Source organism: Talpa occidentalis, unplaced genomic scaffold, assembly GCF_014898055.3.
Source record: "Talpa occidentalis isolate TD23 unplaced genomic scaffold, MPIMG_talOcc4v2.1 talOcc4.9, whole genome shotgun sequence".
NCBI classification, from domain to species: domain Eukaryota; kingdom Metazoa; phylum Chordata; class Mammalia; order Eulipotyphla; family Talpidae; genus Talpa; species Talpa occidentalis.
In genome coordinates this window covers 105531741-105592688 of record NW_023605305.1, presented here as the reverse complement: position 1 = coordinate 105592688, position 60948 = coordinate 105531741, and the positions used below count along the sequence as shown (strand labels likewise).

Below are 60948 nucleotides of genomic sequence, written 5' to 3'. Positions count from 1 at the left end.
GACAAGTACAGAGGCCTATCTTCTGCAGATAATAGGCAAATAAAGGTCGTTTCTATTAAGCAGCTGTGGATGAACAGAAAATGATTGCAATGAATGATGTCTCATTCTATTGGCACTTTCGAAGAGTAAGACCTTTCACATACAGCACACACCCTTGCTTTGAGGCTGTTACTCATCCTTTCTTTGCTGATGAGAGGCTACCCAGAGGCTACCCCACATTTCCAAGTTACACAACAGAAGGATTAGTCCAATGTCCCTTCTAGTCTCCCATGTTATGCAATTAAGAAGCTATGTCTCACCCAGATGATAAACTCCAAGCCTCCTAACTGCATCCTCTTGAGGGGAAGGCTCTGAGGTTTATCTGATGAGAGTTTTTAGCAGATCAGGCCTATGACTTGCCATGGGCACATCCTACTAAATTGCAGCAAAAAGTATCTCCTCTTTTTTACCACTGCCCTCCTGGATGGGCATTAAACTTTTATGCAAACAACTCTTGAGTCTTTTCTTTTCCCTCACCTTTATTGGGATTTAACTGACATATAACAGTTATAATTTTAGTGTTCCTCTTTGTTTTTTTTTTTTTTTTTTAAATTGCTTTCAGATTTAACACCTTTGCTTGTTAAGGCAGAACTCCCGCTGACAACACGCCTGGGCGCCCAGCAGACCACCTTCTCCAGGCCCATCGCCCCTCCTGAGGCCCAGTCCCCAGCCCTTCCCCTTCCTGCCTGCGGTCCTAGGCAGCGCCAGGCCCGGCCCTCGGCGCCTCCGGAGAGGCCGGCTCGGCCCGGCTCCTCCCTGAGCTGCGCGGGGAGCGGCCACTCCCTGCGCGCCCCGCCAGGCTCGGGTGGGGTCCCCGCTCCAGCGCGAAGCCTCGCCCCGGACAGCACCCCACACACCACAAGGCCGCGGGCCCCACCCAGTCAGTCCGCGTCCCGTCTAGGCCCGCGGAGCTCGGCCTCCGGGACGTGCCTCGGCTGCGGCTGCTGCGCCCCGCGCCTCCGGGACCATGTTGCGCTGGCTGCGGGGCTTCGTGCTGCCCGCGGCGGCCTGCCTGGAGGAGGACCCGCAGAGGCGCTACGAGAACCTCTTCCAGAAGCTGGACCGTAATGCAGATGGCGTGGTGGACATCAGGGAGCTGCAGGAGGGGCTCAAGAGCATGGGCATCCCCCTGGGCCAGGACGCAGAGGAGGTGGGTGCCTGCTGGGCGCGGCCGGTGAGCCAGGAGGGACTCGGGGGCGCTGCCAGCATCCAGGGCGCTGCCCTGGCTGTCAGGAAGAAGGCGGGACTGATGGGTTCGGAACCTCTGGGATGGGTCGCACAACCGATTACCCCATAACTTACTGCGTCAGGATCTGAAAGGCTAAGGGTGTTTTTCCAGGTAAAGTTAGTGCTGTGAAGACTCAGACCCGCTGTAGCAATTAAACTACTGCAATGCCTTAGAGGGAAGGCATCCTTTATCTTCCCCTTTGGCCTTTGCAGACATTTAATCGAGTTTTTTAGTGCTCAGTCTTTGCAAGCACTGAAGTTTTTAGCTGACTTCAGCGGGCCCCAAGTTTTATAAAGACACTCTTCGAAGCTGCTCTGTTAGAGCAGCTAGTTTTGATTGCTGTTTGAAAGGCAATCAGATGTTTCCTCCAGCTTCCTGCTGGAGGGAGGCCATGTTCCACTGTTGAAGACATTCTTCATGCCCTAAGTGCATAGATTGAGCTGAAGGGCTGGCACTTCTGAGTCATTTTAATTGTATCTCTAAAGTTCAGTCCGCTTAGTGGGTAGAGATATTTGGAACCTCTCCAACTCCAGTGAAATGTAAGAGGCCACTTTAGCATTCCCTATCCGTACAGGGGAAGGGATTAGGTAATTATAAGTGCCAACAACTGTCTTGTAGTATATTTTAAGCAACTTGTTCAATGTACTTAGTAGTTACAGGCCACTTCAGTTTACTGTTTTCTTGAGTCAGATTTAGTACATTTCATTTTTTAAAACTTTTGGTTCTGGGGTTACAATTTTGCTCTACCGTAGTGCTGGTTCTACTTAACCTCCACCAAACCACCAGTGCCAAGTCCCTCGATGCCTCCTCCTTCAGACCCTCCACCTTACCGGGTTTCCTCTGGTAACCATTAAGTTCTTTCATTAAGTCCAAGATTTAGTCCTGCTGTAGTTTGCCTGTGTATGGTTATTTATATTCCACAGGTGCATGAAACCAACTGATATCTCTCATTTTCAAGGTTCAGAATATTCATTTACGATTATATGCAAGTTTTGGCTATCCTTATGGTTATGTTCTTTATTTCATTCCTGATATGTACCTCCCCACCCCCCCAGACTTCCCCAGAGTTTGTCTGTTTTATTCATACTTTGAAATACTGTTCATACTTTGAAAGGACTTTTGGTACTTTTTGCTAATTGTCTGTTTTTAATTTTCTTCCATTATTTTGTGTCTTTATTTCCTTTTTTTTTTTTAAGTCTTACTCACGTACTCTCTAATTTCTTGACTTGAAAGCTTGTTTCATTAAATTGGAGCTACAATATCCCTTTAATCAATTCTTTAACTGCATTCCACAAGTTTGGATTTTTTATTTAGTTCCAAATAGCCTCTCATTTCCAATAGGATCTTATCCTTGATCCACAAATTAATTATACGGGTAGTTTAAATTTGCCGATACTGCATGTTTTTAGATAGATTCTTTGAAACTAAGAATAAACCTCTACAAGAGATCGATTAGGAAAAAGAGGGAAGAACTAAAAATTACAAATAAAAAATGTCTTTAGTTCTCCAAAAATTTTATTAAAACTAATTGTAAAATAAATCCTATAAAATTATGTGTATGTAAACACATAGGATGGTGTTTATCACTATGTTTTATATATACATAAAAAATTTCTTATATATACATCCATATACACATAGTATCACTCCCAGAAACTGTTAACTATTCCCAGCACTTGTATCTTTTTACATGCCTAGACAAGCTCTTAAGAAAATAAGAAAAGTCAAATCAAACCGTGTTTAGGGCTTAGATCTGCTTACTAGTAAACTTCCGGCAATCTTTTTAATCTCTGTAGTCTCAATTTCCTCCCCTGTGCCAGACATAACACTAGTACCTGTCTCATAGGTCACATTTATTATGAAGAATAAATCAACTAATATATGTAAAGCATTTAGGAAAATTTCTTGATACCTAATAATTAACTCTTTTTTTTAAAGAATTTATTTTTGCTTTTTTTTAAGTTTTTTTTTAAGGTTTATTTATTTATTTATACAAGCACTGGGTACAGTCAGAAGCATAGGAGGGCGAGAGAATTCACCAGAGCCAGAGCGGGGAGCAGAACAGGCAGAAGGACCGAAGTACACCGCTGAGGGGAGCAGCAGGCGGCAGGAGAGGTCTGTGCGCCATGTGGGACCCTCACCTGGCAGCCGGGCATCAAACCGGCGCTGCAGAGGCTGCTTGCAGCTTTGCAGCCCAGCGCTCAACCGCTGTGCCATTGGGGGAGGCCCCCTAGTAATTAACTCTTAACCTTTAGATTATTAATATCATTAGCTACAATCAAAATTGAAAGAAGAGTATCACAATCTCCCTCTGATTGTGGATTTTCCAACTTTATAATTCTGTTTTCTCTTTTATATTTGAGACTACTACTGGTGTATTCGAATTTAGTATTTTTGTATCTTTCTGGTGAATTGTTCCTTTTACCTTTATCTTTTTTTGCCTACTCTCATACCACAGTTCCCCCATGTTTTTCAAACATCTGAATCATTGCACTAGCCATATGTTCCCCTGCACCAGATTTTTTTTTCCTGTCACCACTGAAAATCTTCAACATTGTTGCTCCCATCTTGTGCAGGGCATTATCTTTCTCCCATGTTCCACTCTGGGCACTAGATCTGCTGGGTGGAAAGTGAGTGAGTCCTCGTCTTGGGACACTCCTGGTACTGAGTTCGTGCTGGTCCTTCAAGAGGAGGAATTCAAGATGGGATTGGGTGTGCAAAAGATTTATTGGGAAAATATCTGTGAAGGGTAAGGAATAGAGAATAGGAGTAAGTTGAAAACTTAACTTGTATCAGACCATGATGCAAGCTGACCCCTGTGGAAACAGTACAAGAAGGAAGGGTTGGTTTAGGAAGAACCTCAGGTCATTGTTCTTAGAAAGTCTCAATGAGGCTAAGGGGGAATCACTGCTAGGGGAGTTCTGTGTCTGCTGCCCAGTGTTGGGACCCTAATTGTGGCTCATCATTGGTTGGTGCTGCCCAGGGGTGGATTGGACTGGGTGTGAATCCTGCAGGAAGTCCAAAGGTTCAAAGGCGTGGAGGGCTGGGCTGTCACTCAAGCTGTTCTCACAATAGGTTCTCTTAGTATCTGACCTAGCGGCACAGACCACTCCTTGTGGCATAGAGAACCGCTTTTTTGTGTAGGTTTAGGGTGTGCTCCTGTATTGTTCTCAGCCTCTGTTTCTCAGGGAGATCAGTCCCCACTGCCTTGGTTGGTCACAACTGGTTTTATTTCCTTTCTTGACTGTCTATTTCAAATTCCACTCACACTCAGTTATGATCTCTGCAGGTCTTTGTCACTTACCTAGTGGTGTAACCCAAACCTTTAACCGAATTCTGGAGAGGTCTGAACTTCTCAGGTCAGTGTTACCACCTGTGCCCACTCACAGTTAAAGCTGGGCAAGGGAGTATCATGCGTCACCCATGGTGTCCGCCTGACTTCCACGCACACCCCTCTGTCTGCATGGGGTAGAAGCAGCTCTGACATTGCTGATCAGGGTGAATTTATACCTACTAAGTTCGTGGCTTCTTTTTTTGCCTGTTGATCCCTGGACCAAGGCGTTCTAAATGTCCAGGGGGTAGCTGTGGCTGGTAGTGCAGTGGAACCCATCCTGCATTTCCTGACAGGAGTATATCCTGTTTGGGGACCAGAAACTAAGCCTGTTGACAGCAGAATTGTGGGGGTAGGACTCAGAAAGTTCCCCAGTGGGTGACTGAGAGTAACAATGGGACTATTCCTATTATAGGAGCTGTTGTTGGGGTCCTGGATTTGTGTCCCCTTTCTATTGGGGGCACAGAACCATACAGAGGTCTCTGATTTAGTGCATAGACAGCATCTTTAAAAAATTTAACTTTTTTACATAGTTGTTCATTTTTGTACAGTAGTAGGTGTCTCCCCTCAGGAGTGGTCCCCACCACCATATCACCCGTGAACCATCATCATAGTCCCTTATGCTCTTCCCTCCCCTGTCCTGACCCCTCTCTTCCCCATCCCCTGCTGCATGTGCAGCATCTTGAAGGGTGACAATTGATCTTTGCCAAACATTGTTTCTAGGTGGTGCTGCAACTGTATTTTCAATAGGCTACTTCAGCCAACTGCTTCTGGATGACATATTGTGTGACATGGCTGGCGGATCCTTTGGTCATGGAATCTCATATACCTCTAACTATAAAGCAGATACCCTGGTCAGATGTTATATTATGTGGGCATTTCAAGTCTATGGATATTCCAAAAGCCCCCAGAGAGTGGTGCCGAGACCTTTAGGGCAGGATAGGGTCTCCCCTACCTGGGAGAAGGATCTATCCTGTGGGGATACCAGTAGTCCTGGTATGGTAATGGTCCTGGTATGGTCCTGGTAATGATTTTGGAAGATTACTCTGGGTGGCTGTGTGGGATATAGATGGAGAAAGAGAGGGCATTGGAACTGTAGCCAATCAAATACTTGGAAATACTTGGTCAATCTTTATGGGGGAAATTTCAAAGGCATAGTTCAAGGGTTTGTGTAATGTCAGGGTTTGGGGAAATTACTGAATTGAGCATCTCGAAGTAAGAACTGTGAGGTTTAAGGGAGGGTTTCATGATAATGATTTAAGACAAAGACAAACAGAAATATTCACATTGAAGTGAAAGCTCGGTTTCATCTGATTTCATCTATTCTCGTTTCCAAGCTTTTGTAATGAACTCAGCATTCAGAAGGCAGCACATTTCTATTTAAGTTCCTTCTGCATTTCAGTAGATAATATTTGGATATAAGAATAGAATGTAGGTTATAGGTATTAGGAATATAAAATGTTTTAGAATGTATAACATTTGTAATTTTTGTGTTTTCTCTGACATATTCTAAAATCTGACGTTTTTCCTTTTTTATTGCTGAAAGAAGGAAGAAAAAGGAAAAATGCTCTAAGAATGAAACACTCTCTTCACCTTGGTGGCAGTCTCCCTTTTAAACTTTTTTCTTAAACTCCAACATTCTTTATCTGTGATTGGGCGACAACTAGGTATCCCTTTATTTTTCTCTCTTTGGCACTGTTTTCATTTCCCTTTTTTTGCTTGGTATGTTATTACTCACTGTTTAAGGGCTTAGCTCACATGCATGATCTTACTCCAGCCCAGTTGGAATTATTATATTCCAATGAAGAAATTTAGAAATAAACTTTCACAAGAAATCATTCTGTAAGGGTATTATCTTACTGCTTTTGACCAGTGAGTTTATAAGGCTCATAAGGAGTCCCTTGACATATCTCTGTTTGCTAGAAATTATGAAAACAATGAACGAACTTGCTGAGAAAGTTTGAGGGCATTATCTGAAACGTGGACCATCATTTCTATGATGTTAACTAGGGCAACGTATGTGTAGTGGCTATTGTGTACTGTGGAATCAGGCCACTGTTCACATGTTTTCATTATTTGCTGGACTTGTGGCCTTGGGGGAGCTATTTACTGACTGGAAAGCTCAAAAGTAAGCTAGGAGTGGTAAGAGCTACTCAATAGCTTAACACAAATATTAAGTTCATTCGGTTGATGTTCTGTGCACCACCAGGCACTACTCAATGAGCTGAGAATATAGCAGTGAAGTAGACCAACAGGGACCCTTCAACTATGTCCCCCAAACTTTCCCTAGAGGAGGTCTCTGTGTGTTGGGTAATAAATCATAAGTAAATAATGAACAGGGTGATTTCAAAAAGTAGAAAGAACAATTCAGCAAAAGTAGTTGCCTTTTCAGTAGATGAGAGTATCAACTGGATGTTTTGCTTTCTCCCATTAGATCTGTGCTATCAGTCTGTCTGTCTTACTAGCTTTGCCTTGACTTCTGCCTTTTCTACTTGGCCTTATGGACACTTGTGCCCTGTTTGTCTTCTATAACTCTTGGCCGCTATTTGTATCCTTTGCAGCATGCAGGGAGAGACCATTCCCTGTGCATTGTAAAAATTCCCTGTTGTGGGAGAATTCATTCTTTTTGGGGGGGTAGGGGTGAAAAATGTTCACTGTATTAATTGGGATGGCATTTACATGGATATAAATATTTGTCAAAACTTACTGAATTATACATTTAAAATATGCACCTTTTACTGTATGTAAATATCTCAACTTTGAGAAATAAGAAAGTTGAAAGTTTTTATAAAAAGACAGCTTTCCATCATGTTCCACGTATGAGGCTAACATTTTGAGAAAGAGGCAGGATATTTGAAATTTTCAAGCATACTTCTTTAGACAGAACAAGGATAAGTCTCTCTGGTATAGAAAGTTATATTTTTGTGTTCATTTAGAGAAGTCATTCTTGACTGGGCCAAAGGACCTCTTGTGAAACAGCATTAGACATTGCCACCACCCAACAGCTCTGGGGGGAGGTGTTTATTGCGAAGTCAACGCTAAGAACTCAGAATTAACCGTAGTACAGCCTCCTCCTAAAAGGAACCCCATGGGTATTTCAAGGACATGTGATGGTTTTCTTTATGTTGTCATTACTTGACATCTTAAGTGAATAGAGCAAGGATCGACTAGCCAATGACTAGATTACATTTCCTTTATGAATTTTCAGGAAAGAATATTTTAGAGCAATTTTAGATTCACAGCAAAATTAAGAGGAAGGTACACAGATTTTCCCTGTCCTCTTTGCCTCCACACATACATAGCCTCCCAATATCAATCCTGGCAGCAGAGTGACGAACCTACCTTGACACAGCACAATCACCCAGTGTCCATAGTTCATATAGGACACACCCCTGATGTTGTCTGTTTGTGAGTTTGAACAAATGTATAGGTACATCTTTGTAGCATCATACAGAGTTTTCTCACTGCCCGGGAAAGTCCTCTCTGCTCTGCTTGTTCACCCTTCCACCTACCCCTCCAACCCCCTGGCAACCACGACTTGTGTATTGTCTCCATAGATTTTCCATAGAATGCCACATAGCTGGAGTCACACAGTGTGTGGCCTTTTCAGATTGGATTCTTACACTTAGTAATATGCATTTGAGTTTCATCCATGTCTTTTCATGGCTTCAGAGCATGTTTTTAGTACTGAATAATATTTGGGTGTGCCCCAGTTTATTCACTCACCTTTTGAGTGACATCTTGGGTTGCTTTCATGTTTTGGCAATTATGACTAAAGATGTTATAACACCCACATGCAGGTTTTTCTGTGGACTTAAGTTTTCAGCTCTTTCGGGTAAATGGCTGGGTGCATGATTGCTAGATGATATAATACGAGTCTGTTTAGTTTGTAAGAAGCTGCCAAAGTTATCTTCCAAAATGACTATGCCATTTCGCATTCCCACCAGCAGTGAATGAGAAGTCTTGTTGATCCACATGAACATCAATATTTAACTTTTAAAAGAGCACTCCATATTTAGTAAAATAAATGATATAAAAATGGAACTTTTACTGTGAAATTGCACCTCCATATTTCTAATGGCACAGGATGAGGCACCATAGGTAACATTCAGGGAAGCCAGAGTCCACACTGGTTCTAGATATTAGGGTGAGAAGCCATTGGCATTATCAACATATCCTGGCCCTCTCTGGAGCCCCAGCAGACTTAACTCCTGCTCATTTGAGACTGTCCTCCCCAGTGTGATGCCAACATTTGTAAAGCTACAGCTGGGGCCCTGGCATTTGTAGCAGCCCAGGTGGGCAGATCTTCCTTAGCTTCTCAGTTTTTCTGAATTGCATCAACCATATAAGAATTCTTAGAAAAATGTGACCGAGCAACTTTTAAAACCTTTTGGACCTCTACCACCAGTTATTTTGACCACACAGAATCTGTCCTAATGCTCCTCTGTCCACTTTTCTTTAAAAAGTAATTTACCTTTGGAATCCTGTGCAGAGGTCTTCTGGAAGATTCTGGGGGAAAAAAAAGCAAGAGTGGGCTCCTATTGAGTTTCTTGCAGTGGGTTAGGAACTGAGGTATATTACCCATTGACGTAGAAGAACAACTGGAATTCTATGTCCTCCCAGTTTGGCCACGTCCTCAACATGGTCCCTTCCAGCTCTACCCAGTTGTCACAAATAACAAGGTTTCATTTTCTTGTTCATAGCTGAGTAGTATTCCATTGTGTATATGGACCATGTCTTCTTTACTCATCTGTTCTTGGGCACTTGGATTGTTTGCATAGCTTGACTGTTATAAATAGTGCTGCAGTTGACACAGGATTGCATGTAACCTTTCAATTACTATTTTTGTATTATTTGGGTAGATACCTAGAAATGGAATTGCTGGATCATATGGAACATCTATTTTTAAACAAAATACAAGTCTTTGAGATGAAATTTCAGTATACTGATGGGGTCTTGGAATGCTGTGACATTTCCTTATGGATTATGCACATTGGTACCAATGTTGAATACTCAGGAAGTAATTTACAGTTGTAAATTATTAATTTGTAAAAGTAATTAGCAATAATTATTTCCAGTGACAAAGAAAATGTAAGTAATAATTTATGGTATTTTAATTAGGCTATGTTGCATGTAAGAGAATACCACTTTTCCCTTTTATTTTGTTAATGTATATTCAATAAGAGTTTGAAAAAATGAACCTGTCATTACTGGAATACATTTATATTATTTATTTTATATACATACACACACTATCCTTCTTAATATATTGCTAGATTAGATTTGCTAACATGTTATTTAAGAATTTTGCATGTGTTTTCACTGATGACATTGCTTGTAATTTTCTCTCTTGGGAATGTTTTAAAATTACAAATTAAGTTTATTCAATACTGACAGGACTACCTAGCTTGTCTAGTGACATGAAATTTTTAGTAAGTTATTTCTTTTAGACTCTTGTCTGTTTTATCTTGATTCATCAATTTTATCTGATTCATAATATATTTATTTAACATTAAATATATTATGGTGTCTCGTGGGCTTCATCTTTACTTTCTGAGTGATTATTTACTATTTCAGGGGTTTGTCAATTTTATTGGTTTGAAAGGTCACCTTTTGCTTTTTTTGATTCTCTCAACAATAGATCTTTCTTGTTACTAGCTTTGCTTTCTTCAACTTTCTTTTGGCTTTTATTTCTAATTTCTTGAGATTGAGTTTCAGTGATTCTTCTCGAATCATGCACTTAAACCATAAATTTCCCTTAGGTTTTTGTTGCAGCTCATGAGGTTCAGACCTTTTTTCTCAGTCCAGGACTTGGACTCAGAGAGTAGGTCCTCCAATACCTTGTTTCCATTCAAGGTTGTTTTGGTACATTTATGGGGAAAAAACAATCCCAGCAGATATTGAACAAAATGACTTTATTCTACTTAAGTACCTGGTTTTATTACACAACCATATATGTAAGTTGTTTCCAAGAAACTGTCAACTTAAATGAGGATTTACTGTAACGTCCTGCCATAAGAAGGTATAATTTTCCCTGAATAGCATGACTCAAAAACCAATAGAGTTTATAATCTTTGGGTGGGTGATTGCCAGTGTCTTAATAGACAGAAAGTTTATATTCTGTGTGATAGTGGAAGAGAGTTTACATGTACTATCAAAACTCAATTTTTTTCCCTCAAAAACAATAACTTCCATTATTAGTTATAGTTTGATAGGACAGCTTTTTAAAATTGAGCATCACCTTAGAAAAAAGGATAATTTTGAAAGTCAAAAGGAAAAAACACTATTTTAGACATTTAAATACTATGTTAGGTTAAGTGTCGTCTATCTGTATTTATAAAATACATGTCAAGAAATTTAGGGTGTGATTACAGTAGTTAAAAATGTCATATTTGGGGGCCTCCCCTGGTGGCGCAGCGGTTGAGCACTGGGCTGCAAAGCTGCCCGCAGCCTCTGCAGCGCTGGTTCGATCCTTGGCTGCCAGCGAGGGTCCCACATGGCGCACAGACCTCTCCTGCTGCCCGCTGCTCCCCTCAGCAGTGTACTTCGTCATTCTGCCTGTTCTGTTCCCCGCTCTGTCTCTGGTGAATTCTCTCACCCTCCCGTGCTTCTGACTGTACCCAGTGCTTGTATAAATAAATAAATAAATTTTTAAAAAAATGTCATATTTTGTAGAAATCAATGCACCATTTGTCTAAGAAAAATTTAACTGAAGACCTGAATTTTTTTTTTGCAGGGGAATAGTGACTTTTATTACTGATCTTTACATACTGAATAATGATATATTTGATCTAAAATTGGTATTTAATTTTTTATAGGAAAACAGCCAATCTGTTTGAAGTTTATGTACCAATAATGCAGTGTTTTAGTTAATAAAATATCTGTTATTTAAATTTTTTATTATTCATTTATTTTCTTACATGATTATTTCTTTTTTTATAGAAAATTTTTACTACTGGTGATATCAACAAAGATGGGAAGCTGGATTTTGAAGAGTTTATGAAGTACCTTAAAGACCATGAGAAAAAGATGAAATTGGCATTTAAAACTTTGGATAAAAATAATGATGGTATGTTTTTCTTTCCTATATAGCACCAGTTTTGAAGAAGCATTTTTCATGCTTCCAAGAGTGAATGCATATTTAGTCTGTCTTTTTTTAAAAATGATAATTATGTCATTGGACTAGGGAATAGGCCTGGGGTGTCTCAGCCTTATCCCAACCTCCAATATCATAGGCACATAGCTGGGAGCAAACCAGCCACTGCATACTGCTTTGCCTGCTGGGACTAAGAGGGGTGGGTGGGGATGGGGGTCAGAGGGAAGAGCTGCTCCTAAGCTGGGAAGCAGCTCTTCAAATACACTGGTCAAGAATGAAAAGAGGACCCCACACAGACACCGGTGAGGCTAGGCAAGGAGTCAGCATTTATTGATTAGTGAAAGAGCAAAGAAAGAGAATCTGGGGAGATCTCTCTGGGCATTTCTTTTAAGAGAAAGCCTGAGGTGTGAGGGCTAGGGGTTTATATAGATTTTTTTTTAAAAGTTGAATTTTTAAAACAAATTTATTTATTTTTGTGTAGAGGAACTGGGTGTAGGCCATAGGTGTGGGGTGAGAGGATTCACCAGAGGCAGAGTGTGGATCAGAACAGGCGGATCTACTGAAATACACTGCTAAGGGGAGCAGTGGGTGAGACAGGAGAGGTCTGCTGCACCCTGTGGGTCAGCTTCCTGGCCAGTTCCTGCTGCGGTAGTTGCTGATAGCTTCTTAGTGCTGACTCTTAACCCCTTGTGCCACCAGGGAGACCCCACAGTCTGACATTTCTAAGGGAAAAATGTGTGTTAGCTAAGCTTCATTCAGGCTTAGCTAACACAGGAGCTTCAGTGCTCTTTGTCATGCCTGTTAATGTATCAACTGTATAGATTAAAGTGTCTTTATACAGAAACAGACATGAAACAAGGTGGTGTAATGATAGGTTAATGAAAATGTATGACCTGGAGGCTCACAGGACTCTAACCTTGTATTTCCCATAGGAACAATGATTCATTTTTTGCTAATTTATTCACAGTGACCTTATAGAATATAACTATTGTGTCTAATGAGGATCAACTGTAGGTCTTATTTAAGAGTGTAGTTATAAAAGGTACTGTGTGGTATTTAAGGAATTTCATTGCTAACAAAAATAGATGGATGCCTCTAATTGTCCTTACATTGTCCACATTCTCCTTTCTTCTCAAGCGAATGTTTCCAAATGCTGTCATTTCTTTTAAGCCTTTTTCTTAAATGAAATCTTTCTTTTGTCTTTAGATCCTGATGTGTCTGCTGTGTCAGGGAAATGCATTGCTACCTTCTCAAATAATTATGTTCTCTCTTCCATCATCCTACCATTCCTGCTCTTCATTTTTATCGCTAAATTTCTCAAAAGAATAATTCATACCATGTCTTCTTTAGTATTTTCCCTGTACCCTTTTAACCCAGTACAATACATCATTATGCATTATAAATGCCTTCTGATTTACTGAAATGTAGAAATTAATATATTTAATTTAAAAATGAATAGAGCCTTGTTTAGTTGAATTTGCCTCAATGTCAGAGTATCTTGATTTGAATCTCAGTTCTGGTTCTTATTAATGTTATTTGGTAAGATCTTGTGGGCTTCCAGGGTCTTCTTTTCATGGAATAAAGGCTGTTACGATTTATGGATTAGGTAATGTTGTGTACTTGTTTAATGTGTTGGTGTTTGTTAAATTTTGAGTTGGTTGTGTGTTTTTAAGCAAATCTTCAACTTACCTAAATTCATAATTATGCCTTCATCAATTCAGAGTATCCTTTTATAAAGTCAGCAATTTGAAATTCATGATTTCAAGGTCCTTAATAGTTCTGAATCTCTTTATTTTCTTTTAATTTAAAGGAAAAATTGAAGCTTCAGAAATTGTCCAGTCTCTCCAATTACTGGGCCTCACTATCTCTGAACAGCAAGCAGAGTTCATTCTTCAAAGGTAAGTCCTTTGCCTTACTCAAAATTGCTTTTCAACTTTCATTTTAATATCCTACATTACAGATGTATGTTTGTAAGTGTGGCTTAAAACAATTGCCTACACCCTGCCTTTTCTCATGGCAAGCATTCAGTATCATTTTCCCCTTTTTCTTTTCTGTTTTTTTTTTAAAGATTTATTTTTATTTATTTATGCATACAGGAACTGGGTTGTAGGCCAGAGGTGCAGGGGGTGAGAGGATTCACCAGAGACAGAGTGGGGAGCAGAACAGGTGGATTTACTGAAATGCATTGCTGAGGGGAGCAGTAGGGAGACCAGAGAGGTCTGTGTGCCATGTGGGTCAGCTCCCTGGCTGGGATCAAACACATGCCAAGTGACTGGCAATAGCTTGATAGCGCTGAGACTTTAACCCCTGCACCACCAGAGAGTCCTCCCTTTTTTCTTTTATAAGTCAGACCTTTACTGACTTATGCTTTATCTCACACTGTAGAGAAATAATCTCTGAAGTGTAAGTGCCCTTGAAGACTCTTTTTTTTTTTTTTACAAACATACCATAGGGGCTATTTTTTTTTTTAATGACCAGAGAAAACAGAAAAGGGTGGCTTTATGTTGAATTTTTCAACAGTAAATCATATTTTTTGTGTGTTCAGAATTTATACATGGTAAAATTTTAAGTTAAGCCACTCAAAGTATAAAAGTTGAGTATTTAACTTCCAAACCAGAAAGGGAAGAAATGGAATAAGAAAATAAATAAACAAGCTTGAAAATCAGACAGTCCAACAAAGAGGAGAAAGGAAGGGAAAATAGACAAATAGGAAGCTGAAGGTAACATGGGAGAAACAAATTCAAATGCAATGAAATACCATCAAAATGTGCCCTGCAAAAAGGTTAAGTCTTACTTTCCTTCATCCCCATCATTTTTTTTTTACCAGTCACTGATAATTTTCTTACATTAGAGAAAAATGGGGAAGGAAATTAGTAGCATGATTTGAGTTTATTTCAACACCACATCCAAATGCTATTAACAGAACATTAAGAAATACCTTTCTGAGCCATTGCAAGAAAAAAAATGATCATAAATGCATTCATTACTTCACCCCATATTTTAGCTTCCAACTTTTGTGTTTGATAGCTATTGTCTTAGAGTTTAACAGAGCACCAAAAAGTAGTCTTTTGTGAGCGCTCTGTAATTTTGGGGTCCATTTTTATCTAAATGGTTAAAACTTTCTCTTGGACCATCAAATGCTGTCATTTCCAACAACCTATTGTGAAGTGGGACTTTTTAATTTAATAAGAATATAAAGTTGGAAAAACAAGTGTTATTTTGCAATATAATTATAATTAATGTTAGTTTTATTTATGCATTTTGCTTTGTTCTTAAATGAACTTTTTGTTTCTAGCATTGATGCTGATGGGACCATGACAGTGGACTGGAATGAATGGAGAGACTACTTCTTATTTAACCCTGCTACAGACATTGAGGGAATTATCCGTTTCTGGAAACATTCTACTGTAAGTATGTTTTAGGTATTAATTTTTACTTATTTACAGCAGTAAAACTATAGGTATAGTTAACACCTGAGAACATAGCATTTATTACTCAGGGTGTCCCAGTGCTGGTTACTCCTAGGTTATAGATTCTGTATATATGAGAGTATCTTAAAACCCCAAGACTACAGAAACATTGCAATTGTAATAGCTCTTTGGATCTTCTTAAAACTTGAAAAGGGTACTACTTTTCCAATTGTAGATAAACTACCCACCTTTGGTTGGCAGTAAGTATTCTACCACAACAAAGTATAAAAATGATTAAACTTTCATTTTTTTTATAGATACATTATTGCCTGAATAATCTTGGCATATCATGGTTTCTGAAGATCTATCTCTTTGGTCAGTAATGATGACCAAAAATCTCTTCTGAAAATTTTGCTCTCTCCAACTGCCTAGATTTATGTCTGGCATAACACGCTTGAAGTAATAATTATGTGGGTTAAAAAAATCTTCTTGGTTCATCTGCTCAGCATTTCCCACCTGTCTGCATTCCTTATTTCTGTCAAATTTTAATTAATTAAATCTCATTAACATTCTGCTAAAACTAACCGGTGTAAATGAACTTCAATTTATTGTGCATTCTGCTCCTGAAACTGATACAGGGCAGCAAGGGGAACTAAAACTGGCCAAGGACACTGACCAAATAGTTACCAGTTATTTTCTGAGTTCTTCACTCACATGCACAATTGCAAGACTGCTCAGGCTCAGTGAACCATAACAATGGGATTTATTTAACAAACCAGGGAAAAATAGAGTTACTGAGGCCAAAAATGGCCATTTATCTCACCCAAAGCAGTGTCCAGTATTTTCACGTCCTAAGCAAAAGCAGCTAAGATGGTGTCTCCCCACCACTGTGGGTGAGGAGCTCCTCTCCTGAACAATAGGCCACATGCCCAAGATGGCATCTTCCTGCTTCTGCTGACCTGGAGCACATGGCAACCAGACTCTAGGCCATGTTCCAATTCACAAAGTCCCCAGAATACATAACAGGAGACCCTTCTGGAGCTGCCAAGATGCCCCACCACAGTACCAGACAAGCGACACTCAAGACAGCAACTGCAGCGGCTGAATGACCTGACAAACGGCCACGCTTACGCAGCTCAGTGAGACTCTGGCTCTGGGCTCCGGGTCTTTGCTTTCTCTGCCAGGCTGTAACAGCAAAACCGGGAACAGTTTCAGTTACTCGGGTACTTGCAAAGCTTCTGGACTTTACCTTTCTGAGGTTGGCTGTGGGAGGCCTCTCCACATTCAGAGGCCTGCAACAGCCTTCTGGAAGATCCACGTGGTGGGGAACACAAAATCCGTTGACCCCCAATTGCTGAAGATCTGAAAATTATTGAATCTTGAAGACTGAATGAATCTGAGTTTCTCGCCCCTCCCCTATATTACCTGTCAGTCCCTCCACCCCAAAATTCAGTACTTTTTAGCATTTTCCCTGGGGCTGTCAGTCCTCATCAGCAACCCCCTCCAGGGTGCACCACTTGTCTATGGCTTCACCACTGGTTATAAAACCAACAGGAATTTTTTTTTTTTTTTCCTAATGGACTTATTTTTTTCTACTTATTCAGGAGTTTCAGTAAATTTTAGATGTGATAAATGAAGCCTAGAGTTCATGTTGCTACTAGTAAAAATGGCTCAGCTTACATAGAGCATTATAAAATTGTTGATGATTAGTGTCTTTTCCACTATAAATGTGAACTAATACTCCATTAAAAGTTTAGTTGCTTAGGTAAATTTTGTACATGTGAAATTGTATTTACATAATCAAATTCTTACTGTATCTTTGGGTATAGCTGGTTAACAGTTAAGGCTACAAACATGTATCCATTTTATTGAGAGTGAAATGAAGAGAGGGTTGCAGCTATAAAATAGCTTTACCCCTGCATACTGTAAGGAAATAAGTAAATCAGGCTATTTTTCGCCTTCCACCTAACAGAGCCCATACCTTGAAATGCTGTTTTCCACCATTCAGACATCTAGTAAACAACAGCTGGGCCTTGCATTTGCAACAATGTATGGGTTGTGTGGCTGTGGGCACTTAACAGGGTAAAGGGGGCTAGTCTGGGAGTTGTGGTTATGCTTCTCAGTCTTGGATTAGTTTGTGCTCTGTCTGCCTGCCTGTGTGTATGGTCCTGGATCTCAGCTTTAAAGGACTGCAAAAATCCGCTGAAGGCTCCAAATTCTCTTTTCATCTGCAAGAACTGACAATGAGCCTACCTGAAATTGAATGGTTGCACGACACGTGGTGGAGACAGCAGGACAGTTTGACACAGATGGATATGGAGTCCACTGAGACCTCGGGAGAGATTGAAGGGTGGCCGGCCACCAGCAGATGGTACCCGGTGGCCAGTCTCCTAGCCCAGTGGGCACCTCCCCAGGAATGGCCAGAGGTAGATGGAACCCCGTGGCAGTTGGAACAGGCCCTGTGCAAAATAGAAGGGAACTTGGACAGATACAGTGCCCTTGAGGCAGCAGGAGCTGTGGGCTGGGTGTTCCTTACAGCTCTACGAGTATGTGCGTGCAGAGAAGAATCCAAGGTCTGGCAACTGCTGGATGAGACCCAGGCCCTGCAGAAACGTTTGAGGTTTCTTGAGAAAGGGATCCAGAGAGACCAACCCACTACTCCAGAGACGCCGGGTTCCTCCAGAGAAGAGGAGGAGGCTGGCCCCTTGCTCCAGGTTTGCCCAGTGGTGGCAGAAAAACCTGCCACTGCAGAGACATTAGGCTCCCCCTCTAGAGAGGAGAAGGCTGGTCCCAAGCTCCAGGCTCCTCAGGTGGTGACAAAGATGAAGCACCAGCAGCCTGTGGCCCCAGAGGGTCAGGCTGCTGGGCCACCGCAGATGACAGAGTTCACCATCTATCACCCATACACCCAAGTGGGACCGATGGACTTGTGTAAACAGCTCTGTGAGGAACCAGAAGAGCCCCTGGCAGCTTGGCCACAGTGTTTGTGGGACCGGGGAGAGGACAGAATCATTGGCACAGCACAAGAGGTGGAGAAACTGGCTTCAGTGACCCTGCACCCATTGTTGAGACAGCAGCTGCAGAACAGCCAGCGGTGTGTCGAGGGTGATCACGCGCCATTGGAATGGTTAATGGCTGCTGTGAGAATGGTATGGGCTGATGCGGGAGATGTGCTGGAGACTGTGAGTAAATGGCAAACATACACTGAGCTTGTACACGAGCTTTGTGAACTGGGAAGGCAGCAGGCCATGTTCAGTGTAAACACTCATGGCCTTGATAATGAGCGTTAACTGCTGGGGTGAGGGATTTGGGATTGCAAAGGCCCCTTCTTCCTCTTTTGCGTCCCTTATGGCGATTCTGGCATCATGATGGCCATCTTGGGTGAAGTTGAGAGCTGGAGCTCTCAGAAGGGAATACAGGTAGCTGTTGAGCAGCCAGAAAGGATGCCTAGGAGGGCAAACAAACGTCTTAAGGTCATTAAGCCTCTTAAAGTCACCTGTGTCCAAATAGGGCTCTACTGAGAGCAGGTGTAGAGTATGAAATAGATGCAGGGCCCAATGCATATTTGTTAGTGTTGTGGAGGCAATTGGGAGAGGACCAGCATACACTCCCATAAAATGGGCTGCAGAGAAGGAAAAAGCTGGGGACTCCAGGCCCCAGGTACATGCTATGCGCCTGGAGGACCATTTGCTGCTGACCCCAGCCCCAGGGGGAGGCCCTGTTCACTTTCAAATAGCATGAGGGCCGTCCTCAGGGCACAGGTGGGGACCAGAGGCCATATGTAGAGCTTGCTATTCATTGGTCCCCAACCATTGTGCAAAGGGTTTTGGCCTTAGATATGGGGCCAGAGTGTACTCTGTTATATGGAAACCCAGAGAAGTTTCAGGGGTCTGCTTGTTACACTGATGGCTTGCTACAAGGCAGGCAGTGGGCATTCACAGTGCTTTGGCAGGGACACCTGCTTAGCCCTACTCTGTGCCGTGGGCTGGTGGCAGCTGAATTGGCCTGGTGGGAGAGGCCATCCTTGGTGCACTGTACCATTCATTGATGACATCTTGTGGACCAGTGATTTTTCCAAATCTTGTAGATTTGGAAAAGGCTATACCTCTCCCATGGACACACCTGAAAACTGGGCGTAGTTGCATTGTTACAGTTTATATTGCTTTGGCAAGTTATGGGTATAGTGTTCTACTCTTGCAGAAAATTGATATGTAGATTGTACTGAAAAAAACCCTGATGGGGTGGAGTGTAAGGAGAATGAGTAAATCAGGCCATTTTCTGCCTTCCATGTAACAGAGAGCCCATACCTTGAAATGCTGTTTTCCACCATTCAGACATCTAGCAAACAACAGATGGGCGTTGCGTTTGCAACAATGTATTGGTCGTGTGGCTGTGGGCCCTTAACTGGGTAAGGGCACTTAGGCAGGGGAGTTGCTGTTCTGCTTCTAAGTGTTGGAGTCTCTCTTGCTGCCTGCCTGTGCACACGGGCCTCTGTTTCTTCATTAAAGGCCTGCAGAACCCACCTGAAGGCCCCAAAATCTTTACGCTTTGAGAACTAATAATAAATCTACCAATCCTGGGATGATTGCATGACACATACCTATAAAATCTTTTATACCAGAATCATTTAAATAATAAAATTGTGAAAACATTATCTATTAAAGAGCTTCATTTCTCTTGCCATATTTGTAATGTTTACAATAGGTTGGAGTCTGTATTGCTTTAAATTGTTTCTCCCTGTTAATTTCTTTTTTTATTAATAAATTTCATTTTTATATTCCCCATACAATTGCAACCCCCTTATTTTGACCCCAATCCCGCCCTCCCTACACCCACCCCGCATAGAGTGTCTCTGGTTCATAGTTGTTTGTTGATTTTGATTTTCACTTTCTTATCTCCCTGTTAATTTCTATACCTATCACATGTTTTAAATGGCAATATGTTTATAAAAATATTTATAGATGATCTGTATAGAAGTTTGGGGTATGTACATGCATAGCTGTAACAACTTTTATTTACATATTTACAGCATGTATCATGATGTAGAGTACAGTCGATATGATTTTGAGATAAAGGGAGTATTTTTGAGGGATTGACAGCCAATTTATTTTTGCAGCTTAAAAAAAGGATTCACTATATCTGATAAAATGCTGCTCTTGTATTCTAATACCAAGAGGAGAAAAGCAACTCTGAATCTACTGAGAAAAAAGTTGCAATTGTTGGTTTTGTAAAGTGTAATTACTATTGGTTTTCATTGCTTCTGATATGATACTGTATTTTACTTAGTGTGAATAGACTATTTATTTATATGCTCAGATTGGTTCAGTATACTTTTTAAGAATTGACATTGTTTTAAACCATAAGGAAACTTGCCCTCTCAAACACACACGAATGCACGCATGCGTGCATACACATGTACACACCCTTCTCTAAAATTACATGCCTTCTGTAATGACCTAATTTTAATTGATAAAGCATGGGAATCTCTTTTCCGTTTTCACAGGGCCTTGACATAGGCGATAGTTTAACTATTCCTGATGAATTCACTGAAGATGAAAAAAAGTCGGGCCAGTGGTGGAGGCAGCTCTTGGCAGGAGGCGTTGCTGGTGCTGTCTCTCGAACAAGCACTGCACCTTTGGACCGTCTGAAAGTCATGATGCAGGTGAACTTGCCGTGTGTCTAACTTTGTCCTAAATATCCTAAAACAATAAGAAATATGGTGCTTTGAAAATGAAGTTTTAAGATTTCTCAGTCATCATCTCTCTTCTTATCCTTAAGAAAAGCTTTATTTTATTGCTGTTAACCATCAGTTCACTTCATGTAAGTATTTCATTGTTCTAACAAAACTTAAATTGTTGGTTCCTAGGTGCAATGAACTTTTAATCTTTGGCATCTGTGACTATTCACATATTTTAATTAAAAAAGTCTCCAGACATCATTATATAGCGTTCTTCTTAAATTATTTATATATAGGATAGCTTATATAATACACTTACTCTCAAAAAATTTCTTTATGAAATCTTGTAACAAGGAAAATTTAAGTTATTTAATTTAAAAATTATTCTAAAGCTGAGGTTAGCAGAAAAAGACCTGTATTCATAGATTGATATTGCTATTTGCTATTAGTGTAGCCTTGGCTGGTTAGATTGTAAAGGAAGAGGGATAGGGAAAGAATTAAATTTATTTTGTGCTCATCATAGTAACCCATTACTTCTTTTTTAAAAAATATTTATTTATGCATACAAGAACTGGGATACAGGCCAGAAGTGCGGGTAGTGAGAGGATTCACCAGAGACACAGTAGGGAGCAGAACAAGTGGATCTACTGAAATACACTGCTGAGGGGAGCAGTGGGAGAACCAGGAGAGGTCTGCCGCACCATGTGGGTAATTCCCTGGCTGGGGATTGAACTCATGCTGCAGTAGCTGGGGATAGCGTCATAGGTTGTGTCTTAACACCTTGTGCCACCAGGGAGGCCCGTAACCCATTAATTTTTATGGAAACCCAGTAAGGTAGGTATTTATCCTCATACTATTCGCAGAGAACCTGAGTTCCAGAGACTTGAGTAACTTTTCCTTTATAATAAATAGGGTGAAAAGTGAGTATATTTGACGCCAAAGCTCATGGTTCTCATACTGCACAAACTCCCTGGTCTCATTTTCCTTTGTTCTGGAATGGGAATGAGGATAACTAACAAGGGTGATAAATGATAGAAGGGACGTGAAAATATATGATACATGGGAACACCCTACTGAATATAATAGTTGCTTTAAAAATACTTCTAAAAGTTGTTTTTGTTATGACTATTGTCAACCCTCTTTTATATCTGTCCTTAAATTTCCGTACAAAATGAGAAATGACTTCTGACAATATTTCAAACTAGCACCTTTTTGAGTGTACCTCAGTCTCAGAATACACTTACAGGTAAAACTATCACTTTAAAGAATGTAAGGAACAATAATTGGCTTTGAGAGAGCTAGAATGGGCATTTGTCTTTATCATAGTTTATTGTGAAGTTTATTTACGATGAAATGGATATTTGGACAACATTTCTGCAGTTCAGAACACTTTTGCTTCAGTAATTCAGTAGAAGGACTTGGATACACTGGAAGCTTTTATGCTCATAGTTGTGGTTTATTACAGGGAAAAGATACAGATTGAAGTCAGCCAAGGAAAGGAGTATATGGGACTGCATCTGAGGAAGTGCCAAGTGCTGAATTTCTCTTGTCCTCTCCTTTAGAGTCATGACGGGTTATTTTCCTGGAAGTGATGTGTGACAGTATGCAGAGTTTTTTGTACTGATCAAGGAGGTCTTTGTGCCTAGGGTTTTAGTGCAACTTGATTACATGCTGCTGTCATGGTTGCCCATAGTTTCCAGCCCCTCCCACCCTGACTTTTATTTTTTGTAATAGTCACTCATTCTGTGTAAGCCCAAACAATCAGAGCATCAGATTTCTTTAAAATTGTTACTGGTTTATTAGAGTTAATCAGTCTTTGCAGAGAGGCATTCATGAGGCCTAGTATGTTTGAGAAACTATCACATTTGTAGTATAAGCCAAATAGTTCATCAGTACTAGTTAGGTAGTTGGCACTTGTCTTGAATTTATTGTAGAGAGAGGCCTTGAGATAAGCCAAAGAAGGTGCAATTGTTATATTTGGTGTCAGACTATGTGGATTCAAGTGTCTGTGGTTCTGGAGTACATAACAATTCAAGCTATGTTCAGGCCCATTTATATTTCATGTTGCATTACTTCTTGAGAGGAGAAATAATATATTACCTGTAGTATATTTAAAAAATTTTCTTAAATTGAACTTGTTCACATCCTAAAGGGTGTTCCAGATCCTAATAATTGGTTCATGTTGTCTTACGAGTGGTACTCATATTATCAATTTTGATTATCCCTACTCCGCTTTTCCACATTAAAAATACTGATTTTTCTTAGTTTTAAATTCAGACTCAGGCCTCTAAAATGGTGGTAATATTTTTTTCCATCATTATATAGTTCCTAATATTACTTTCTACTTTGAAATGCCTCTTCTGGCAGTAATAAACAATATTGAAAAGAGAGTGGTTTTTATGGTTACTTTAGAAACGGGAACAATAACTTGCCACCAATATTTGATACCATTTTACTTTTATTTTTAGGTTCATGGTTCAAAATCACACAAAATCAGCATATATGATGGCTTTCGACAGATGGTGAAAGAAGGAGGCATCCGCTCCCTCTGGAGAGGAAATGGTACAAATGTCATTAAAATTGCACCAGAGACAGCGGTTAAATTCTATGCATATGAACAGGTAATTGTTATCACCTGTGGGCTAATTAATATAGAGGAGCTAACTGATTCAGTAGCAGTTAACATACAGTATATTTTTGTTATAATACATGATGATTTTCCACATATATTCTGTGAGCAATTTATCCTTCAGGAGATTAGACTGGATAAATTCAGACATTCCTCATGACTAAATTGTGAGATTCTGAATTTCATATTACACGATAAAGAGATACTTTTGTATTGTTTTCTAAGTAACTCTTCAAGGAAAGGTAGAGTTGTAGCTTGATTGTTAGGGAATATTTAATTCTTGAGTAACTGAATGCTCTTGGGAAGATTACAAAGTCTAGTGGTGTCTTCTTGTTTGCTTAGGAAACAGAAAAACAAAATTGAAAAAAATTTAACTTTTGGGACTTTAATTTGAGTCTGTCTTTAAGAAGAATATTTTCCTTGTGTGAATGTTTGAGAATTAAGCATGGGCTAGCATTTTTTTATACCCTTAGTTTAGTCTGACCTTGTACTTGGATTTTATGATAGGAAAGCTGGAGAATAAAATAAAAAAATAAATTATAGATCATTATTTAAGTATGCTAGAAATTTGGTATTTTTGAATGTCAGTATTATAAACAAATTGTGCATTGTACTTTATTGTCATTTTCCTGGACACTGTCAACAGGTATCCAGTCAGGTTCTTTCTTGAGCCCTTTTTGCAGTATTCTCATCTTGCATGCCAACTTTTATTAGAGATAAAGAGAAAGCTCTCTGCACAGTATAGTGAAATGTTCTTAGTGTCTGTCTCTCCCATTATTTCTGCTCATTTAGTTCCTTCCAGCTGGAGTTCCGAGCATCCATTAGGACTCTGTGAAAGCATTTCCTAAGCAAAACCAGTGACTCTGCCCAGCTTTCTTAGAGCACTGAATTACAGACTGTCCAATTTTCTATTGCATAAAGAAAAGTTCAGAGACTTGTAATTACTTTGAGATAAATATGATGCTATATATATTCTTAAGTTTCCCCATGTGCATAGCTAGTTCCCGTCTAGACAGATAGGTCTTATTTGTGACTAGTTTAAAAAACTAAGAAAAAAGGTATTTTCAACCTGGTATGTAGTGTTCAAAGCCCTGTCTCCGGATGCCATCACATTAGGGATTACCACTTTGATAGGTGAATTTGTAGGGGGACATACAATCCAGTCTCTGGCAGTTATCTGCATTCACTGAAAATTTTATTTATACAGTACAAGAAGTTGCTTACTGAAGATGGACAGAAAATAGGAACCTTTGAACGATTTATTTCTGGTTCCATGGCTGGAGCAACTGCACAGACTTTTATTTATCCCATGGAGGTAAGTACCATAGAGAATATGACAGCGTTAGTGATGTTTGTACTAATTACCAATTGCTGTGTAATAAGTTACCACAAAATTAGCAGTTTAAAACAATATGCATTTATTATCTCACAATTTCTGTGGGTCAGAAATCCAGGAATGACTTGGTTGGGTGGGTGCCTCTAGCTCATATCCCACCGTCAGGATGTTAACTAGGGCTGAAGTCACGGCAAGATTCACCTGGGGATGGGTCTGCTTCCAAGCTCACTCACTAATTTGTTGCATGGCAGTTGGTCAGAGCATCAGTTCCTTATCACACAGGCCTCTCCATAGGCTGCTTGTTATCTCTGCAACATCGTTATCTGGTTTCTCCAAGTCAGTAATCTGAGAAAGAGAACACAAGTGAGTCTCCCAGATGAAAGCTGCAATCTTTCATCATTTCTGTTGTTTTCTGTTGGTCTATCCCTGGAAGGGATGGGGCTACACAAGGTGTGACTACAGGAGGCATGGATAGTTAAAGGCCATCTTGGAGGCTGGCTTCCAAAGTGTCAATAAGAATTGCAGTACCCATTCTATTCTGCCCCAAAGAGTTTTTCTTTAGAAATTTAAATTTCTAGAAATTTCATAATGGAGCCTCAGGATTTGATTAGATCATAGTTCTCTTAACTTGGCCCCTTCTCTTAGAGCACAGGTTGACAGACCATGTACCTGTAGACTGTCTTGTACAGCTCTTGAATTAAGAATGGTTTATACAATTTAAAAATGTGGTTAAAAATCCAGAAAAACAAAGAATATGCAACAGGCCTATAAAGAGCTATTGTATACTGTCTGACCTTTGCAGAAAAAAATGTGCCAACTCCTCTTTTAGAGCAAAAATAATACTGTAGATGTGGATATTTTCACTGATAACGAAGGGTTTTTCAATAACTGATTAGAAAGTTATGCCCTTAATTTTCACCTTTCTGGTATTTAAAGGTAATGTCCTTTGTACACTTAAAATCATTGTTTATATTACCTCATATATCCTTTAAGAAATACCCTAATTCAAACTTAGTTCTCCTTTTACTATCCTACATCTCAGTTAATTAACACCACTTTACCTCTTCCTTCTGTCTTCTATCCTATGTTCCAACTTAAAAACACTGGAATCATCCTTCATACAACCATTTCCCTTTACTCCCATATCTCGTCAGTCACCACTCAGTTCAGTAGATTATTTTCTCTCTATTTCTCTGCCACTATTCTCTTTCAGATCCTCTTGGTAATAAATAGGTTTTTGGCTCTGGTGTAATGTTGAGGGAGAACACATGGACCGATTGGACTGTCACTTGGGTGGCAATATGTCCTCTGTAAAGTTACTTCTTTTAAACTGCATGATGAAAGAGTTAATATGAGCAATAATATTTTGTTGTACCTCATAACCAGGTTTTGAAAACCAGGCTGGCTGTAGGTAAAACTGGACAGTATTCTGGACTATTCCATTGTGCCAAGAAGATTTTGAAACATGAAGGCATGGGAGCTTTTTACAAAGGTTATATCCCCAATTTATTAGGCATCATACCGTATGCAGGTATAGATCTTGCTGTCTATGAGGTGAGTTTATATCTTTTGAATCTGAAATGTCATAAAGTAGGTCTTATTATAACTTGACTTTAAAGAAGTACATGTATGCCAGGCAATAGTCTGTAGCCTAAAGTAGATGCAAGGGTGTGTTATTTGCTCTATCTTTTGAAATACCCAGAATATGAGACTTTATATGTTTATGGTCATTTTTGTATTAGATTTCCCTGGGAATTATTTTTATTTATGAAGAGGGTGGACTTATATTAAAATACAGTTATTCAGCTTAGATGATACTAGGGTTTTTGTTTGTTTGCTTGTTTGGAGGGGAGAGAAAATAAGCAAAAATTTGGTATCATAGTCTCATTTCCTTGAGTCACTAGAATTTGGTATTACCAACCAAGAGACTGATAAGGGTAGCAGCCTCTAGATCCAGCGTCTAAGCCAGTGACTTGCATATAGTGTGCAGTCAATAAATGTCTATCAGATTCATAAAGTATTAAATGACTTAAATGGCAAAGTTGATCCAAGATTTGTATTCTGAGTAGTCTCTTTAAAACAAAGGATGAATCTGTGCCCCATTTTCTCTTTTTATCCTTTTGGGACTCCCATAGTATATATGTTGTCTCATCTGATGTCCCATAAAGCTCTCAGATTATCGTTATTTTATGTACTTTTACTTTTTGCTTTTGTGCTTCTATAATTTTGTCCTGTTTTAACTTAATGAGATTTTTATTTCTGTCATTTCAAGTCTGTGGTCAAATCCCCCTCTAATCAGTTTTTCAGTTCACTTATTACAGTCTTTCCCTCCAGAATTTTTGTTTGATTCTTAAGTCATAGTTTCTGTGGCTTTGTTAACATTCTCATTTTGTTCATCATTTTCCTGATTTCATTTAGCTGCTATGGTCTCTTTTAAGTACGCTTATGTTGGTCATTTTGAATTTTCTGTCTGAAAATTCATATACATTCCATTACTTTCGAGTTGTATTCTTCAGGTTTAATTTGCTCCTTTGATTGGGCCATGCTTCCTTGTTTCTTTGTATGACTTATTTTCTGTTTGGACTTTGGCATTTGGAAAACTAGTCACCTCTCCCTCTCTTTGTGATCTGGTTCCATTTAGGGAGGACTTTCACCAATCAGCCCAGCTAGAGATTCTAGATCTTCAGACTTTTCCTCTGGCTGCATCCTCTCCGGGCATGTGTGTAATCTCCTGCATGTCAGCTGCTACTCCTCATCTGTGGTAGAGCAACTCTAGTGTTGTAGAATACAGAGGTATCAGAGCTCCCTCTACTGTCTGTTGTACTGCAGACTTTGGCGCTAGACCAAGTTGCATTGATCATCTTTATTCTCAGAGAGCCTCCAACCTAGTGCCGCTTTCCTTCCAGTGCTTAGATTTAGGTAAGATGGAAACCAGTCCTTGGACAGCCCCAGGAAGAGTTAGGATATTGTGCTTATGTTTCACTCTTTTTATCTTCCCAAGGAGAAGTTGGGAGTTGCCAGTTTTCTTCCGGTTGTGTTACAGGGGTTGAAGGAGGGACTCTGGATAAGGAGTGCTATGCCTTTCCTAATGGACTTTGAGGTAGTTGACTTCATTCTTAGCTGGGGTGTAGGAATCTCTTGTTTCCTGAATTTGTCGCAGAGGTTTATATATTTTTGTTGTATTACTGTCTCCATTGGGGAAGAAGAATCTGGAATTTTCCATTGCGCCATTTTGCTGGTGTCACTTCTCTTTGGACTGAGTTTTGAACGATGAAAAAGTGCAGATTAAAAAAAAAAAGGTTCAGAGATTGGGGGAGAGTGGTGGCAGAGTGATTTGTATGTGCAAAAACATGGAAGTAGTATAGAGAGAGAGCATGGGAATTTGGGACACTACAGGTACTTCTGGTTCATGGTAAGATTTGACAGTGTTAGTTGATGAGGCTAGAAAATTACTTTAGGTTGTGATCTTGAAAAGCTATGTATGCTGGATTGAGGCTGCTATTCTAAAGATGGAAGACAGCTGTTAAAGGACAAACAGGTGAAGGCCATACTCATGGATACACGAGAATGGGGAGATTGCAAAAACTTAGGTAAGGTAAAGGCTAAATTGAATTTATCAGGCAAATTATGGAGTTACTGGTGACTATCAAAGAGTAACCTTAATGGAATGGTTTCGAAAATCAGTGCAATGAGGAGTCAATATCAAATAAAGGAGCAGTAAGGAAGGCCAGTAATCCTTAGGAAACTTAGTGGAAGGGAAGGAGAAAAGCCGAGTAGATGGTATGGCAAACCTTGTTGCTAGTGGAGAAACCTTCCTGAAGTGATAGAGTTTTGAGGCGATTGTAAGTTGAAGATTATAGAACCAGTAAAGAGAGGGAGACAGAATAGATAAAAATTAAGACAATTCAAAAAATAATAAAAATACAGAGACCTGAGGGTCAAGGAATGATAGTAGATTCTAGGAGGTGGAAGAAAATGGATTATGAGACAGTGCGGATTTATAAGGTTTATATGCTTCATAGAGTCTTCAATTGTTTTAAGACTACATTTTCTCATTTCCTCCCTTCCATTCTGATTTTTTTTTTTAAATGTTGCACTGGTTTACAACACTGTATATGACTGAGAGGCATAGGTTCACACCTGCTCAGGTGCTTGTCGCCATATCACACCCACCACCAAGGCACCTAAGTCCTCCATTGCTGTCCATTGTGTCTCCTCTCCACTTTGCTCTCTCCCTCCCCTCTGGTAGCCTCAATTGTCAAATGCCTTAAGTTTTTTGTTTTTTTTTTACTGGTTTTGTTTTGTCTGACCCTTTGTTTTGTTTCCATATATTAGTGAAACCATCTGGTATTTGTTTTCTTCCTTCTGACTTATTTCACTTATACAGTACTCCCATCTAGTTCCATCCATACTGTCCCAAGAGTTCATCTTTTTAATAGCTATCTATGCCTTTGTGTATCTATACACCAAATCTTCCTCATCTACTGAAGTGTCTTTGAACTGTAAGGTTGTTTCCATAACTTGACTATTGTTAACAGTGCTGCAGTGGACATAGGGGTGCATACTTCCCTTCAAATTAGTGTTTTGCACTCTTTTTAAAGAAAGATTTAATTATTATTTATGCATACAAGAACTGGGGTACAGGCCAGAGGTGCGGGGTGGGGAGTGAGAGTATTCACCAGAGAAAGAGTGGGGGACAGAACAGGCAGACTGACTGAAATACACTGCTGAGGGGAGCAGCGGGCAAGACAGGAGAGGTCTGCTGCGCCATGTGGGTAGCTCCCTGGCTGGCAGGGGATCGAACTCGTGCTGCAGAGGCTGCAGATAACTTCACAGTGTTGTGCTTAATCTTGTGCCACCAGGGAGGTCCCTGTTTTTGCATTCTTCAACTGAGTACCTAGGAGTGCTGGTTCATACAGTAGATCTATTTTTAATAATCGGAGGAAACTCCATATTTTCCATAGGGACTGATCTCTCTACATTCCCACCAACGGGGTGTGAGAGTTCCTTTTTCTCCACATTGTTGGCAACTACTAGTTGTTTCTGGTGTTTTTGATTTGGGCCATTCTCAGAGGTGTGAGATGGCTTTTCATTGTAGTTTTGACTTGTGTTTTCCTGATAACAAGTGATGATGAGCATGTTTTCATGTGCCTGTTGGCTATTTGTATGTTTTCTTTGGGGAAATATTTGTATAACTCTTTTGCCCATTTCTTGATTGTGTTCTTTGTTTTCTTTTTGTTGAGTTGTATGAGTTCTTTATGGATCTTGGATATCAGCCCCTAATCAGATGTATGATGTGTAAATGTTTTCTCCCATTCAGTTGGGTGTCTTTTTGTTTTAATGGTAAGCAGTTTCTTTTGCTGTGTCCTGATCTTAATAGCGTAGATAATTTACTTGTTTTTATTGAATCACTTCTATTTTCTCATTTCCATGGTTCACAAATGTTTGTCTATAGCCTTCATGGCTTTATTGTCATACTATAATACTAAAGGGTCATCTAAAAATAATAAATTATGGTAAAAAATAAATGAAAATTAAGTAAGACACTTGAATCTATTTATTCAAATTTATTGGGCTGTTCTTTTTATGTAATTATAAAGGCTAATTTGCAGGTAACCTTTTAATTAAAAATATAAGTTGGTTACATAATTATTACCACATTAGTATATATTTTTATATTTAAACTATATTTAAAAAGTAGATAAGTATATATATTTTATACAGTTTCTCTCAACTAATTGCCTTCTAATAGAAATAAGCATGGCCTGGGGATCAGATCAGTACTTGATTCTTTACCCTAGTTTAAAAAAACCTTTACTGAGACTTATTTTCCACATTTCTAAAATAAGAGGAATAGTTCTGTCTCAGAGCTTTTGTAGGATTAAATGAATGTACAGAATGAGAAATAATTAGTAGTTGTAGGTTATTTTTATTAATGCTGTAGGAAATGTCCTTTAGAGCCTACATTTGATGTGCTATTGATCTTCATGTCTTTAGGAGAAAATGAGCAATCGGTGCAAACCTCACAGTTCTGAATCCCTACCTCTTCACAGAGCTGCAGCTGCCACGGGCAGTGTACCAATGTGGTGGGTCTCTCCTAAGGGTGGGGGAGCTATGAAAATATTCATGTCAGTGCAAGCAGTTATAAAGGTAGTTCTTGATTATTTTTCTCTGGCAGCTCTTGAAATCCTATTGGCTAGATAATTTTGCCAAAGACTCTGTAAACCCCGGAGTTGTGGTGTTGCTGGGATGCGGTGCCTTATCCAGCACCTGCGGTCAGCTGGCCAGCTACCCCTTGGCTTTGGTGAGAACACGCATGCAGGCTCAAGGTGAGTTCTTGATGAAATGAGAACACTGTTAAAAATACTTCATCAGTTTCCTGTGTTTTGAACTTTTCAAATTCTATTGAGACAGCAGAGTATGGTTTTAAGAAGTATTTAATAACTTTTTTTGATCTTCCTAAGGAAAATTTTCCTTTAGAAAGTCTTTCCTAATAATGACTTTTCATGAAATTTTAATTCCCCCATACACAGCACATGTACTGTGTGCTCTCTCTACTTTACGAGTAAGTGGTGTTTGCCCATGTTGTGAATGTATGTTTTGAGAATATAGATGGAGGGTCTCCCTGGTGGCCTATGGGTTAAGTCTCAGCTCTATCACCTCTAAGCCTGAGTTCAATCCCCGGCCAGGGAGCTAACCTACATATGGGGCAGCATACCTCGCCTGTCTTGCTGCTGCTCCCCTCAGGAGTGTATTTCCGCAAACCCGCCTGTTCTGCTCCCCACTCTGTCTCTGGTGAATCCTCTCACCCTTGCAGCTCTGATCTGTACCCCAGTTCTATGCAAAAATAAAAAAAAAGTATAGATTGATTTGGGTTCAGATCCTTGCCCTAAATCCTTTCAGGTTTTCATTTTCTCATCTGTAAGTGGAAATGAAAACTGTACAGTGTTGTAAGACGATGTGTAAAGCACTTCATATTTGTCAAATTCTTGGTAAAGGGAGATAGGAATTGTTATTATTGCACTAAAGCTTTGGACAGGGATCCTTCCCCACTGTGACACTATTTTTTTGGCTTTGATTATGGGGTGCCCTTCTGGTTCTTTTGCCATGTCACTGATTATTCTCTCTTCCTATTTGCTGACTTTTATTGCTTTTTTTCTCTTCTCTTTTATTGCTTTTTTCTCTTTTCCTGGCCTTTGCTGGCCATCCCTCTAAATAATACAGTGACTGTTCATCTCTATCCCAGGTACCAACCACTCTGCCCCCAACATATATATTTATATTATATATTATATGACATGTAATTAATAAAAGGATAATTACAGTAACAAAAATATTGAATATTAAATTAACAAATATTGAATATTAAATTAACTTCATTTCTTTTTTCATTTTCTAGCTATGGTAGAAGGAGCCCCACAACTGAACATGGTTGGCCTCTTTCAAAGAATAATTTCCAAAGAAGGAGTAACAGGACTTTACCGAGGCATCACTCCAAACTTCATGAAAGTGATCCCTGCTGTAGGCATCAGTTATGTGACTTATGAAAATATGAAACGAACTTTAGGAGTAACCCAGAAATGAAATGTTGAATTTATTGCTTTAGCATTGATGATTGAAATTTTCAACAATCACTAGCATGACTTTTTCTCTGAGAATTGCAACAAGCCTATGGCTAAGGAAGCTACTTTTTCACAAAAGGAAAGAGTATATCAATGATCACTTCAGATTTTGGATTACACACACATACACAAACAGAAATGTTAAAAATCATAGTTTTGATATTTCGTACAATTTTGGAAAGGTCACAATATTGCTTTTTATTATTTCTTATTAGTCCTTTTTATAAATCTCTTACCTTTGAACAAGAAATCTGAAAAACGTACTGGCTTGAACTAAATTTGTTTCGTGTGGAGCATGGTAAATTGTCCATCTTTATTTTGATTGGTTCAAGTTTATGTGAGTTCCTTTGACTTTCACTGTCTTTTTTTTTTTTTTTTGAAAACAAAATGATGAGGAGGCCTTGAAAGTTAAATTGTTTTATTTTTGAATGTCTTTCTAGACTTTTAAAAATTTCTGTTTGACTGTTTATAAGAAAATCACTGTGCGAAAACATACCTTGTGACTGTCAAATAAGTATAGCATTTATATCTTTATCTTTCTTTAAGCTGAATAAGAATGAAACATAAGTGACAGAATTTCAAGGCATTTGAATGCCTTAATCCGTATCATTTTGTATAAGAAGGAGTAATGACATATTTATTTCAGTGGACACTACTCCATGCTAACTGTACTATTTCCTGGTTCCTGGGATGGTACCGATTATCAGTATATTACTGTGAAATGACCGATGTAAGGTAAATCATTTGAAGGATTAAGTTTATTCTGTCATTGTGTTAAAAAGCACCAGGAAACAAACCCTTTGCTTATGTCAGTTTCTGAGGAGCACTTCCCTTTTCTTTGTCCTTTGATTTCTAATAATTTCTGTTATTAGAGCACTTGAATGAAAACTCAGTGACGTAATAGGTGTTTATTTAAACCTACCTCTTACATCTTCTGAACCAAAGACAAAAGTTGGACTTGTGTCTGTGAACCATACTCTAAAATGTAGTTTTTATTAGGTTGGTTAGTTTGATAAATGTTTGATAAATGTTAGGTAGGTTAGTTTGATAAAAGTTTGATAAATGTTTCCATATTTTATAATGTATCTGATGGGTTTGGGACTCAACTCTATCAGTGATTTTTGTACTTTTGAATACATAAGTGACAATGTTAAGTTGGATAATCAGCTTTTTTTTTACTCAAATTATGGAATAAATACTGCAATTTCAAGCTACTGAAAAATATTGGGAGTTCATTATGAATTTGTTTGCTACTTAACATTTGTAGGAGATGAGTGCGATTTATCTGCGCATCTTGTATTTTTTAATAAAATGATCTTGACAAAAGCCTGGAGTTGAAAATAGGTTTTTTTCTGATAGCATATTTCTTTTCTATTTATATTAAAAATGTGCGTCATTTTGAAATGACTTCTTTCCTTATTTAAAAAAGTGTAAGGAAGGCGAAAGAATGCCCGTGTCACACGGCTTCTATTATTTACAGTGGTTTAAATCTCATTTTTTTTTTAAAGATTTATTTATTTTTATACAAGCATTGGGTATAGTCACAAGCGCGGGAGGGTGAGAGAATTCACCAGAGCCAGAGCAGGGAACAGGACAGACTGACGAAATACACTGTTGAGGGGAGCAGCAGGTGGCAGGAGAGGTCTGCGCGCCATGTGGGACCCTCGCCAGCAGCTGGATTGAACTGGCCCTGCAGAGGCTGCAGGCAGCTTCGCAGCCCGGTGCTCAACCGCTGCGCCACCAGGGGAGGCCCCTGAATCTCACTTTTCACATCTGGTTCTGTAAAGTCTTTCTAAATATTTGACCGTCCCTGATCAACTACAGCAGCTGTTGTATCTGTCACACATTTTGGCATAAAGTGATGTGTTTTGTAACGTCCAAATTCCACATTTGTCAGTTAGGGGTGCTCCCTGGAAGTTCACAGTGCTAAGGAGAATCCCAAATCACAGCATTTCTTGGCACAACTTGGTGGACTAACAGCTTGACCTGACTTTATGAAAACACAAGCTAAGTAAAATGCTGGTAAGTAATGTAAAAATTGTTTGTAGTTCAGATTGTAAATACAAAATTTGATTTTGAAATAAAGGACTGCAATTTCACTGAGTATGATCCGGCTCCATCTATGTTGCTGTAAGTGGCATGAGTTTATCTTTTTTGATTGCTGAGTAATATTCCATTGTGTATATATACCACATCTTCTTGATCCAGTCATCTATTTTTGGGCATTTGGGCATACATCCATTGTACAAAAATGAAAAATGATGTAAAAATATATAAAATGAAATAATACTTTAAAAAAGAGACTGAAGAAATACTGCATTCCAAGTGGAGAACCAGGCTGGGGAACCAAGTATCTGCCTTCCTCTGCTCTGAGAAACCCCTTCAGAGAAAGGCTGCCAGATTTCTCTTTTGCTTATTTGTCTTGTACGCCCCTTAAACAGAATAAGCTTCGTTGCTGTATTTACACGAACTTGTTCTTTGAGCTTTTCATCATCATCGAGTGACATGGCTTCCTTATGCCCAAAAAGGAATTTTGCCCAGCCCTTTTGTTTACCTGGAATTTTTTCTTTTTATTTTTTTGAGAGAAGAGTAATGATATTTGTGGAGGAAGCAACCAGCAGCACAGCGCTCACTGGATGCACCCTTTTCCATGGCTCCTCTGCACCCCCTGGCCTGCAGGACAGAGCTGTGCTGATGTCCAGCCTCCCTGCTGGCCCCTCTGAGCACAGGTCACTGAAGACACCTGTTCACGGCCTCTATGGGTATTAGGAGGTGGTTTTCTTTCTTTTATTTTTCATCTTAGCAGATACAGGTTGCCTGGTGTCCAAGTCCTATACTCGTGCTTGGCCACAGTCACTACAGCTTCTGGCTGTGAAAGCTGAAGTACTCCACGCCTGGCTCACCTGGCATTTACTCCATAACCAAGCACACCCCCATTTGTTCTTTTATCATTTATAAAACATCTATTGTATGCCAGATACTTTCAGAGCCTGAGGACACTGGATCAAACAAAGGCCTCAGCACCTTTCCTAATGGAGATTACCTAGGGGGAGAGATAGACAATAAACAAGTAAAATATGCAATAGACCAGATGATGATAAGAACGGAAGGCAGTGCTGGGCCTCAGGTCGTGTTTGATAGAGTCTAGCTGAGAAGGTGCTGAGTAAGGACAGAAGAGGGAGTGGGGAAGGGGCCAGACTGCTGTCTGAGAAGGGCAATTTAGGCAGAGGGGATGCCGAGAAAGGTTGCAGGTGGAGGAATTTCAAGGAAGTCAGGGCTGCTGGGGAGGAGGGAGCTAAAGGAGGGTCGCAAGTGATGGAGCTGAAAAGGGCTAGAGGGACCCACAGAGCCAGTGTTGCCACTTCTGTCTCCAGCTCTGCAGTAGCAGCAGGACCCAGGTATGTACCCAAGATTCATCTGTCTCTCCTCTGGGGCTGGGCGTTTCATCATTGGCAGCGTCATCGTTAAACACCGCAGTTTCTGGCAACCATCATTTCTATCACACTCGGCGGTTTCTCTGCTGCTTGCTCTATTCCCCCGAGTACCATGCTATTGGCTACTCCGCCTCTCCCTCTGCAGGGAGAGTTTTGATTTTTAAATAGAGATATGAACTTAGAAACCTTAAAGTGTTCCTAGATATTTTTCTAAAAATGACAAATTTCGTCTTAGCCAACCGGTGATTGTGTCCTCATTTTTTCCTTTGATCACCTGCATCTGCCCAGGATTTGTTTGGTTTTAATTCTTACAAATTATACAATACTGGAAACCATCTTTTTATTTCGTTTTAGTTTTTGTTAGTTGATACTGTCTGTTGAGAATTCACTTCCACAGTCAAAATAACAGTAACAGAGGAGTATTTTTTTACCCCATAATGGAGTGATTTCAAAACATTTCAAAGTACTCTTTCAATTCTAAACTAATTTTAGACCCTTGGTATTTGCTAATGGATCATGATGCCAAAAGTTTCCACTTGTCTTTTTCACACACCTTCTCCAGCACAGTCACAACTAGGGGTTCAGAAGGATTAGCCTAAATTCCAGAAACTATAATCCGTGTCACTTGCAGATAAACAGCACTCCATCTCCAAGGAGGTTCCCACATGAAAATCAGTGCAATTGTTAGGGGGAAAAGGATGTCCTAAAGCTAATTCCATACAGGCTTTGTAGACTCCACCCCCCACTCCAGACCAAAGCCAAAAGACACTGGGAACTCCAAATCCCATCACCACCAAAGGGAAGGTGGCTGGGACCTGAGGGTGGGGTTAAGCAGCCAGGTTTGGTATAAAGCCAGACACGTGGGCTTTGGAGGGGTCCCCCATTTTGGCTCTCCACCAGCTTGCAGCATTCAGGCCAGCTCTGAGAGTGCCTTTGGATTTCCAGGGTAGGATGCATTTAAGACTTTATTTCCCTATTTTCTCCCTAAGTTGTACATTTCCTTAATTCCCTTTCCCTTGTAAACAAACATTTTATTAACCTTTTGTGTGTGCCTGTAGTGGAGTATTAATAAGTCCCTTTTAAGTGCTCGGGTGAGGACCCACAGCCAGACAACCCGTTTTATATTGGGGTTGCCCTATAACAGTTTTGCACCCAACGTGGTTTCCAAGCTTCACCCGTGGTTGACCAGCCCAAAGTAATTTTTCTTGCGTTGGTCGCCATAAAGCACACTAGGTCGGCAGGACTCGCAGTTGCCCTATAACACATTTGGGACCTGCAAAAAAATGACATTTAAAATTTTTCTTTAAATCAACTTAAATCCAACTGGAAATCCTACATCACCTAGATATGGCAGTGAGCTGGGGTCTTGGTGCCTTTGGACACTGGTCATGTCCCACCAATCATTGCTAAGGGGTGTGATATTGTGACTTATAAATATATATAAATATATACATACGTATATCTGTATTTGATTATGCAGGTGACTAAAGCACATTTCTCATATATTTCTGGTTCTCATTCCACAGTTCCTGGCTCACAGATCCCCCAAAACTTGGGATTTCCTTAGTGTTGAGAGTTATAATGATGTCTTGTTATTCTAAACAGTTTTATGTGAATGAACTTTTGGGAGGTTGATTGTCAGGAGAATCAACCATGTGATTAGAGGCTTGGAACTTCAGATACACCCTCCAGATCTCTGGGGAGGGCAGAGGCCTGGAGGTGGAGTGAAATTTGACCACGGGCCAATTGCCAATGGCCAATAATTTAGTCAATCATGCCTAAGTAATGAAGCCTCCATAAAAATCCAAAAGGAGGAACTTTGGGGAGCTTCTGGGTTGGTGGATATGTGAAGAGAATTTGGGGGAGAATTGTGTGCCTAGGAAGGGAATAGAAACTCCTTACCCTTCCCTCAGAGCTGATGCATCTCTCCCAAACTGTTTCTGAAAACTTATTGTAATAAATTGGTGATCTAGTGAGGCAATCGGCTTTCTGAGTTCTATTAATTAAACTAAGGAGAAGGCCCAGGAACCTCTCCTGATTTCTACAGCCAGTTGGTCAGAAGGACAGGGTGCAGCCTGGGCTTATAAATACTACCTCTGAAGTGGAAGGTGGTCTCTGTGGCCCAAACACCAGACTCCTATTGTGAGTGATTGTCCTTGAGCCCCATCTGCCACAAGATGGCAGACTTCTCCCAGGGCTGCAGCTGCAGGCGCTCGCCTCTTAGCTTCAGAGCTCCTGCTCCCTTTGCCTGGATCTGGAAAATCACTGCATCGCCTGGGGCCAGATTTAGACTTCTTACACAAACCATCATTACCTTGTTTAGAGGAATGAAGGCAGGGCTGCCTGTTACCCTTCCAGGAGAGAAGATGTCAAAGAAGGTCCTTTATATGTAACCCTGAAGAGAAAGGCTTGTTTTCCTGAGGACACATTTTAAACAATTTTTCAAAAATAGAAAAACTCCACGTTTTACAAATCAAATTAGAAATGATTGAAAATTACCAGTCTTGTACTTGTGTATGTTATAGTTAAGTATTCAGAGATGAACAATATGTCCAGAGAAGATATTTTGGGATATTTGTTTTCACAGTATGAGGAATATTTTTTCATTTGCTTAAATTATTTTGAGAAGTATACTAATAATTCAAGCTTGAAGTAGAAGAGTGGCAAAATAGGCCTAAAAATAAAGCAAACAAATAAAATGTGCCACAAAATTTAGTAAACTCCACTCTCAGGGACTTTTTTTTTTTTTTTTACAAGAGGTGGTTTTTGTAACTTGTGTAGTATTCTGACATGTTTTAAGAGAAATATAATTTAGGTTTCAGGTTAAAATAAGCTCACTCTGGTATATTCCTGGAATAATAAAGCATCAGCAGAAGAATTTAAAAGGAAAATCAGGCAACTCAATATTTTTGGATTAATGCGGAGTCCTTTAATGCCAGGAAATAGGTTTTTTAATGCTGATTTTTATTTCATTGCTAGCCAATCGCATAAGTACACATATTTGCTCAATATAAGATTATGGCATCCAAGGTAATTTTTTTTAAAAACTTTATTCCAATACATTTTATTTATTTATTTTTTTAAAGATTTATTTATTTATTGTACAAGCACTGGGTACAGTCAGCAGCGCGGGAGGGTGAGAGAATTCCCCAGAGCCAGAGTGGGGAACAGAACAGGCAGACTGACGAAACACACTGCTGAGGGGAGCAGCGGGCAGCAGGAGAGGTCTGCGTGCCATGTGGGACCCTCCCCTGGGGGCCTGGGGATCGAACAGGTGCTGCAGAGGCTGCGGGCAGCTTCCCAGCCTAGCGCTCAACCACTGAGCCACCATGGGAAGCCCCAAGGTAATTTTTTGAGATATAAGATAGCAAATGCTTTATGGCACAGATCTTAACTAACCTATAAATTCAATCAGAGAAAAATAGAACTGAAACGGGAAGAGGAATGTTAGCTCTGATGTGACCATGACCCCTCGCTCGCTCACCAGCTGCTAATTGCTTTCCCAACTTCCTCAGGTAACAGGAACTGAAAAGAGGGGCTTGGCCTCACCTGCTCTGCTTTTCTCTCTCTTCCTCGCTCTCATCACCAATCCTGGGGTGTTTTTTGAGCAGCATTCCCACTGGTCTCCTTCCCTTGCTTGTTAACTCAGCCTGAAGCTGTCACCCAGCAAGAAGCCTGTTTACCCGAGTGCTTGGGAGGAAAAGGCTCAGACATTGAAACAGAAAATCACAGTGATGAAACTGGCTTCACGAAGTAGTTAAACTCTTTCCACCCTGCTTAGATGAGTTTTTCAGCTCAATTCCCTCAAAATTCATAAAATCACTGTGCTTGAAAAGACAACACAGAGAGGGTCTCGAGCTGATATCTCTGAGATATCCTGCTGATATTCTAGCCATTTTTTCCCACCAGGGGAAAGATTTTCTTGCCAAATCGTCAATATTTAAAATGAATGAAAAGAGATACAAATCAGAAAGAAAAGATTGTAAAAGTCAAGAGTGGAATTATAAGGCTCATATAAATATAGCATATGGATACAGCTTCCCAGTCGTATTATTTATTTTAATTCTTTGGGGGTGTGATTTCTGATACGAACTCTACTTGACACTTAGACACTGAGTGATGGGAATACTTTCCAGCAGGTCTTTCTCTGTCTTAAAACCCTAAACATAGTGATTTGAAAACTTGGCAGTACTTGAGAACTACCTGGGTGGGAACCAGTAGGGGCTTTTGAAATCCTGAGGCCATACCCCAGACCAATGAAATAAGAATTTCTGGGGTAAGGGGAGAGACATAGGCACCAGTAATTTTCAAGGCCTCTCCCCAAATAGCCTCCTGCCCCTCACTCCCAGGTGATTCCAATGTGCAGCCAAAATTTAGAACCACTGCAGACTGATCTCCTACCACCGTGTGTCAATGATGTTATTAATGTGTGAGATGAAAAAACTATAAAAAGGACCTCACTCTCCAGCCCTCTCCTACCTGGAGGAGATCAGGAAGATGGGCTGAAGGATTGGTTGACAGATTAGGTAGAGGTTTAAAAGAAATTGTCCAGTCAAGGATGACTCAAATTTTGCTCCAAAAAAGATATGGGCCTGCAAGAATACCAGGACAGGTGGTGTGAGTGGGGAGGTAGAGAACTGGGTTTGGGATAATATGAAATTTGAGAAGCTTGTGAGATGTCTGAAATATCCAAGGCAAACATTCAGGAAGGAGTTTTGGAATTTAGGGGAGCGGTCCAGACCATCCACATCCACCTGGGATCAGGGGCACCTGGATGGTATTGAAAGCTGGGAGATTAGGTGATTGTCCACGGAGGGAGCTCTGATCACAGATAAGGAGATAAGGGGTGATGCCTATTAGCCTGGCACACCCTTTTGTAAGACGTCAGAGAGAGGGCAGGGAAGCAGCATGGCTGATGAGGAGGGATAGTCGTGAGTTAGGAGGAAATCCTGGAGCACAGGTATGCTGAGAGGCACGTAAGGTAGGGGGAGGATTGAGCCTCACTGGCTTTCCCTCCAGGGCAGTGACCAGCTGCAAAGCACACAGATAAACAGATTGCTTGATTTGCCCAGGACCTACCTTGTCAGGTGCTGTGAAAGCCCAAAGGAAGTTGCAGATAATAGAGAGGGAATTTTTGAAAATAGGACCGTGGGATCCAAGTAGAGTAAGGGAGACAGGAGGAGACTGATGTCTAAAGAAGGATTTGCATTCAGGGGCCAGAGATCCTGAAGGATTGAAGAACAGGGGTGGTGGGAGTGATTGGTAAATAAATTGGGAGGAGAGCGCTAAAGCCAGATAGAAACATTGATTGTAAATTGGATAGGGACTGAGGAGGTGACAATTTCTAGTTACCCATTAAAGACTTAAAGTCTTTAATAAATGAAGAGGCGTGAGGAAGAAATTGGGGAAAACCTGTTGATGACCAGGAGACTAAGGGATCAGATGGCGGGCCCTGGGGGGAGCAGGGGTGTAATAAGCAGACCCTCAGGCACATGAATAAAATATGATCTAAGAAAAATGACGTCTGCCCTGTGTGCCTCCAGAACAAGGCAGAATAAAGCAGAGGTGGGGTTTTGTGACTGGGAGGTAGAATATTTGCACCAAGCTGTGCCTTTTCTCTGGAATGGGAGCTTGCCAGGAGGTGGGTGTGATGGGGGGGCAGGTACCAGAGTGCTGTGCATTGAGATTCCACCCTGAATTCTTGATGTACCATTTCCCCCAAATGAAGGGGGAGCCCTCCCTGGAGCTGGGGGAGATGTTTGGTGTTTTGAACAGGAATTTTCCCTTCTCCATTGCTTGCCAGGCAATAAAGTTCTTGGTCTGTTAAACCAAACCTGCTTTCAGAATTTTTGGTTTTCAGTCCTGTCGCAAGTGGGATTAATTAGTCGGAAGTTGGCTCTCAAAGAGGATTTTATTCCTATATTGGTCACACACACACTTAAGTTCATACAGGCAAGCCAACCCTAAGTTCCCAAAGTAACTTTTTCAAATTTATTTTGTGTAATTCTTACATCATTTTTCATTTTTGCACAATGTATGCATTTTCATTGGTTGTATTCCTCATACAATTCCCACCCCTCTTATTTTGACCCTCATCTCTCCTCTCCTTCCCCACCCCTCCTCCGTAGTGTGTCTCTGGCTTATAGTTGCTTGTTGCTTGTTGATTTTTCTTTATTATAATTAGTCTTTTTCCTGGTCCCTTATTTAAGTTTTCTAGATTACTGCTATGAGTGAGACCATCCGGTATTTTTCTTTTTCTTTTTGGCTTATTTCGCTGAGCATGATCCCTTCCAGCGCCATCCATGTTGCTGCAAATTGCATGAGTTTATCTTTTTTGAATGCTGAGTAATATTCCATGGTATATATGTACCACATCTTCTTGATCCAGTCATCTATTTTTGGGCATTTGGGTTGTTTCCATAGCTTAGCTATTGTAAATAGTGCTGCTATAAACATAGGGGTGCAGGTGCCCTTTTGAATTAATGTTTCTGTGTCCTTTGGGTAGATACCTAGGAGTGGAATTGCTGGATCATATGGAAGCTCTATGTTTAGTAGGTCCAGAAATCTCCACACAGCTCTCCATAGTGGTTGGACCAGTTTGCACTCCCACCAACAGTGCACAAGAGTTCCTTTTTCTCCACATCCTCGCCAACATTTGTTGTTGCTAGTTTTTTTAATATGTGCCATTCTCACTGGTGTGAGATGGTATCTCATGGTAGTTTTGATTTGCATTTCCCTGATTACAATTGATGTTGAACACTGAAGATAGTAGCCATGACGTGTCTTAGCCAGGCCTTCCACCTAGGTAGGAGTCCTCTGGCCATGGAAGTCTCTAGGCTCAAGGGCCTGCAATCCGGATGGTCACGCAGGGTGTTGAGCTGATAGGCAGCTTGTGCCACTGTCAGGGAGCAGGCCGCTGGTTCGTGCCAACCGGGGAGTGAGAAGTGAGGAGAGGTTTCGGCTGGAGAGCGAGTCTGAGTCCAAGGGAGGCAGCAAGCTGGACTCTGGAAGAGTAGCCTTCAGCAAATCCTTCGCTCTGAGCCAGTTTTTTAGTTTGCTCTGAGTCTGCTTCAGGTATCCGCTCCTTTTATACCTTCTTATCAGGTTTAGGCTCAGACACCATCTGCTTTATCAGTCTAACACTCAGTATGTGGCCTCAGCTACTTTCACTCACAGTACTCGCAGGCACCTTAATATTTTTCATTTTACTTGTAAGCTTTGTTACAAATCCCCAGGCAAATGGACCCACACTTTTAGGGGGTGCAGGAATGCTTGTGGGGGGAATGGTCTAGAAGTTGAAGCAGACAGTGAAAGCACACATAGCCCACCTCCTGCCCTGCAAAGGGTAGGGGTCCTCACAGGAAAGCAAGGCTCTAGAAGGGAGGAGAGGCTGGGAGGGGCTGGATGAAGTTCCATCCTGGAGGGACAGTAAGTTCAAATTGAATCGTCCATCCATGTTACTAAGAAGGTATGGGGCCCCCAGAATAAGCCTTGTGTGAGTGTGGAAGAACCTGGAAGTTTCTACCTCCCAGTCACAAGACCCATCCTCTGTTTTATTCTGCCCCTCATTCTTGGGGCACAGAGAGAAATAATGGGATGGACAAGAAGCAGGGGCTGGGAGAATCCTGGCAGCTGAGATGACCTGCCTCTCTGGGGGTGACTTTTAATTCAATCCCAGTGAAAACTGGTGTGGGAGGGCGTTGCTTATTTAAAAGGGCAGGAATAGGATGAGCGGAAGGCATGGTTTTCAAAGAGGGATTTGTACTAATTACTACACAATGACAAATTAGAAAGAAGGAAAGGAAATTAAACAATATAAAATATAGAGGCCATGTCTTTTAAATCAAGAATAGCCAATTAAGTTGTTTTGTTATGTAATATCTCATTCATGAGTGATTAAATTACCTCTGGCTGTATCTACTATTTCCGTGAAGTTAATTTTTATTCCATTATGAAAGAATAAATCAGATCCAGTGAAAGGAAATCTGTCCCCCTTTCTATCTAAAGGAGGAGGGGCTTGAACCAAAAGTCTTTTTGTGGTTTAATATTTTTGGTTTCAATTTAATAAAGAAGAGGAGCCTGAGGGATAAGAAAAGAGGTCAGGTTTTGCCTTTTCCACTTGAAGTACATAAATAGAATAAAAAGAAGCGGTGAGATGTAGAGAATTCTAGAGAAGATGAAATCAACTCAGAACATTCTAAATATTGATGGGAAGCACCAGTACCAAGTATTCACGGTACCACTGAAAAGAGAGTTATTAATCCAACAAGTTTTTGTGGATGCCTGCTAACTACACAGCAGAGTCTTTCCGAGGAGACATTATCTTTTTTTTTTTTTTTAAATGTGGCTTTTGTTCTCAGAGCTCACAGTCTATCGGAAAGACTGACATGAAAAAACAATGATTTCACTATGAAGCGATAAGTGCTCTAACATGTGTTTGCTCGATGGGCCATGGGAACAGTGGATGGGGTGTTGACAAGGTGTCATAGGGGAGATGACATTTTTGCTCATTCTCTCAAGGATGAAGAGAATTTTCACACAAGGGAGATGATTAAAGACTGTTCTGGTCCCAAGGGACAGAACTGCTTATGTAAACTCACAAAGACAAGAAAGGGGGTGTGTGTTGGGGAAATCAGTCGTTTTGACTGGAGTGTTTTCTGGAAACTATGGCTAAGCAAATAGATTAATACCGACTATACACCATGATAAGGATTTTGGTTTAAACACTTGGAGAAGTTTAATCAGAGGAAAGTGACAGGATCTACTAAATCTTTCCAGAAGATGGATGGATGGATTGGAGGGGAGCAAATTAGAGGTGGGAATAGAAGGGAAGCAAAGACATGACACACTAATCTTTCATATCTGTATCTCTAGGGTCAAGCATTGTTATTCGACACTGGTACTCAATAAATATCTGTCAAGTGAATAAATGAAAGGAGGGAAGTCATGATCATTGATTTGGGGTGGTGGATGGAGGGTGTTAGGAGGGGAGCCAACGTCTGCGACAGTTGTGTATCTCTTCTGCGTCTTGCTAGATCAGCCTCTGCATCATGATCATGACTCACAAAAGCAGGGTGCCGATTAGGGAGACAGAAGGAAGGAAGCAGCAAAGAGCTGGCACCCCAGAAGCCAAGGGTGGGAGAGTATCAGAGAGGAAGGAGTAGCAACACCCTCACGTGGCCAGGCCATGCAGCAGGGACAAGGTCCTTGGGTTTGTCATGTCTCAGATCTTGAGTAACTTCAGTGAGGAGAGTCCCCAGGGTGGCAGCAGCAGGCCCCCAGTGTAGTGGGCTGAGGAAAGGGAGGGAAATAAGAGGAGAGTGCGTGAGTAGACATTCCTTCAAAAACTTGTGCTGTGAAGGCAAGAGGGGGAGCAGGTGGCTTGAGGAAGAGCCAGGATCAAAGGGATATTGTTTATTTTTAAAGCTTGGTAGGTTTATGAACTTTTGAAAAACCAGTGGAGAGGAGTGATTAAAGCTGGTAGGTGAAGAGAGACCAGGGAGATGGGTTTGGCTAGGGATAAGTACAATTTAGATTCTTTGAGTTTTAAATTGGAAACCTGAGTTTAAAAGGAAAGGTGTTAGTAAGGGAAATGGTATGGGGTGAAGGAGAGAATGCTGGGTGGAGAACAGAATACCGAGTGGGTGGTCCTCACCCTGCTCCCCACAGTGTGAGCATCACCTGCTACCGGTGAAGTCTCGAGTCTTCCTTTCACCTGGAACACCAGAGCAGCTCCGTGGAATGGCCTCTTTCCGCCACCCAGCTCTATGATTCCAGGGGCTATCAGTCTGGCAATCTAGGCTTATCTAGAGAAAGACTATTCTAGAAATATAGTTTGCCTCAAATATAACTGAGGTACTTTGGTTTTGGAATTTTTGCTTTATGTGATCTTTAATAATACATGAAATAGTATATGAGAAAGAACCTTGGAGGCTTAAGAGGGAAAGCGGCCAAATTTTTATGTATCACTAATCATGCTAATATTTTTGACCGAGAGACCTTATATGTTTCCCTTTTTTGTATATATATTACCCTTGAGTAGGAAATCTTAGAAGAAGGGAGCAGAAGGGGAACCCAAATTAAATTAGCTCCTTATCTAAAGATTTAGATGCCCTGCTACAAACCTCTCAAGGATAATAAACTAATCATCTCCCTGTGGATGGTGAAATTATGGTTGGTGAAACTATTTCCTCATGATTTAATTGAAAATATTAAAGATTAAGCTTGCAGATACCAGGGACTTAATACAGGGTAGCGTTTCCATCTTTTGTCACTACAGTGCTTGCAGCCTGTGGGGTTTAAATGAAAATAGAAATGCTCCTGAACGACACAGCTGAGTTCAGGCCTGGAGTCCGGCCAAGCCAGGGCAGATCAAGTGCTTGATCACTGACCTGGGGTGGACGCCTTTTTCCAGGTTTCTATGGTGAGCTGAGGCCAGCAACCACCTTTTGCCTCCTCTGACTAATTCCTGCTCCTGTCTCTAAGTGTCACCGTGCAGGATCTGGCGATGCTACCCCAGCTTGCATATCATCAGACCGGCAATGCGAGAACGGGCTTGTCATTGTATCAGCCTTGTGGAGAGATCCGCTGTACAGCTCTCTCCTCTACCCCTGAACCCCCTATTCTAGAGGCACAAGAAATCTCAAAGGCTGGAAACCTGACAGCCATCCCCAGTTGCTTCCCTTTTCTCTTCCCCCTTATCCACCTAAGTCATTTTTTATTGTGTCTTTTGCTGCCCAAATAGCCTCCCTCTGGGTCCCATAACTATGTTCCTTGCCCTAACTTCAGCCGTCGCCTCTCCTTGTTCCTCCTGCTTCTCAATCCTCCTTTCATATCCACCCCCATGCTGCTGCTGGGTCCTTCAACATGCAGAGCCCTCCCTACATTGACTTCTGAGGTCTCCAGAGTCCTATTTCTTACCCTTCCCCGTCCCATCTCTTTGCCCATGCCTTTCACTTGCCCATATTGTCCTTGTTGCAACTTCTTCTGCCCTTGGAGCTTCTATTCGCATTTGCTATCACCTTCCTTTAGAAGCCTCCCAATTCCAATTCATCCAACCAACGACAGAAGGAAAGGACAACCCTTGTCCTAATCTTCTTATTACATAGATGGGAGATTCTATGTTGAATTTAGAGGGTTAGTTTCATCTGGCTCCACAATTAGACACTGAGCTTCTTAAGGTCAGGGGATGAGGTATTACTCATCTTTTTATCTTGCCTCTAGAACATATTAGGTGTCAATATGCAAAATTTGTTTCATTATCTTACCAGTTATATCATCCTTTCATTTTTTTCCTTTACATTTTAAAAGGACAGGTTTATTAGGAAAAGGAGAAAGAAAAGAGGCATCTGCATAGTCACAGGTAGGCAGGAGGGCTGCTGCTTTTCAACGGGAACAGGTTTGTGAAAGAAACACCTGCATAGTCACAGGCAGCCAGGAGAGCTGCCTATAACCCTTTCATTTTTATTTTTACAAATGCTTGTAACAGTACTTTTCTCTTGCTTTTTTTTTTCACACATATCCTAGCTATGATAACAATAAGGGGCTCCATTTGTTGAGTGCTTTCCAAATATCAGTTCCCATGCTAAGAAATTTACATATTGTGTTCCCTTTGTTCACTATAGTTGTGTGAGGGTGATATTATTGTTTTTATTTTACACTCAAAGAAATTTGGCCTCGGATATGAAGCAGTTTGACAAAGGGCCAGTAGTAAATGAATTTTGGAAGATGCCTACAGAGCTGGGTCTACTGAGAGCAAGTGTATGGTATAGTCATCTTGCACCTGCCTCTTACTAAGAAGCTATTATTGGTCAAATATGCTTTGGCAACACAATCTCGATCATTGTAAATATTTTAAAAAAATGTACAGTGTATAAATAACTTCTCTTATTTAAAAGGAAAACATCACATTTGGGTCTCAGCTGCAACCTTTGGACAGCTCTATTTGGCTGGCATTTGCCCACAAGGGGATAGGTAACTTTGGGTGTTTGATTTGGAAACTGTATTGTTTTCCCCTCTTTCTCTCTATTGCACACTATTTATGGTACACAACTTGTGTTAAAGTTCCTTTCCATTGAATGCCTTGTGTAAGCACTACAGTATGTTCTGTCTGATGTAGTGGATGGCAGAATCTATTTAGCACGGTACCCCATGCCCTGTACCATGGTTAACCATCACCCAGACCATGATGTGTAACCACAACAGCCTACTGAATGTCCCTTGCCAGTCATTTGACCTGATCAAAGCTAATCACTGTTCTATTATCTACCACCATAAATTGTTTTTTTTTTTTTATATAAGAGCTGGGGTACAGGCCAGAGGTGCAGGGGTGAGAGGATTCACCAGAGACAGAGTGGGGAACAGAACAGGGAGATGGACCGAAAGCACTACTGAGGGGAGCAGTGGGTGAGGCAGGAGAGGTCTGCTGCGCCATGTGGGTATCTCCCTGGCTGGCCAGGAATTGAACCCACGCTGCAGAGCTGCGGACAGCTTCACAGCGTTGTGCTCAACCTGCAGCACCACCGGGGAAGCCCCATAAATTGTTTTTGAGCTCTGTCATATATGTGTTACATATATATATATGGAATCAAGCTGTTTTCTGGGACCTGGTTCTTTTGTTCAATATGATGTTTCTAAGATCTTTTCATGTTATAAAAAAAAGTATCACAGAAAGAATTCTTTGACCACCTATCCCCCTGTTGAGTTGGGTGGTGGATGCAGGATGCTGGGAGGAGTTGGGTGGTGGATGCAGGATGCTGGGAGGAGCCACACTGAGATCCAGAGAATTACTAATATGAATTTTTGGTGTAGTCTTCTAGATTTTTCTCTGTGGTTTTACATACACTGCATCCACCTGCAGTGTATTAGGATAAAAGCAAGCTATCTCAGCAAAAACTAGCCCCCTAATATAGTTGATTAAAGAAAGTCATCATATTAAAGTTATCTTACATGATAGTTACAAGGTGAACAGTTCAGGTAGAAAGTGGTTCTGTCCACACAACTAATCACAGCCCCTCCTTTTGCTTTAGCCTTGTTTGCATGGATGGTGCTACGCTGAAGATAGTTCCAAGTTCCATTGTCAGGAAAGGACAAAGTGCGTAGTGGAGCTCACACCGGGTGTTACAAGGAATAGGCCTACAAGTGGCAAACATCCCCTTTGCTGATGCTCTGTTGGTGGGATGTGGGTAAAAAAAAAAAATCTGTCAACGTCTTTCTGTATTAGACAGCTGTGCTTGTTTACATGGGTGCCATCCACATGTGAGTCTTCTTTTCCTATGGCTCATCATCATTTGATATTGAATTAAATATTTTTTTTTTACCCATAGAAAGAATGAAAAATGGTAACTAATTTTTCTATTGAATTTTTAAATGATTTTCAATACTCTGTACATATTAGACTCCAATCTTTTATCATGAATATATATGCCAAACAACTTTTCTCAGTGTTTAACTTGTCTATTAACCTGTCTATTTCACTGAGCATTATCCCTACCAGCTCCATCCATGTTGCTGTGAATGGCATGAGTTTATCTTTTTTGATTGCTGCATAGTATTCCATTGTGTATATATACACCACATCTTCTTGATCCAGTCATCTACCTGCACCCTGGTTAAATGGGACCAATAGGGTTCCAAACTTCTTCAGTGGCTGCCTGAAGGGGAACATAGCCCAGAAGTATGAGTGAGTCAAAGCCCCAGCAGGTGGACTTTTATCTGGAAAGAAAAATGCCAACATTTACATTGCTTGCCTGCCTTCCTCTCTTGGAATTCTAAGACGTATTGGTTTCATATGACCAATATGTAAACATCCTGTGAGAATGAACTATGTTGGTTGCAAAACTATGACCAGCTAAGTAACTCACTTCCATAAAATTGCTCTTGTCCTTCCCTCAGTGATGTATAAGTACATGGGATTTTGCTCAGATGTGTCTAAATTCAAATCTCCAACATTTATTCCATATGGATAACTTACTTCCCTAAAAGTTTTCATCAACCTTTTTTTTTTTTGGTTCACATTGAGGATGATTTGGTCTTTGCTTATTTGCATCGTTAATTTTCTAGTTTCTTAAATTATTTTAGGACTCTCTTTTCTGTGACATTGATTTATATGCTTATTCATGAGCTAATATCACCTTATTTTAATTACCTATCAATGTGTTGAATTTCTTTGATAGATTTTTTAACACGGAATTATTATTTTTGTACAAAAGCCATTTAGTTTTGGTGTTATATTTTTAAAACCAATTCGGGAATTCAATTCTCTAATGTATTAATGTGGAATTTGTACATCTGGATTCATTAGTGAGATGGATCTATGACTTTCTCAAAGTGCTCCTGTCCAATTTTATTACCAGTATTATGCTAGCTTTGAAAGGTCTCTTGGCTAAGTTCTTACATTTTTCTATGTTTTGGGATAGTTTGCATAAAATGGGAATTATCTGTCACTTTGTTTGATATAACTTGAAATAAAACCATTTCCGGTTTGGTATCTTTACCTGGGGTAGAATTTTGATGATTATTTCATTTTATGTCATGAATATCATTGTTGATTCAGGTGCTCTACTTCTTCTTATGCTTTGTCCCTGGCACTGCCGAATCATGTGCTATAACTCATGGAAGCACATTAGGTGCTGTAGTGAATTAAAATTTCTTAAATTCTTGCTCTAATCTTGTTTATGTAACATATTTTCATTTCATGATCCTGGATGTCTTGGAGGTAGGTGTTACCCATTTAAAGGTGAGGGGATATCACTTGACAGAGAACTGGTGATGGAGCAGCTACTCAAGTCCACATTTGCAAAATTTCAAATTTCACACCTTCCTACTATTCCACCATCCCAGGTACCCATTAGGAATTACTTTCTGCGCTGACTAACTCTCTCATCATATATAGGCATTGGGGACCAGGCTGGGGATCCAGGTAGTATTTTCAGGTTGTACGTGAGCACCAGCTTGACAAATGCCTGTCTGGTTGAAGTTCAAGTTCAGGAGAGATGAGGAAGGGGACCCTTGGCTCAGTAGGCAGCGCAGTGGGCTCAAGGAGCTCATTGTCAGTCAGTATGACGATGGAGAAGGAAGAATTTGAGCACAAGGAGGTGCCCTGGGGCCTCTGTTCACAGGCAGGGTCCCGTGTAGGCCCAAGTATTCCAGGTTTACAGAGATACTAGTCCTCAAGTTGGGACATGTGATATTGCCAGGTTTGGGGTCTTTGGTCATATGGTTTAGGGCAGTGCCAATGCCATGGCAGGGGATAAAGACTAAGGTGGACATACGGGAAGCTGTCTGTCTCTTTCTCTTACAGAGACGTTAACTGGGGACTGCAAGGTGATCCTTTTTCTTACCCATTTCAAGGGAGAAGCCAATGTTACACCTTAAGAAGAGGAAGGCCTTCCTGCCTCTGCTTACTACCCTGGTGAAATTCTATTCTGTTGTATTTTGGACAAAAATGGGATCTTCTGTGTAAATTAATTCAATGAGAGGCTTTCTTCTTAGGATCTAGATTAGCTTCCATGAGGGAAATTGAGTTTTGGGATGGGAATAATCATGGGGAAATGGAGACTTAATTTTGTGATTTTGGGGATGCCCTGGAGAGGGCAGGTATGGGGTGGTTCTGGGGAGTCAGAGGCAAGGAGGTACAAGATTACTGGGAACTTTGGGTGTGGAGGTGGTGTGCCAGAAGGAAGGGAGAGAGATCCAAGGAGAGGACACTGAGTAAAAACTGCTGGAAAGTATGTGGGACCTGGCCTGCCCCCTCCCCCTTCAGGGCCCTCTTGATAAGAGTCTTGTTTCAGGATAGGCCTAAGCTATCATGGGGCTTCCAGCATGTGCCATTTTTCCACCTGCTCTAGTGAGCAGCTCCACTGCTGTTTACATGGGGAACTGACTAGAAGCTGTGCTGTAGTGTAGGCCTTTCCATTGCAGGAGGTGGAGGCCATCAGCCTGGCCCACAGCACGAAGAGCTCATCCTTCTCATCTCCTGAGGGGCAGCCCAGGCCAGAGCTGCAGGGCTCTGTCTTGATGACCTTTCTGGCACACCAGGTTGGGATGGTCCTTTGTGGGCTTGGCATCATGGCCTCAGCGTGGGGCTCCCCTTGCTGACTGACAGAAGCTGGGTCTTTGCAATACTACAAAGTGATGCAACTGGCCTTGTTCCTTATCATTCACTTAGCACGTTCCATCAATGCTTGGGGTGGGAAGAGACTACTTTTTTTTTTTTAATTGATGTTGGGAGGAGCTGAACATATGTGACTCAGCCAGTCTTCCTACCCTTTCACTGTCTTTTGGAGCCACAAATCCATAGAACAGGGTTATTTGGATCTGCTTTGTGCCTTCTACCAGGTAACCAGACTCAGTCAGGGAGGCCTCTGATTGTTCAGCAGGCCTGAGAGATGCATGCCAGTGAGTCTACTCACTCTGAGGACTGGGAAGTCCATTGTAGCTGCACATCTAGGCCACATGCTTCAGTCTGGTTAGATCAGAAATAACGCTCTTGATTCCTTATGGTCCCAAACTTTCAGTCCTTAAAATCCCAATGCCACACTGGCATTTAGTCCCAAGGAAAGACTCTCCTTTGATAGGAAACTTTAAATTTGCTTTACATTTTGAGTTTATTGCTTAAGTCATCATTAACAGATGTTTAAGTGCAGATGAGGTGCATAGTATGGGGCCAGCTAGACATTGACCAAACCCAGTAGTGTCCAGAGGGGCGTGTGTGTGTGTGTGTGTGTGTGTGAGTCTGTGTGTGAGTGAGTAGGGGGGAGTAGGCGTGTGTGAGTAGGGGGGAGCTAGTAAACAGATAATGCCCCCATTATTGATGACAAACATTAAGGAATTTTACTTTGAAGGGAAGTGTTTTTAGAGTTCCTGTTGGTGCTCAGCTAGCTCAGCCTGCCCTCGAACAGCCTTGGAGGCGCCCTCCCACCCTATGTCCCACAGGACATTGGGGCTCCAGCAGTGAGCCATTAGCACAGCCTTATGTGTCCCCAGGGTTGATGCACAAGTTCTAGTGGTTCTGGTTACAGAAGGGTCTTTAATTACAGATGTTAATTTGCCAAACGAGCAGAAGGAACAACTGCCAAAAGAAAAAAGTTAAAGGGAGGATACCATCAAGGCAATAATTGCTTAATAAGTCCACACTGTTCTAGTGTTTTAAGAGTATGAACAGGAACACTCTCTTTGGTCTCTGGGGCTTCAGAGTAGGCATCAGGCTTCTCTCAGAAGTCACCATCTGTCCTTAAGTGGAGCTCTGAAGCTTGCGGGTTTGGAGAGAGAGAGACAGGGAGAGCCTCCTGCTCTAAAGCATCTTTTCAACCTTCCCACTAATTGGAAATTTTTCTTGGTTAATAAGTAGCCTGTCCTTAGGGTTGTTTGTTAATAATATATTTCTTTGTGTAAATTAAGATAACTTGCCTTGGGATACCAGGAATTTGAATTGAGGAAGTAATAATAATGACTATTGTTTACTGAAAACTGAACTGACTGATTTCCATGAACTGATAAGGATATTTTGAGGTAGGTACTGTTATTACTATTCTAATGGTTTGGAGAAGGTCAGTGACTCACTTATATCTGTTCCTCTCTACTAATTGGCAGAGCTGGGGTTTGAACTCAGGACACTTTAAAAAAAATGATTTATTTATTTTCTTACATCTTTGTTAATTTTTGAATAGTATTTGATTTCTCCCCTCAGGTGTAGTACCCATAATTCTCCCACCATCATAGCCCCCCATGCTCCATGACCACAGTTCCTTGAGCTCTTCCCTCCCTATTTTGACCCCCTCCATCCCGCTTCCCTGCTCTATGCCTCAGATCTATGGTCAGCTTGCAAGTTTTGTCTTTTTCTCTATATTCTCTATATTCTCTATATTTTCTCTATAAGTGAAACCATCTGATATTTATCTTTTTCCTCCTGACTTATTTTACTAGCAGCATAATCTCTTCCAGCTCCATCCATGTTGCTGCAAATGGCATGAGTTTATCTTTTTTAATTGCTGGGTAGTATTCTACTATATATATATGAACACAGGACATTTTGACTTTAAAGTCAATGGGCTTTAGTTTTATTTAACACTCTGGGAAGGAAATGAAAGAACCACCAGAAGGCCAGAAGGCAGGCCTGAAGGCAAGCCTGGCACAGGTAGCTTCAGTAGGTACCTACTCTGCAGTCCACCTCAGCCCTAGCAGCGGAACTGTCTGATTCCCATTTTACAGACGAGGAATGGGAGGCTGAGTGAGGTTGCATGATTTGCTCAATGTCACACATCTTTAGCGTTCTGAAGGCCCTTGGACTAGCAATGCTACCGCTTGAATTCCTGGTCACCAGGACCATGACCTGCGGGTGCTGTTTAGGGAAGGACTTACTGCAAGAGTCAGGAAGTCACCTCAACTTGAGGTGACGTTATAATTCTGGTATAAACCACCTTGGGAAAATACTGACACCCAAGAACCAAGTTTATTTTTCTATTTGGAATTCGTTAAACTAATATATTTAATTATACCAGAGTCACATTTAAAATTAGTTTTCATCTCTCCTCTGAGGAATTTGGGCCAATTGCTGGAACTCAATTCAATTCTAGGTATCTCTGGATGGTGGAGAGGAGAGTTGGGGGAGTAGCAGAAGGGGGAGGGTCCTCTGACAGAGCCAGGTGGGCGCTGTGGCTGCCCGAGGTGGGCTAGCCTGGATATGTGTTAGCTTTGCCTCATCTTCCCCAGGTCCATGGTCTCTTGAAAAAGCATAGAAATTCCCAAGTTATGTAGTGTTGCTGTGTCAGTCATTGGAAGACACCCCATCCCAAAGCTGCTCATGCGCATGAGCCCCTCTTTTTAAAATGCAGTTACCTCCTGGGGAAAAATAATCTGTGCAATGACAGCCCTTTGTGGGAACTGGTTCCAGAGCCCTGAGTCTCAAGGTGGGCTCAGCTGTTTGCTGTCAGTAGCTGCAGCAAATGGGCTTCCAGCTCTGTGGTGGCTAATGTCCGAGTCCAATCTTCCATGGTGCTTGTAGACTATATCCAAGAGTATGCCAGGTTATACTCACAGAGTTGGTAGTTTTAGTGCTTCTTCTGGAAGTAGAGCAAGGCATGCGCATAAGACCTTAAGTGAAACACAAGCCAAACTATCTTATGAGAAGGGCTTTGCTGACAACTTCATTAAACATATATGAGGAGGAAGTGAGTCAAGCTTTTCAGCAGAGAGGAAATCCAGGAGACAGTGGTCAGGAAATAATAGAACACCAGCAGGGCCTGGCGATATGTGAACATGAAGAGCAGAGTTCTGAGGATGGGAATAATTGAGTTGGGCTGGATGCATGCCATTATAGAAAATTAATGAGACTTTGTTTATTCACTCATTAAAAAAATATTAATGGAGCTATTTTTCCATCCCAGTTATCATACTAGACAAAGGGGAATGGGATTAAGACTGAGATCTAGAATTAACCTTCCTGGTATTCACAAAGTCTAAAGGGCTAATAGTATCAGGAATTTTCTAGAAAGCTTTAGTGGACAATTTGGGTAAATTGTTTTACTAATATTTTTATTTAAAAAAGTGTACTTTAAAATGTGTAGTTAAAAGTACACAAAACATTAATGTACAATTTAATGAAAAATAGTAAAGCAAATACCTGCATAGTCACGTCTCAGGTTAAGGAACAGAATATTACTAACATCTTTGAAGCCTCCCGTGAACACTTTTCTAATTTAATTCTCTGCTCAGCCCCACCCTGAAATCTGTGCTGACTATTTGCTGGCTACTTGCTTTCCTTTTGTATTTTTCTCTGAATAATATTTTTTAAATCTGAAAAGTATTATAGTGAATCTGAAGATCATTTTGGTGAGAATAAACTTCATTATGATATTAAAACTTTGTTTTCAAGAATGTGGCATGTTTCTCCATTTATTAAGGTCTCTTACAGCCTTGTAAGCAAGTTTTATACTTTTTTTCTGTATAAGATTTTATATATTTTGTTAGTTTTTCTCCTCTAGTTAAATGTGTCTTTTAAAAAAGTATGTCAAAATGTATCTTTTAAAATACTAAAATACTATGATTTGCTTGAAGGGGGGAGCGGTTCCTGTACTCCCCAAATACAAATAACCATATAAACCAGTATTACCTCAATAAAAAATAAATAAAATGTTATGATTTGTGACAGATTGAGGGTCTAGAGCAATGCAATTGACACTTTCATATGGATTTTGTAAATAGCAAGATTGTTATTATAAATGGCAAGTAATCTTGCAAATGACTAAACTCTTTTATTATCCTTAAAATGTTATTGCTGTTTTAGATTTTTATGCAGTCACATGATCTGCAAATATTGACGTATTAATCCTTTTACAAATCTTTTTTGGGTATATTTTTCCTGTCTTACAGTATAGGTTAGAAAGTCTAGTACAGTGTTAAATAGAAGCAGTAGTAAATCTTATGCTGGCCAATGGCTTATAGTGAAATGCTGAAGGTGCCACATTTAAGTATGAAGTTTGCCATCAGTTATTTTTAGATGTCCTTCTGTGAGACACTTTCTACCTTTAGTTTCTTAAGTTTTTTTTATCATGAATTTGAATTTTTTGGTATCCTTTTTTTATATCTATTGAAATCATTTAAATTAATTGATATTTGATTTCAAATTATACTTTCATTGCTGAGGAAGAAAACATGTTGATCATGTCACATTATCATTTTATATGCCGTGAAATTCAGGGGGATAATATTTTCTTTGTGATATTTACATTTGTGTTCCTGCATAGAGCTGGCTGGGGGACAAGTTTCCTATCTTGAGCTCTCTTTTTCTGAGGTGGTTGTGAAATCAGAGTAGTCTCATCATATGATTTAGGGCATGCTGCTGCTTTTTCTGTTCTCTTGAAAGAGTTTATGTAAGATTAAAGCTATTTTTCACTTGAATGATGAAATTTGCCTGTAAAGTTCTCTGGATCTATTTTCTTTGTGGGAAGCTTTTCAAAAGTTGATTAAATTTAGTTAATGGCAGTAGGAATTCTCATATTTTCTTTTTCCCCCCTGATCTTACTGGTAAGGATTTTATTCCCCTAAGGATTGGTGTAGTTCATGTTTTTCAAATTTACAACAGTTGTTCATCCTATCTTCTGACTACCTTTAAAGTTCCTGTCTCACACAATGGATGGTTTTGAGGTGATTATGCTAAATGAAAAAAAAAAAAAAAAAAAAAACCAGAGAGGGAAAGACATGCTACCTTTCTTCTGCAGACTATAAATAATCAAAGAAAACAAGCCGGCACATACAACAAAAAATAACTCTTAGGCTCTGTGAAAACCACTGTGGTTTTCACTGGGGTGATGAGGAAGAGGAGGACTTGGTAAGGCCTTTATTCAACATAAATTAATAGGTAGAGAAATTTCCATGTCAGTATCCTGAAACATTGTCCCTTGTGCTCATAAATACTCTAAGTTTGAAATGATTTACTTCAGTCCTGTGTTTTTGGTAACACAACAAAAAATGTGAGTTTGAAGTGATATTTTAAATTATAATTTAATAGCATAGGTATTAATTAAATTAAATAAAATTAATTAAATACCCTTGGTTTTTAAAATTACATCTTTTTTTATAACAGTAAAGATTTTGGCTTCTAACAGAAATCTTATTTGCTTTATCTTAAAGACTTTAATAATAAGTTTCAAAATAGTATATTACACTAACAGTAAGACATTATTTTCCTTAGAAAATAAATTCTACCTGAAAGACTATTTCTCGGTTAGGTTACCAATTTGATATATAATTAAATTCATTTGTTCAGCTTATGTTTAATTTTTAGAGATTGCTTTTTAACTTAATCCTGCTTGGTGAATATATAAAACAATTTCATATTCAAAAATCAAACCATATAATGAGATAAATTTTATTTTTCATGTCCCTTCCCCTTTCCAGTAATTAGCCACTTATTTTATCCTTAGTTTTTGGTTTACCTTTTCTTTTTGCAAACATGAGTGGAAAGGTGTGTGTGTATGTGTGTGTTTAAATTTGTGTTTAAAGAAAAGTCCCAAATCCCAGATAGTCACAATGTCTTTCCTGAGTCACTTTTCCAATGAAAGGGCTTATTGCTACCACACTGCTAATACAACCTTTACTTCCAGCCAATGTCATCCATTTGAAGGCACTGACCTCTTAATTCAGGTGTCTATCCACACCGAACCATAGTGCTGTCCCAAAGCTGAGTTTGAATTGACCTTTGTTCTGCCCCAATGTCCTCAATGTTCTCGTTAATTGAGGTTGAGAAGCAGCTGCCTCTTGCCTTGTTTTAAGTCTCTGAATTTGTGGACTGTTCTTTTCTAGTCCTTTCTGCGAGCCAGTCAAAGCTTCTCTGATCTCCTCTCTTCCTGTGGCACCATGTTGAATGCAGCTGTCATGACCACACATAATTAACATGGCACAGGTCTCACCTTCTCAGGTGGTCACCACACCACACCCACCACCAAGGCACCCACAATCCTCCACCCTAGTCCCCTGTGTCCCCACCCCACTCTGCTCATCTCCCTTCTGCCCCCTCTAGTAGCTTTTGTGATCTCAGCTTTGTGAGGGTCTCCCATTTGATGCTCATTGGGGAGTGCCCGGGACTTATTGTGTCCCAGGATTGAGCACAAACCTTGTATCCAGAGTATCTGCTCTATTTCATTTTGGGTTTCGATGGATTCCTTTGCGCCTACTCAGTGATGTATTTAAAATATTTTCAAAAACATTTTACCCTGTATTTTAGTTGATTAGATTGAGAGGGTCGCTCAGAACACCTAGTCTGTCTATCACGGCAAAAGGGAGCCAGGAGAGCCAACTTAGTAGCATTTCCTTTCTGTTCTGTTTTTTTTTTCCCTTTCATTTTAAAAGCACAGGTTTATTAGGAAAAGGAGAAAGAAGAGAGGCACAGGCGGGCAGGAGAGCTCCTTTTTGTGCTTTTGTAAGTTCCCTGCTGGATTCAAACAGAGCTGCTCCAGTCCATTGGGGCCTTCCTTGGCCACTTTAACGACTCCCACTCTCGTTGCCCTTCTATGTGTTGGCTTAGGGTTCCAAGGTCTCGCTTCGACACCCAGCAGCCTTTACCCTCACCTGGATGCCTCCTGGGTCAACTGTGCACTTCTACAAGGGTCTGTATTTGTAAGCGAAAAGGCAACTGACGTACAAATGAAGGCAGAGTTTTTCAAGGATGCTTGCAATGAAAATTAGAGGTGCCGCTTCATTTTGCTACAAGTTGAAAATGATTCTGGATAAAGGCCTTGTGGTGGCTTGTATTATTTACCCAGTTCCTCAGTCTGCCTTGCTTCTGCACCTGGCCTGGCTTCACTGGGGCTGAATGTATTCCCCTGCCCTTGACTTTGGGCTAAACTTTGTGATTTATTCTTGCTAATGGTGTGTGCACAGAAGTGAAAGTTCCAAACCAAGGCTGTATGAACCTCTTCATCAGCATGAGATTGTGCTGAATGAAGCCCAAAGGAGAGAGAGGATGGGGGGCAGAATCTCCAGTCACCCCTAATCTATCTCAGCTACTATGCATATACATTAACAGCAATAATCTGTTGCTTTAAATGGAATTTTGGAGCGTTTTTATTCTGTTTGTCATTTTTATAGTAATAGTTGATATATCAACAGGTTCTTCTTTTTTTTTTTTTTTAAATGAAATGTTAGAAAAACTGAATTTCCAAAACTGCCTGTTAATTCTGGTTGATATTACTAGCGGCCTGTTGTATCGTTTGGAAAAAGAATCTGAAATCAGTCTAGGTTTATCACAGGATTGAAGAATTTGATTAATGCCTACTGTAGGGTAGGGATGAAAAAGCGGTTGGCTGTAAAACTATAGTCTTCCCCCTTTGGTCTCCACTTAGGGGTGACTGGCGATTGGGAAGGACTACCAGGGACATTCTGGAGCAGAGTATAACTTGTCTTAAACACCTCAACTCTTTCTATTTTGTATTTTGCTATCTCTCAAAAATAATCTTTTTTCTCTAAGTATTGTATCCATATGTGGTGCGGCAGATTTTGTGGTTTGTTTGGCCTTCTCTACATCCATTCTTTTTTCCCCCAAAGATTTATTTATTTATGTATATAAGAACTGGGGTGTAGGCCAGAGGTGCTGCCGGGGTGAGAGGATTCCCCAGATAGTGGGGAACAGAACAGGCAGATGTACTGAAATACACTGCTGAGGGGAGCAGCGGGCATGTCAGGAGAGTTCTGCTGTGCCATGTTGGTAGCTCCCTGGCCAGGATCTAACTCTTGCTGCTGGGGCTGGTGATCACTTGATAGTGCTGTGTCTTTAACCCCTACTCCACCAGGGAGCCCCATCTTAAGTCCACTATAATGCCATTATAGTGTGCCTGCCTGTACTCAGAGTGCTGAAATCATATTCTTAACACCTCGTTAGGGTTCTGGCTGTGGTGTTGGTTTTGCCATCAGATGTACTGTGTAACTCAGAACTGAGGTAAGTGTGGAGAAGGTCAGGGTCTGAAGAATCCATTGAGCTGACAGGGATTGTGATTGAACAGCAGTTTCTTCAGTCAGCAAAGAAATTATTTTCCTTTCCTGACTTCTTGCTGCTCAGTTCTGAATGGTTCCACACAGCCTCCCAGTTACTCTGCAGGAGGCAGGTACGTCCTCCCTACTTGGCCCTAGACAGTGACTGGCTTTGTTCCTTCCCAGCCTTCCTCGCATTATTGATGACAGCATGTCTTTGAGAGAGTGAAGGGTTTGATTTTCATTTTTCCTGGAAAAAATAAGGAGCAGCTTAAGTTACTAGGAGGGCTTTAGGTGCATGTCTGAAAGAGAGTCACAGTTGGGGCCGGGGAGAGGGATTGGGTTTCTTAAGCAAAGAGACTCTGGAAGCCTGATTTTTGGAGTGAATGACCTTATGTCCATTGAGGAGAGAGATCCAATCATCATTTCCCAGTTATGTTTACCATTTAATTAATGGGTAAAACTTCCTTCCCTTTAAAACAATCAATAATAAAATGAAATATTGAAGATAGAGCAAACTGGATTTCAGGCATGAGGAAATCATCAATAGTCATCCAATAATAGCATGTTGAGTTGAAAGTGACCTCTGAAGTAGTTTCCTCTGACATCTCACTCAGCATCTGCCAGAGGCTGATCTCTCACTTAGAGCCAGCAAAGGGGGAATTGCTGAATAGAAAATTC

The 60948-nt window shown here is 40.5% G+C and overlaps 1 protein-coding gene across 1 annotated transcript; it reads left to right on the top strand.

Annotated features, from left to right (window-relative positions):
* The first annotated feature begins 963 nt into the window (after nt 1-963).
* SLC25A24 (solute carrier family 25 member 24) lies at nt 964-34414 on the top strand. Its single transcript, XM_037499153.2, has 10 exons — nt 964-1189; nt 11541-11667; nt 13505-13592; nt 14990-15101; nt 20608-20766; nt 23250-23402; nt 24618-24725; nt 26133-26300; nt 30925-31075; nt 32146-34414. The coding sequence occupies exons 1-10, from the start codon at nt 1007-1009 to the stop codon at nt 32328-32330; spliced, it is 1434 nt and encodes a 477-aa protein (XP_037355050.1). The 5' UTR covers nt 964-1006; the 3' UTR covers nt 32331-34414.
* The last annotated feature ends 26534 nt before the right edge of the window (nt 34415-60948 follow it).

Excerpts from the sequence above, each read along its gene's own strand:
- SLC25A24 (XM_037499153.2), top strand. The coding sequence starts at position 1,007 with ATGTTGCGCTGGCTGCGGGGCTTCGTGCTGCCCGCGGCGGCCTGCCTG. Across the intron at positions 13,593-14,989 it reads GCAGAGTTCATTCTTCAAAG|CATTGATGCTGATGGGACCA; the intron begins GTAAGTCCTTTG and ends TTTTGTTTCTAG. Across the intron at positions 23,403-24,617 it reads AATTCTATGCATATGAACAG|TACAAGAAGTTGCTTACTGA; the intron begins GTAATTGTTATC and ends TTATTTATACAG.